Source organism: Nerophis ophidion, linkage group LG18, assembly GCF_033978795.1.
Source record: "Nerophis ophidion isolate RoL-2023_Sa linkage group LG18, RoL_Noph_v1.0, whole genome shotgun sequence".
NCBI lineage: Eukaryota > Metazoa > Chordata > Actinopteri > Syngnathiformes > Syngnathidae > Nerophis > Nerophis ophidion.
In genome coordinates, this window is record NC_084628.1 from 33721582 (window position 1) to 33785005 (window position 63424).

Sequence of the window (63424 nt, forward strand, 5' to 3'; positions counted from 1 at the left end):
CTCCTCCATTTTTTTTGGTTCTGTTGATATAGTTTAGTTCATATACTTCCAGATCAAAATCTATTCCTTTTTTTATCATCAATCCATGTTTCTATGACGGCGATTACTTTTAAAGGGTCGTTGATGTGTTCCAAAAAGTTTTTTATGTTGTTATAGTTTGCATACAAGCTTCTGCTATTAAAATGAATAATTGACCATTTGTTATCACATTTAATGTTGCTATTGTATTGCTCATCTGTATAATAAAAACAATTATTACCGATGTGGGAGAAAAAATGTGTATCTGGATCTATATCATTTTCAAAATCCTCTTTTTTATGATCTTTGTTCCAGAAGTTTTTTAGTTCCATATTTTCTTGTTCAACAATCTTTGATGTTGTTTCAATAATCTATATAAGTGTAGGTGGATGCAATCCTGAATCGGTCTTTTTTAGTCGTCCCTTGAATCATAGTAGTGTTCATGTTGAGTTTAGGTGCTTGTTTTCTGTCAGAGTCCATTATCATCGTTGTTGTGGAAGCTGTGTAAACTTTAAAAAATGTCCAGGTCCTTGATGTCATTGACAACAAGTACTCTTGCTTCTGGACCTCCATTCAGCTTGATGTAGATTCTACAATTAGCCCTCCAAATTCCCTGGATTTTTCCTGCTTTCTCAAGTCGCGTGCTTTCTTGGCGATTCCAGGATTACGTTTTTGTGAGATGCTCATTCATGTACACATTTGTTCCCTTCAGCTTCTTTCCCTGTCTTAGCAATGCCATGGGGCGGTATAACTCGGTTGGTAGCGTGGCCGTGCCAGCAACTTGAGGGTTGCAGGTTTGATCCCCGCTTCCGCCATCCTAGTCACTGCCGTTGTGACCTTGGGCAAGACACTTTACCCACTTGCTCCCAGTGCCACCCACACTGGTTTAAATGTAACTTAGATATTGGGTTTCACTATGTAAAGCGCTTTGAGTCACTAGAGAAAAAGCGCTATATAAATATAATACACTTCACTTCACTTCATTTTAGATTTTCTGTTTATGAGTTTCACGAGCACGACTGGATTGGCGTTGTTGTTTCTTCTGTTCAGTGGGATGCATGTTTCGATGGTATTAATGTCGATTTCAATTTCCTTTGATTGCAAAATGTTGACCACTTGCTGTTCTGCTGAGACAAGATCCATTTCATCTGGTTCACCCCTCATTATTCACATCTTTCGCATCGGATCTTGGTTTAATTCGGTGCCCTGTCACGATGATATAATTTATTCGTTTATCCTGCTCCATTTCATCTATGATATTTCACAGCATGTAGTAGTCTTCTTGAAGGGTCTTCATTTGTTAGACCATCTCAGGGGCTTCATTTTTCCTGGTGTTGTTCTGAGTTTGCAGACTTTCTATATTTTGCTGCAGACTTTTCACATCTTGTTTGTATTCTGTTGTTGCTTTTCTCAGATCTTTTTTCATTTCTTTGACTTCTTCTTTCATTTATTTCATATCTTTTTTCCTTTCACCCATCATTTCTTTAATTTCTTCTTTCAATTCTTCTTTCATTTCTTTCCATTCTTCTTTCATTTCTTTTTTAAATTCATGGAGTCATTTTTGTAGTACTCCTTCTTGATTCCCATCATGTCCTGTGTCCAGTCTCAAATCTTATTCCCAGTTGTGTCCTGTGTCGGCTGACACCGAGCCTTTCAGGGTTTAAGTCTTTCCTTTAACTTTTGGCATCGTGTCCGGTCGATAACGTCAGTGCCTCTTGTGTCTTAACGGCAGTTGCTTTAGTGACTTGCGGCACTTATAACTTGTTTGTTTCAAAAAATTCGTACCTTGCGCTGTTTAGAGATTAATTTGAGGTATCAGCCAGTCATTTTGTATCACTCTGCGACGTTGGAAGCACTTTAAACAGCTGTAAACTCACCGTAGCTTTTGGTTGCTAGGCAACCGCTTTGAATTGCGGTAGGACGCTGATGGCTTGCGTCTAACGGTTCTTCCAACTTGTCTTATTTCAGCGTATCAGTGCCTCTACACTGAACAAAATCAGGTCGAAGATGCCAGGTGACTCTCCTGTGGCTGTGATCACAAATCAGTGGTCCAAAAGTGGTCCAAAAGGTCAGAAATTCCACTATATACACCCCTGGAACCCTGGACCATTCCGATTTCTGACCTAGGCCACTTACTTAAAATCTCTACCACAGATGGAGGCGAAAACCCCAATGTTGTTATACGGGGGGAAAATTCCTCTATGACCCCCACTGAGCGATCTCTGTTATCAGCATGCAGTAAAACCATCTCACAGAACACAATTAGTGGCCTCCCCTTTGATTTAGTAAAATGGAATAACAGAATACTTTGATCATGAACATCATTGAACATACTTAGATGAATATACATATATATATATATATATATATATATATATATATATATATATATATATATATATATATATATATATATATATATATATATATATATATATGCTTATTCAGAGGTATTTCACATTAATGATCAATCAAACAAAATCTGTTTAAAAATGAATATAGACTTATTGTCATGATCCACGTCTTGGATCATGGCATATTCTGGTTTTGGTTCTATTTATTATCACACTCTGTCTAGTATTTGTCTTCGTCAGTTCTTTGTGGCACTTCCTGGTTTGTTTCCGTTGTCATAGTTACCCATTTAGTGTCACCTGTCTCTCCTCTGATCACGCGTACCTGCCCTTGATTAATTATCTCCCAATTTAACAACGCCTTTGTTTGACATTCTTTCTTGGACTCTTGTTTGCTCCCATGCAACAGATGACGTCGCATTCCAGCATTGTGGTTTACTATTAGCGCTCGATTAGCTTCCACACTATTTTGTTTGTTCTTTTCCCTAGTTCTCACGCTAGCGCTTTCTGTTCTTTCTAGCTTCCACACTAGTTATGTTGTTTTGTTTGTTGGTGCCTTTGTGCAAAGTGTTTTGTTTCCTAGTCTGTTTTATAGTGTTCTTTAGTGTGTAAATAAATCATTATCCTTACCCTCACGCTGTGTTCCATCTTTATTGCACCCACAAGCGAACAACTTGTCACCACAATGCCACCGAGGCGTCACACTTATGACTGTAAGCTGTTGCAGAATTCTTTCTCCGGCATTTGCAAAGAAAGTAGTCACCAATATGATTGTTATGTGATTGATTTTGAACAAAAACTGAATTTCGTATGAGTCCATGCTCGATTAGTGCTCGTGTCGATTCCTCAGTGGTGCCTCAGGCTGGTGGCCTGCCGACACCTCGTTGGGCCCTTGGCTGCCTAGGTGGAGAAGGAGATCCACTCAAACAGTTCGGCTCTGTCTTTCTTTGGGGTGTGGCTCAGTCCATTGGTCATACTGTGCAGTGGCATGTGCACCCTGGCCGCTATAGGGAAGGCTGAGGGGCAGTTGGAGATGTTGGTGCTCAAATCCAGGTCCTCGGCTTGCTTCAAGGCCTCCTCGCCGTTTGGTACTCCCGACAACTCTTTCCACAGCTACTGGAGGTCCGATGGACACATCGTGGCTGGCAACCTTAGTCGTTTTTGTCATCGCTGGCAAGGTGTTTTCTCTTCTCTGAGATTCTTCCCAGTCAGGTCTCGGGAACACGTCTGGTATCCGATGTTGACCCTGACCCTCTCAGTGAGTGGAAAGGAATCTGGAGTGGCGGGCTGTCATCCTCGAATCTGCACAGAGGAACTGACACACAAATTCTGCATCTTTTTTATTTTTTAAATACCTTTTTGATCTCACGCTGATTTTTCCTTCTGTTGACACTTATGTCCTGGGATGGGCCGATCTGTATGCAGCTCCCAGGGTGAAAAATTCAAAAGCGGCAAAACAGTTTTATTCAGAGACATCCAAATGATCATTAACGCTAATGGCAATTTGTCAATCAAATTCAATTTGGTCTGTGCACAGACTTTAGCCAATTTGTTTTGATGTTCTGGTTCATCCTTTTCAACATTACCTTGGGACTGAGGATGAACCTATTTTCTTGTTCGAGAGCCTTTTCGACCAAGGCTAACTGAGTATTTATTTTTAAATGGTTGCCGTTGTTTGACCTAATCTTTTTGGGTATTAGATCATTTAATTACTGAATTTGCATCCTCCTTTGTGGTTGGATATGCTTCCGCCAACCACTGTAATTATCAATTAAATAAAAACCTTGACACGCTCAAACTTGACACAGTCCAAACTCAATCCAAAGTCACCTCCTCCTCCCTGTGTCCCTGAAAAAGGGACAGTGTTAGTCGTAGTAGTAATTGTAGTAGTAGTAGTAGTGGTAGTAGTAGTAGTAGTAGTAGTAGTGGCACTTTCAGAAACATCCAAGAAAAAGAAAAGGCAGCTGATAGTCAAGCGCAGCAAAAGCAGAGGCGGAGGACAGGTCTTGTTTGAGGTCAATGTTTGCTTTTGCAATAGTAATTTGATAGATATGTTCTGTACCAGATTATATCTAAATAGCTACTTTCCATCTGCAGTCCCTGGCTACCTAACTTAAAGGAATACATAAATCATGCAATACAATTATGACACTAATTAATCATAATTAATAATGTATATATATTAATAATAATTCATAATTAATCAATAAATAATCATAATATAACATGTAATCAAATTAAGAAAAGTCATAAAATACCCTTTCATTGACACATACAACCACACCTTATTTACATCATCACACAAAGACAACACATGCTCTTGTTCACATCCGTCATCATTTGTAAAAACTACCATGATTTTAACAGACACACCTCACGATTTACAACAAAAATGCTCTCATGGATAAATATTAACACATTAAGTTGATATGTCAAACATAATGCTGACCTTAGTGACCGTGTGAGCAGTTTTGATTGCTCCAAAGCCACTTTTGAACTTAAATTTGACTATTCCTTTTGATACAACAGGGAGAAGGCTAATTGGTCTGTACTTGTTGATGTCTTGTTTATTTCCTGCTTTATGGATTGGGACGATAGTAACAGTTTTCAACGTGGTAGGGAAAGTGTTTTCTGTTATTGATTTATTTATCAATGTTGTTATAGGAGCAGTAAGACTATCTTTATACGTTTTTAGGAAGAAAATGTCCCGACCATACGTATTTCGAGATCGTGAGTTTGATAATGCAGGGAGGATTTTGTTTACCTTTGTTTCATTTGTTAATTCTAAACTTTGTCCATCCTGAATAAATGGCAATTCTTTGCAATGATTTTGAGGGACTTTTTATTCAGGGTTTGTACAGACTGGATGTAATGTTCATTAAAATGATTACTTGTGTCCGGACTGTCTGTGATAGTACTGCCATTGATATTTAATGTTATTGTGTTGTTTCTTGTTTGCTCTCTTCCAGTGAGTTTGTCAATGGTTTTCCATAAATGTCTAATGTTTCCCTTTGCAGCTTTGATTAATTCTAAGTGAAAGTCAACCCTAGACTTCCGCATACAGTAAGCATTGTAACTTTGTTCCTCAAACTTTTAAAAATCATACGATCCGTATTTAGACCTGTTTTAATTGCTCTTTTGAGAGCTGAGTCTCGATTTTTCATTAGAATCTAAATTGTTTCATTAATCCAGGGTATTTTTATTTTAGCAATTTTCTTCCTGGGTTTTGTTTTAGTGTATTTATAGATGATCTCTTTGATTTTCGTATCCAATGTAATTCTAGTGGGGCTGCTTATCATTTGTGTCATGTAGAAGCCGTTTATAATATTCTTAAGTTTCTTTCTGCGTGACTTATTTAACCAGTCCAGATTAACGTCCCCCATAACGTTCAATTCTTTTATACTGTGCTGTTTGAGGATGTCTGAAAATGAATTGAGAAAAATGTCTTTAGCTGTGGGTGGTCGGTATGCTACAATTACCTTGAAATACATTTCTGAGGAAAATGTGATTTTAATTTCAACACTCTCAAGATGATCTACTGGGAGGGTTATTTGTTCACATCAGAACATATTTGTGATGTATGTTCACATCAGAACATACATCAGAACTCCTCCCCCCTTTGTCACCTGATCTGTTTTTTTCTGTAATCTTGTACCCCGGGACATTGACTAGAACAAAAAGTGTTGCAGGTTTTACCGATGTCTCCGATAGACAAAGGTACCCCGGATTAGAGTCTGACAGTAACTGCTGGATTTGTTCGGTATGGTTCCTGTTGTAGAAAGTTGAATGATGCGGACACTTTTGTTACTGAATACTTTCTATCAGACCTCTGTCTCTAAGCGACTTTGTGTATGTAATAAGCAACTATAATTATTTAATATGCTTAAATGTGTTGTTTTAGCTCAGCTGTTGTGTAGCTGCTAGCTCCTCGTAGCCTAAAGCAGGGGAGGTGTGGTTGGGGGCGTGGTTAAGAGGGGAGTATAATTCACCAACTCGAGTATTTCATATATATTTCATATATATGTATGAAATACTTGACTTTCAGTGAATTCTAGCTATATATTTATTTTATTATATATATAAATAAAATAAATAGTAGAATTTCTGTGTAATAAAAACACAGTTGTTCTACTAACTGTACTGTGCTTGCTGGTTACTAAAATAAAACCAACAACACTTACCTTTCACTATTTAAGTAACCTTTGTTCTGCCATTTGCGCACTGGCGAGAGTCACTTGCCGTGAGGTGCGCAACACCACATAAATTGTTGGCCATTTAAAAAGCAACCCCATAACGCTATAGCCAACATTCACCAGGAGATGGCGACAGACAATATAGAATCACTCTATTACAGACGGCGTCGCCTCATTCTTCTGCTTCGTCTCCTTGTGTGTGCAGTTTTTTATTAAAATCCGTAGATGTTGTAACGTGAGCAAGCTGTTTATATAGATGGAAAGCGAGCGTGAAAACAGGCTGTCCCCACTCAGGTCCGCATGGAGCTCGAGGGGGCGTGGCCTCCAGCTCCGCTGAATTTCGGGAGATTTTCGGGAGAAAATTTCTTCCGGGAGGTTTTCGGGAGAGGCGCTGAATTTCGGGAGTCTCCCGGAAAATCCTGTAGGGTTGGCACGTATGCCTTAACTGACTGTCATGGAATAGATATGGTAATGATAAAAAAAGGTTATAGAAGACATTTCAGAACCTCTGACATATATCAGTAACGTAATATTTCTAACCGGCAAATTCTCTGACAAAATGAAAATTTCAAAAGTTGTACCAGTTCATAAGAATGGAAACATTGAACTTGCATACAACAAAAATATATTCGGGAAGGGATGTGGGAGTAATGATTATCTTTCAAGTGAGGGAAATAAAAAAGATCAGACCCGCAGGTGTATACACAATTGTTATTAAAATACACACATATATAAATGTACCAACAAAAACTGAATCACTCCACATCCAACACACTTCTCACCATTCACCAATACACACACACATTAACAAAATGCAACCCACCCTATTTCCGGAAAAATATAAACACTTATGTATGCGTGCTTTTTGTGGAACGGCCGTCTCATAACACCAACACAGATCCCTTCTTACTCATAAAACGGCGATTAACCCAACCAGCGGAGCAGACGCTGCGACAACACCCTGACCAATCACGGAAAACACACCTCAAATTTAAGGCACCGTAGAGTCGCTGGTAATTACCCAATAATTCTTCAGTCATCACGTTTGGTCAGTTCCATACAGCTTTACCAAGTTTCACCAAAGCTCTACCGTATGGAGACCGATCTCCATCTGTCTAACTGCAGCCCACTAATCAGAACATTGTGACAAACATCAGCTCAGGCAATCTCCTTTACCAGAGTCACTGAAAAGGTCACTAAAAATGAGGCTTTTCTACCGCTGCAGCTCCACAAAGACAGATGTGTCGCACATTCACAAACGTAACCATTTTTTTTTTATAGTCAAATGTATGGCCAGTTAGTTAAAAATGCCTTTACTTTAGCTGTACCCAAACTGTGCTAAACTGGCGTACTTGCAGAAGAAGACCCCCTCTACCGACAACGCCAGAGGGGGGAAGAGGTTAAAAAATGTAGTTGTCTCGAATCGCTTGTGCAAAACACTCCTGAACCACCACACATCTATTAACAATTCCCCTTATTGTTAAAACAAGAAATCACAAGTTTTCAGACAAACACACAGACAATATAATCACATATAAAACAACCCAATAAAACCCAATATACCCCATTCCAGGTTGTTTTTGGAAAACCTGCTAGACCTAGCTTTTTTATCAAAAACAGGTTCAGCAATTAGTCTTAACAATCCTGATCATCTCCAGACGGACAGCTTTTACACTTTAAGCAAAATTGCTTACATTTAGATGCTCGTGTGCAAACCTCTGTCTGCCTGAGAGAGAGACCGGAAGCGGATGTCGACCTGCAGCGTTCTAGACCATCCTGCCGACAACGCCAATTTTGTGGTAGAGGGTACGAAGCTTAAACAGCAAACAAAGTGAATTTAGTACAAAGTTTTATTTACCCATAATCAAAAAGTACAAAGTTGGATTGAATTGCCCATGCAGACAGACAACGTTCTCCGGAATAATAATGAATCGAGAATCATTTGAATCACACATAATATTGGTCTACTGGCCTTTTATATGTTTCCCTCATGTGTCAAGGTCCCGTTGTTTTAGACCTGTTTGTTCTGCAACATCCTTAAATCCCTTAATCATAATAGACAATCAAAACATTTTGTAGAATGGTCCGACCGACCACAAATTCAACTTTGACCCACATATGCTCTTCCAGTGGTTCAGAATAGAAAAAAAGAAACAAGCCGACACTCTTAAGGCTTTTTGACAAACTTTCTTTTCGGACTTCGACAGACACCAAATATGGTCAAGAAGGTCAGAAATTCCACTTCAGGAAAAAAAATAGCCGTCACTTTCTGGTAAAAGTCCTCCTTCACTTCCTTCAGTTTCAAAAGTCTTATAAGAGTTCAACATAGTTGCCGCGATTAGCAGAGCTCCTACTCTCATCATTTCCATGAAATGCGAGCTGCTGTTTGGCGAGGAAGCATGTCGCATTGATGATATCTTTTAAAATCTCTCGGTTCTCTTTTACCTTAGCATTGTGGACACTGATGTTGAGTCGCCGCTTTTCATCCAAAGCCAAGTCTATCCTCGTCATCCCAAAACTTTTTAGCACAATCTACCTTTGAATATGAGCGGCTGACCGCTCATGTTTGGTGAGGCTTCTTTGCAAATTCTTTAGGTCACAAAATCCCATTTGAGTCCACACAGTTCCACAGGTTGAAAAAAGAAGGCAAGGAAAGCAGAAAAGGCAGTTTTTTGCAGAACGTCCACAAAGCCAGTCATTTCACGTATACCACTCCATTTGGAAAGAGTGAGTAACTTTCCGTCCTGCTGATTGAAACAAACCATTCAGCTCCGGCGTTGGTTTTCCTTTAGTAATTATCTCCTGCTTCGCTTGAAAGTCCACTTTAGAAAATTGTTTAAGTGTGGAAATGTAGTCATCCATGTTGAGGGTCGGGTTGCACGAGACGGAAAAAATAAGTCGCTGCGGCACTTACTCGCTGAGGCCACCGTATGTCTGGGATCATGAGCGCCCCCACCCTATCGTGAGGCACGAGAACTGTTTGCCTCACCTCAGACTTTTTTCTCTGCCGTTTTGATGGCTCAATCAACACACAAAACATGTTACTCGCTGCGGCACTTGACTCGCTTAAGCAACTGTATGTCTCTGATCATGAGCGGCCCTATCGTGGGACACAAGAACTGTTTGCCTCACATCAGACTTTTTTCTCTGCTGTTTGAAATGCTCAGCAACCCACCAGAGAAGAATGCGCTCTGGCCGCACGACAGACAGTTTACGAGGGATTGCGAAAATTCAGCGATTTTGAAGAAAAAATAATACAAATTGGTGAAGCTAAATGAAAATTAAAAACAATTACAATTATTACAATTATTTTATCATTACTGTATATATTTCATTTTTGGCATGATCACAGGTGAGGCACTGCCTCCCCTTCCTCCCCTGACTGCACGTCACTGCTGACAATGTATATATATCTTTAAACAGCTTGATCTTAAGATTCCTACCATTAGAAAAAAACTGTGCCAACATTTTTACATTTACAGTAAAACACTGTGAAAACAGCAACTGTATTTGTTATTAAAAAAACAAAAAAACTGGCAGCTCAATCATCAGAATTTCACAGTAAAATAGAGTGTGACCATTTTACTGTAAATTTTATGGTAAAAGTCTGCCATTTTTAGGCCCGCAAAATCCACAGAGAGGCATTTTTGCTTAAAAACTAAATATAATGGTGAAGTTATAACACACCCTCAGTAAGAGGTGCTTTAAGACATGGCTAGTTAGCTGGCTGCTAATTTCCATCCTCGCCTCCATGGCGACAAATAAAGTACGTTTCTTACATGTAACATTATCACTGCAGAACGAGGAATAGCGAAACATGCTTCCCACACAATGTAAAAAAAAAAAAAAGGCCACAGTTGGATCTATCAATAACAGTGACATATCTAGTCGATACTACTATGATTACATCCATATTTTTTAGCATCATAAAATCTTTTTTTGTTTTTTTAAATGTATATTTTGTTTATAAACTCAGGAAATACGTCCCTGGACACATGAGGACTTTGAATATGACCAATTTATGATCCTGTAACTACTTGGTATCGGATAGATACCCAAATTTGTGGTATCATCCAAAACTAATGTAAAGTATCAAACAACAGAAGAATAAGTGATTATTACATTTTAACAGAAGTGTAGATAGAACATGTTAAAAGAACAAGTAAGCGGATATTAACAGTAAATGAACAAGTAGATTAATAATTACCATTTGTCCTTAATAATTTTGACAAAATAATAGAATGATAAATGACACAATACGTTACTGCGTACGTCAGCAGCTAAATCAGGAGCCTTTGTTTGCTTACTTACCACTAAAAGAAAAGTTGTCTTGTATGTTCACTATTTTATTTAAGGACAAAATTGCAATAATAAACATAAGTTTATTGTACCCTAAGATTTTTTGTTAAAATAAAGCCAATAATGCAATTTTTTCTGGTCCTCTTTATTCAGAAAGGTATCGAAAAGTACTGAAATACATTTAGGTACTGGTGCCAAAATATTGGTGTTGAGACAACCCTAGGGTAGTTATAATAAGTTTTTCCAGCTGGAAGAAGATGCTGTGGCACATGCAACGAGCACTGCATCGCCATGACGACACACATACACAAGACATAGCACTGCCTGGATGAATACGTTATATATTTTTATTATACTTTTCAAAGAATTTCAGTGATGTTCACAAGTGTTGGCAAAACTCCACGTTCTATGACTGTCACACAGCCGAAAACAAAGGCAGCGTGGAAAAGTCCGGCTCTTTAGTAATGAGCCTTTCTTTATTCACGTTTTAAGCATGTTTTCCTCACTAGTGAGTGTGCTGGGATAATATAGATAATAGGAACATGCATAACATCAAGCTGAAAAATACCACTTACAGGAAGCGCAAACAAACAAATAGAGCCTAAAGGGAATATCTGGGGAAATTTGACATTTTATTCTTTAATCGGTAATGGAGCAGAACGAGGCTAAGAATGTGTTTGCTGTAAAATATATAAAGTTCACGGTCCTTCATTAATTGACAATTTATAAATGCTTATTCATGCAAAATAGGGCCCTCTACAGATTGTGGGACGCTACGCGCTAGAGATGCGCGGTTTGCGGTCTCATCCGCGGAGTCCGCGGGTCGGGCGGGTGACATCACAAAAAAATTGATTTTAATTAGATTCTGGCGGATGGCGGTTGAACCATCCGGAAATATTTGATATACATGGTTCTGGGATCGGTGTCCTTTACCATGCAAGCAGCCATTTAAGACCCGTGTCACAAAGAGAAAAAGACAATAGGACACACTAATATCCTCTAGAATGACTGCCGGCAGTCACTTAGATAATAAGTATTAGGGCGTGCTATGAAGACATTGACTTTGTCGCCTTCTACAACATGTCTGCTTGTCAGTCCAGCATCATGTTGTGTGTGGCTTCCGGAGCAATATGCACACGACTGCAAGGCATACTGGGTGACCCAGAATACACTAATGGTTCTGATATAAACAATTTTAACACTCTTAGTAATATGCGCCACGCTGTGAAGCCACACCAAACAAGATTGACAAACACATTTCGGGAGAACATCCTCACAGTAAAACAACATAAACGCAACACAACAAATACCCAGAATCCGTTGTATCCATGATACCCCTGACTATTTTATACACCACGCTAGCAGCAAACCCCACCCCCCCCACCCCCCGTGCGTCGGTAAGGTGGGCGGGGTTGGGGGCGCTGGGGTGTGAAATATATTCAGGAGTTACACGGATACAAAGGATTCTGGGTATTTGTAAGTGTTAAAGTTGTTTATATCACAACCATCAGTGTACTCCGTATCACCCAGTATGCCTTTCAATCTTGTACGTGTGATTGCCGAAGCTGCACACAACATGTTACCAGACTAACAATCGGTATGTACATGCTGTTGAAGGTGTCAAAGGCAATGGTTTCACAGTACCCCCTTTTTCTTGTCATCAGGATGGACGCCGTTGGATTTTCGGGAGACCGTTAGCGGCTTCAATAGTATTCATTATTCTGCGAAACGGGTTTAAATAGTTCTGTGAGTGGTAAAGGTGGCCGACGTTTGATGTATTTCAGCGGGTGGTGGCAGTTCTGATAAAATGTTGGTGCGGGTGGATGGCGACTTTGGTGACGCGGTTGTGGATGATATAATTGCATATCCGCACATCTCTACCATGCGCCATAGGCGCCGAACCCGTGGGTCAATGCCGAGCACCCACGTTCGATAGATGGCAATTTATAATCTTCTTCATGTTAATTTTGTAGCGAGTTTAGTCCATCATATAGATGAAATATTTAACAACTCATATAGTCTATATTTGACAAAGCCTAATCAAGATTTCATTGAACCCAACAATAAACTAATGGCATAATCCTCTTGACCTTGAACACACTGCACAGATGTGAATGAAGCCCATACTTCATCAACAGCCATACATTTCACACTAAGGGTTGCAGTATGAAAAAGGCTAACACTGTCATAAACATGTGCCATATAGTGAAAACACACTAAACCACTAAGACAAACACATTTGGAAGAATATTTGCACTGAAACACAATACAAACACTACAGAACAAATTCCCAGAATTCCCTGCAGCACCAACTCTTCCGGCACGCTACAATATAAACAAACGCCATTGGTTGATTTACACCTAACATCCACTGTAATGATACCAAGTACTATAGCGTATCTAGTCAATTTTACTATGATTACATCGATATTTTGATGTAATCACCGCTGGCTTGGGAACACCTCGGGATCCACTGGGAGGAGCTAGACGAAGTGGCTGGGGAGAGGGAAGGCTAGGCTTCCCTGCTTAGGCTACTGCCCCCGCGACCCGACCTCGGATAAGCGGAAGAAGATGGATGGATCGATATTTTTTAACATCACAAAATCTTCTTTCGTTCTTTTTAGATTTATATTATGTTTATGAACTCATAAAATAAGTCCCTGGACACGTGAGAACTTTGAATATGACTAATGTATGATCTTGTAATCACATGGTATCGGATTGATACCAAATTTGTGGTATCATCCAAAACTAATGTAAAGTATCAAACAAGAGAAGAAAAAGTTATTATTCTGTAGACAGAATACGTTGAAACAGAAAATAAGCAGATATTAACAGTAAATGAAAAAGTAGATTAATAATTAATTTTCTACCATTTGTCTTTAATAATGTTAACAACATAATAGAATGTCAAATGGCACAATATGTTACTGCATAAGTCAGCAGTTAAATTAGGAGGCTTTGTTTGTTTATTAACTACTAAAAGAGAAGCTTTTTTATTTAAGGACACAATTGCAAATAATAAACATATGTTTAATGTACCCTAAGATTTTTTTTTTTTAGATAAACCCAATAATAAAAAAACATTTGTGGTCCCCTTTATTTAGAAAAGTACCTAAATATTGGTACCGGTACAACACTATTACACACACGCCGAGCACCCACTGGCAGAAATGTAGGTCGGCGCCTATGCTTTGCGCAACGCATGGCTTGCCAATAGAGAGGGGAAAATAAATGTGTGTCCAACTCTGCTCTTTTTTTTAGATAAAGATAATACCTTTCATTGCTTAAGACAAACTGGAAAAATACAGGATGTGCAAGGTGGACACATGTGGTGTCAAGATGGTTTTATATTTGTATGTATACATTTTAACAGTTACAAATGGAAATAAATACTTTTTAAATTTAAACACTGTTTTTGACATTTCCCACACTCTAAACTCCTTTGGCAAAAATGAAGCAACAAAAACAAAAAAACTGTAATCCAGTTGACAATTATTCCGGTCCATTTGTGTTTTCTGCTGATGGATTTGAATTTGCAATGAATCTTAAATAAGTACAAACAACGGCAAACAAAGCTGTGATTGCATTTATTGCAATTCTGTCTACAGATTTAGAAAAAAAAACATCAGTGGATGTCAAAAAACATTTTGTAACTAACAAAAATTGCTGCATTGCAGTGTTCTTTTCATACCGTATTTTGCACATGGTGTGCCTAATGTACAGAAATAATTCTGGTTGTGCTTACCGACCTCGAAGCAATTTTATTTTGTACATGGTGTACTGATAAGTGTGACCAGTAGATGGCAGTCAAACATAAGAGATAATGTGTAGACTGCAATATGATGGCAGTATGACTCGAGTAAACAACACTAACATTTCATATGTTCCATTGAAAATATAGAACATTACACACGACACTCAAAAATCTATCAATACACCACAAGGAAGTGTTTTCCATTTTAGAATAAAATATATACACTATATTGCCAAAAGTATAGGGTTCAATATGATGTCGGTCCACTTTTTGCAGCTATTACAGCTTCAACTTTTCTGGGAAGGCTGTCCACAAGGTTGCAGAGTGTGTTAATAGGAATGTACGACCAGTCTTCCAAAACCGCATTGGTGAAGTCACACACTGATGTTGGTCGAGAAGGCCTGGCTCTCAGTCTCCGTTCAAATTCATCACAAAGGTGTTCTATTGGGTTCAGGTCAGGACTCTGTGCAGGCCAATCAAGTTAATCTAGACCAGACTCTGTCATCCATGTCTTTATGGACCTTGCTTTGTGCACTGGTTCACAGTCATGTTGGAAGGGGAAGGGGCCAGCTCCAAACTGTTCCTACAAGGTTGGAGCATGGAATTGTCCAAAATGTGTTGGTATCCTGGAGCATTAAAAGTTAATTTCACTGACCAAGCCCAACTCCTGAAAAACCACCCCACACCTTAATTCTTCCTCCACCAAATTTCACACTTTGCACAATGCAGTCCAAAATGTAGTGCTCTCCAGGTCAATTCCAAACCCAGACCCGCCCATCAGATTGCCAGATGGAAAAGCGTGATTCATCACTCCAGAGAACGTGTCTCCACTGCTCCAGTGGCGATGTGCTATAGACCACTGCATCCAATGCTTTGCATTGGACTTTGTGGTGTATGGCTTGGATGCAGATGCTCGGCCATGGAAACCCATTCCTTGAAGCTCTCTGCGTACTGTATGTGGGCTAATTGGAAGGTCACTTGAAGTTTGGAGCTCTGTAGCAACTGACTGTGCAGAAATCAGCGACCTCTTTGCACTATGCGCTTCAGCATCCGCTGACCCATCTCTGTCAGTTTACGTGGCCTACCACTTCTTGACTGAGTTGCTGTTGTTCCCAAACTCCTCCATTTTCTCATAATAAAGCCGACACCCACGTACGACAGTTCTGTGAGTGGTAAAGGTGGCCGAGGAAATTTCCCGACTGGATTCATTGCGCAGGTGGCATCCTATGACAGTTCCACCCTGGAAATCACTGACCTCCCTATTCTTTAACAATTGTTTGTAGAAACAGTCTCCATGCCTAAGTGCTTGATTTTATACACCTGTGGCCCAGGGCCAAGTGATTAGGACAGCTGATTCTGATCCTTTGGATGGGTGGCCAAATACTTTTGGCAATATAGTGTATATATTACTCATTTTAATGCGCCCTATAATCCGGTGCGCCTTGTATGGAAAAAGATTGACAATAGGCCATTCATCGGCAGTGCGCTTTTATAATCCGGTGTGCCCTATGGTCCGGAAAATACGGTATGTCTGTGCACAATTTAAGGAGAAACTTAACTATCTCTGTTATCTTTCTTCTGTCATCACCTCCGTTCTGCCAAAGATATGAAAAATAAACATGAATTATTGGTCAAATATATATATATATGCACAGATATTATCATATATCAAACCAAAATATTAAAAAAATCAATTTTCTTAACAGTGCTAATATTTGTAGAGCAGTATATTATTACAAACAAACGTTGAAGTGAAATAGAAAAAAATATGTATGTACTTGATACATCTTGGCTGAGGCAAGAATGAAGACATAATAAACAACAGCCCACAATCCATCCAACAATCAGCAGAACCGGAAAGACGAAGCCGTCAGACTCCCAGCTGGGGATAAGAACATAAAGTCTGAGGGTTTTATGTCAGGGGGAGAGAGAAATATAAATATTGATGTTAGTGTCAAATCTTCTGTGTAGCTATGCTGCTCTTTTTCCTCTCCAACATCATCTCGTCTTAACGAGCACATAACCAGATTTGTAACGGGTTGACATTGGCATCTTGCATACTGGAGCGAAATCCAACTGCTCCACTTCCAACTGTATGGACTAGAGTTAGCCATGTGTAAAAATATATAGAAACCTAATCATTTTCTCTCTCTCATGTTTTGGAGTCTTTTTCATTCCATTCTTTCCTCGGTGGATTTGATCCCAGCTGTGCTCGGCCTTGCTGGCTGTTTTCCCCAGGAGGATCAACTCCAGCTGAGACGACCCATTCTGTCTCCGGTGGGTTTTATTTTTTTTCTAGTTTCAAAAAAGTTCAGTTTCAAAGCTACCAAGACAAAAGGATACTTGTTTTTTAGATGTCCTGTATAATTCTCATCGACAAGGTGGACATAGTTCAGTTAGAATCCCACCTGGGTGGGCCAGACCAGGTGACATGGTTTTAATATACTGCTTTGGGTGCGTTTCTACCCACATTTTATCAGAGAAGGCCTTACATAACCAGAAATAATGATCATAATTGAGGATAAAAGTCATTTTTTAATGTACTATCCCTAAATATCTAAAAGTATCAATATTCTCTTCATGTCATATTATGCTCCTTCCAGTACTGTTTTTAGTTTTAGTTTGTGTCCAATTAGAATTCAGCTAACTTATGTTGCCACGCTGTACCAAATCTGAAATCTATCAAAGCTGGCCAGAAGCTTGTGGATGGGTACCAAAAGCGCCTTATTGAGGTGAAACTTGCTGAGGGACATACAACCAAATATTAACATTGCTTTATTTGACCTAGCAGATTTGGTCACATTTTCAGTAGACCCATAATAAATTCCTAAAAGAACCAAACTTCAAGAATGTTTTTTGTGACCAACAAGTATGTGCTCCAATTACTCTATCACAATAAACTAAGAGTTGTAGAACTTATTGAAAACTCAAGACATCCATGACATTATGTTCCTTACAAATATATGTGAACTGTATATACCTCAACTGTATATATATGTATACATATACCGGTCACCAGACTCATTTTTTTTCTCTAAATTTGACCGCCTGAGTCAATATAATTGCCCAGGCCTGAATTAAGGCATAGAGTACACTGTAAAAAAAAAGAAGCTATTTTTATGGTTAATTTACTCTAAATTTCTCCTGTAAATTTTCAATTTTTTTTAAATAGGTTATAAAACTGTAGAATTGAAGACATTATCTGTAAATAAACAAACCGCCTGCTATTTTAAGTAATATGACAGTAATTACAAACTATGTACATTTATATTTTTTTTACAGAAAAATACCAAATTAATAATACATATAATTTTCTGTAAAATTACGGTAATTAACTTTCATTTAATATGTAGCTTGTTATATAAAAGTCCATGTCCATACTAACAATCCAACGGTTTTATATGTAATTTTAGGGAAAATCTTATTTTTTTTATATTTATGTGTATTTTTATATTCAAGTTGAAAAATATTTGTAGCCTGTTATATAAAGGTTTATGTTCATACTAAGAATTTAAAATTTTTCTCTGTGATATGTCACACGTTGGTGACTGCAAGACATACTTGATCAACAGCAAACAGCCATACAAGTCACACTGACGGTGGCTGTACAAACAACTTTAACACTGTTACAAATATGCGCCACATTGTGAACCCACATCAAACAAGAATGACAAACATCTTCACTGTAACACAACATGGTGATGTGGGGTGGTGGCGGGAGTGTAGCCCGGAAAAGTAACATTGCATGGCATTCTGGGTATTTGTTCTTTTGTGTTTATTTTGGGTTACGGTGAAGATGTTATCCCGAAATGTGTTTGTCATTTTTGTTTGATGTGGGTTCACAATGTGGCGCATATTTGTGTTAAATTTGTTTGTACAGCCACCGTCAGTGGGATCTGTATGGCTGTTGATCAAGTATGTCTTGCAGCCACTATTATACTTTCAATGAAGCCTTGCACATCATTCCTCTCGGTCGGCGCGCCGATTAATTGGTGAATGAGCAATCGTGACGAAAGGTCACTGAGGACGATGAAGGCAGTGCTGTCACAACACTCTGTAAAAATACTTGTCCAGACAATATCGGGATAATCCTTCGCGAGGGTCACATGAAATCTCTAGTGAAAATCGGGAGAATTGGGAAGTTTGTTGCTAGGGCGGGATAGCCATTCAAAGAAAGTGAATCCACTTTCACGTAGTTTCGGCATCCAGTGGCCCCCAGGTAAAATGAGTTTAAAACCCCTGATCTTATCAATTCAGAAAAAATCTGTAAAATGATGGTATTTTTCTGTGGAACTGCCAGCATTGTCACTTCATTAAAGGTGGTTGATTGTAATAATTTGGAAAAACTCTGTAGAATAAAGGTATTTTTCTGCAGAACTGTTTGCATCGTCACTTTATTAAAGGTGGTTGATATTAATAATTTTGTAAAAATCTGTAGAATTAAGATATTTTTCCACAAAACGTTTCATAAAAATTTCCGTAAATATAAGGTTTTTGATCATTATTTGGTTTACAGTGTTTTACTTAAATGTTATGGTTTTCGTTTGGCAGCCGTAGCTGCCAGTAGATGACCGTTTTTTTACAGAATTTTTTTTTACAGTGTACTATTAATGGTGTTGTTCAATCCATTCCAAAAGAGATTGTGGGTTTTCAAAAAGCGAGTAGTGGCTGGGCATTGATGACAAAGGTTTACATTTGAATTGAAGTGGAACATGTTCGCAAATAGTCTCATTTTAAACAATATAGCTGCATGACTCACAATTGCCCAACATTTTATGACAGACCAGCTTTAAAAACTGTGTAGAATAAGTAATAGCAGTAGGACTAGGACTAGCATAGAGCTTTGTAAGCCTGTATAAAATATGCATGAAGGCAAGGAATGGATTAAAGTGATTAGCTGCATTGTTTCCCACTGATTGGCAATATATTTTTGGGGGTGGAGATTTCGTGAAAGGTGTGACTGGGACGTTGTCAATATGACATAATGGTATAATTTGCATAATTGGCTATGAGGCTTGTATTATTTCAGGCAAAACAATGTTGTACATATATTTAAATATAAACTTATGTTATTAGTTATTAGTACTAACATAATTTTCATGTTACATTATTTACAAGCTGAACTTTGTACACCCTTGTCGTGTTCACATATATTATTCTCCCTGAATGTCGGAATTTAGTTTGGCAGATGTGCCAAACATTCTTTAAGTTAGAAATGAAAAAAATGTCCAACTTGAGGTGGTTTATTGATATTCCACACACTGAAGTTACTGTAAAAATAAGCACATACATGAAAGTACATGAATATTCACTTATAGTGCACATACTGTATATGTAGGAATCATGTCAAATCGGCAATACAACTTGGTATGAACTGAAAAAAAACATTGCAACCATAAAGGATAAGGGGTCTCTCTAACGCAGCCATGGACAGCCAAGTATTTCTTTACAGCAATCAAAGGTAAAGCTTTGTGCTTAATTTGTGGTACACAGGTTGCTGTGTTTAAAGAATAGAATTTGAATCGCCACTACATGACGCAGCACGAGGAAAAATATCGGAATCTGTCTGATGAAGAGCGCGCATGGGAGGCTGATGCGTTGATGGTTAAACTGCAAACACGACAAGGACTTTTTGCCAAATTTCACACCCCCAGAAATGCAGCCGTCAGGATAAGTTTAGTCATTTCTCACAAGATTGCCAGAAAAAGTAAGGCGTTTTCTGACAGAGAGTTTATTAAGGAGTGCTTATTGGACTCTGTTGCGCTGATAAGTCCGGAGAAAAGGGGTGCATTTGAGAACGTGTCACTCTCCCGGTGCACTGTAACGAGGCGGGTTGAGACCATCGCTAGAAACTTGGAGCTTCAGCTAAAGAACAGAACAGCCGACTTTGACTGTTTTTCGCTGGCTTTGGACAAGAGCTGCAATGTACGTGACACCGCCCAGCTCCTCATCTTCTTACGTGGGATGACTGCAGACTTTCAAATCACGGTGGAGCTGGCAACAATGCAGTCAATTAAAGAGACAACCACAGGTAATGACTTGTTCACATAACCCCTACTCAAATCCCGTAGGGGTGATGAATGGATGGTCAGCGCCTGAGAGCTGCGGCCTACCACCATGACCTTGAACTACCTTCCCTCTGCTGCTAGATATCTCGAGATGTATGTTGTAATAGGTATATGTGCTTTGCTATGGAGGTTTTTTCCCACTCCAGACTGGGCCCCCTTAGGAGCCCAGTCTAGATTGTATTTTTTTACTCATCCTTCCCCAGCGTTTACCTTTTTCCCATCTTTTACGGGGCGCCTTATGGCGACCAATCAGCGTTCTTGTTCTGTAACCCTGTACACTGTTTGTTTGTCTAATCTTGAACAGGTTTGTGCTGAAAACAAAGTTTCGTTGTACTTGTGCAATGACAATAAAGACCTATCCTATGCGTGTTTGGACATTTTTGCATTGTTTTATACATCAGGAAGTGTTGTGTAAGACAGTGTTGAAAATAAAAACATCAAAAGCAATCTGCTTTTGTATAAAGTTAAGTTAGGTTAAATGAAATTATCGTTATTATTATTATTTATCTTACGGTATATCAAAAATATATGAGCAAAATTTTATTGAATTGTCGGTGTGGCCCACCAGCAGTGCTCGGGTGGCTAACGCGGCCCCCGGTAAAAATCAATTGCCCACCCCTCCTGTAATGCCATTAGCTGAATGCTATCATACAACAGACAAGCTCACTGACATGCTATTATTAGCATGTCTATTACATGTTTATTTTTATAAATAAACATTGCACATATTCTAAACTATTCTAAACGTTTAGCAAACTACATTTTAGCAACACATTTGAGAAGGAACCACAATTGCATCTCTACTTACAAGTATACAGTCAGCGCTAAATTCTGAGGAAATAAATATTGACCACAAATTTTTTACCACTAAACCAAGTCTGTTGCTCTCTGCACTCAGTGTGTGTGCATGTGTGTGTTTGAGTGTGTGTGTGTGTGTGTGTGTGTGTGTGTGTGTGTGTTCTTGTATTTCTAACATTCTTGAGACATCAACAAGTAAAAGTACCATCCATGTGGGCACCGGTGAACAAGTTAAGACTGAAATCATGGTCCCAATACAGAAAACCATTGTATCTAATAGAGAGCCAAACACTAGAGTCCGTGAACATTGCTCCAAAGTCAGGATTTTTGGTTGATTTAATGTGCATACAAAAGTAAACATTGACAGGTGCAAAGGCAGCAATATATGATAAAACAAGATGGTAGCTAAGAAGGACTTTCCTATTCTTCCCCGAAAAAACCCACCAAGTGAAAAGCTGATTTTACGACTTCAGTTGCTGACGTAAGACTACCCTCGTCCCATATGTGACTGTAGGATGAACAAATACTCTATGGCAGTGGTTCTCAACCTTTTTTCAGTGATGTACCCCCTGTGAACATGTTTTTAATTCAAGTACCCCCTAATCAGAGCAAAGCATTTTTGTTTGAAAAAAAGAGATAAAGAAGTAAAATACAGCACTATGTCATCAGTTTCTGATTTATTAAATTGTATAACAGTGCAAAATATTGCTGATTTGTAGTGGTCTTTCTTGAACTATTTGGAAAAAAAGGGAATTCTTTTTTTTTTTTTTCTTTGTCATGAAAAAGGGACATTTCTGTCATGAAAAAGGGAGGTTTTTGTGGTTGGTGCACTAATTGTAAGTGTATATTGTGTTTTTTATGTTGATTTAATAATAATTAAAATATATATATATATATATATATATATTTTTTTTTTTTTAAATAAAAATGATTAAAAATTTCTTCTGTGGCCCGGTACCAATCAGGCCACGGCCCGGTACCGGACCACTGGTGTAGAGGACGTTAAAGGCAGTGCAGTCACGGCAGCCCTTAATAATGTCGGCCGGGTGAAAATCGGGAAAAATTCGGGAGAACGGTTGCACCGGTAGATTGTCAGGTGGTGCACTGAAATTCAGGAGTCTCCCGGAAAAATCGTGGGGGTTGGCAAGTATGTTGCTAGGGCGGGAAAGCCATTCATAGAAGGTGAATTCATTAAAAAGTGCATGTTAGATTTTTTTAGGAAATCTTTTTCTCGCGGCCCCGCCTCACCCAGTTTCTGCATCCAGTGGCCCCCAGGTAAATTGAGTTTGGGACCCCTGATATATATATATATATATATATATATATATATATATATATATATATATATATATATATATATATATATATGTATATATATATATATATATATATATATATATATATATATATATATATACATATCTACTGTAATAACTAGAAGCAAATAGTGAAGATTAGAAAACAATTTCAAACAAAAAATTCAAAAAATACAATATTGACTAAACGTTTACATTTATTTATTTGCATAGTATGTATATATTATTAATGTTGTAAATACAAATCATTATATACTTACAAAGGGTGGTCCTAAAGAGGTAGGCATTTTTCGGAGGTCTCAAAAAGGTAACAAGCACACAAACTCCAACACACACACACATACTCACACATTGTATTTTACTTTTTTTGATAAAAAAATAATAATTCAACAATGTGTGTGTGTTCGAGTTTGTGTGCCGACTAACTACAGAAGACTATTGCTGAAACCTCAAACTTTTAAAATTAAACCTAACAACGAAGTCAGTGGGTTTTTTTGCGGAACATGATGGCTAAAAGATAATGGCACATACATCAGTTGGAAAGTGAAGTTTTAACTTCCTGTATAACAAAATTTAAAAAGTCCAGCCTTTACATTCCTTTTGTTTGTGCATTGAACATATTGACTCGATACAACATAGGTAATGTCAGTGACTACAGCCAATCAGAGGCGACCTTTTCCAGCTCCAATTCAGGTTGTAAGGTAAACATAATGAGCGAACATAAAGCAAAACGTGCAATTGGCAGCTAAATAAATGTCAACCGTAACTTAGAGTTGTTTTACGAAGATGAGGCTATTGCTGAAAAATAGCTGACTCACCATCAGTGGTGTTGTGATGCAATGGCTCGGCAAAGTGATGTGGAACAAATCAAGCCGATGTTTAAGACAAGGTACCTCAACTTACAACTACCCCACCTTGCGAGTATTTTAGGATACAAGCTGTCCCTCTGTTTTTTGTTATACATTACCATTGACCATCCATCCAAATGATCAGAGTCAGGTGTCCTAATCACTTGGCCTGGCCACAGGTGTATACAATCAAGCACTTAGGCATGGAGACTGTTTCTACAAACATTTGTGAACGAAATGAGTTGATTAACGAGGACCCCGACTTAAACAAGTTTAAAAACTTATTCGGGTGTTACCATTTAGTGGTCAACTGTACGGAATATGTACTGAACTGTGCAATCTAATAATAAAAGTTTCAATCAATCAATCAATCAATGGGCCGCTCTCAGGAGCTCAGTGATTTCCAGCACAAAACTGTCATAGGATAACACCTGTGCAAAAATCCAGTCGTGAAATTTACTCACTCTTAAATACTCAAGAGTCACCTGTTGGCATTATTATAAGAAAATGGAAGAGTTTGGGAACAACAGCAACTCAGCCACCAAGTGGTAGGCCACCTAACTGGCAGAGGGGTCAGCGCAAAGACTTTCTGCACAGTCAGTTGCTACAGAGCTCCAAACTTCATGTGACCTTCCAATTAACCCACGTACAGTACGCAGAGAGCTTCATGGAATAGGTTTTCATGGCCATGCAGCAGCATCTACGCTACACATCACCAAGTCCAATGCAAAGCTTAGGATGCAGTGGTGTAAAACACATCACCACTGGACTGTAGAGCAGTGGAGACGCGTTCTGGAGTGATAAATCATGCTTTTCCATCTGGCAATCTGATGGACGAGTCCGGGTTTGGAGGTTGCCAGGAGAACGGTACATTTTGGACTGCATTGTGCCGATGTCAAATTTGGTGGAGGAAGAATTATGGTGTGGGGTTGTTTTTCAGGAGTTGGGCTTGGTCAGTGAAATTAACTTTGAATGCTCCAGAATTTGGTGGAGGAAGAATTATGGTGTGGGGTTGTTTTTCAGGAGTTGGGCTTGGTCAGTGAAATTAACTTTGAATGCTCCAGGATACCAACACATTTTGGACAATTCCATGCTCCCAACCTTGTGGGAACAGTTTGGAGCGGGCCCCTTCCTCTTCCAACATGACTGTGCACCAGTGCACAAAGCAAGGTCCATAAAAACATGGATGACAGAGTTTGGTGTGGAGGAACTTGACTGACCTACACAGAGTCCTGACCTGAACCCAATTGAACACCTTTTGGATGAATTAGAACGGAAACTGAGAGCCAGGCCTTCTCGACCAACATCGGTGTGTGACCTCACCAATGCGCTTTTGGAAGAATGGTGGAAAATTCCGATAAACACACTCCAAAACCTTGTGGACAGCCTTCCCAGAAGAATTGAAGCTGTAATAGCTGCAAAAGATGGACCAACAACATATTGAACCCTTTGGATTAGGCAGTGACGTGCCATCTGCATCATGGAAAAGAAAAAAATATAAAAAGAAAAAATAATAATTGTATTGTTATATGTATCCAGTGATTATACTATAAAGTTATTTTCCATTTAACTTCACCAGTTTTCAATTATTTTTTTATTCAAAATCGCTTAATTTTCACATTAGCCGTTCAAATACTGAGAATTACTTGCGGTGAGTCACAGCCAGCTGAGCCTTCCCGTCACCATGTATTGCGCAATGACTCGGCTAACTGCTGGCCTGCTGTGCAGCGAGGCCGTATTGCTGTATGAATTATATTATACATTTCCATGGTTAAGTTAGCTGAAGTATATAATGTACAGTGTATTTTGTCAAAAACTGTATGTGTGTAACGTATTTCTTGTGCTGGGCAATCATAAAACTGCTGCAAAACACGTACAATGTTCTCCGGCCTCCTGGTGGTAGAGGGTGCTAGTGATCCCAGAGATCATTCTTGCACAACTCGGCTAGGCCGAGGCCGGTATGTTTTAAAGTTGTCGTTTGCCTGCATATCGTAAAAACAACTGTCCAAAATTTTACAACTAATTGTAAAATTATAAGTGCCGACCATCAGGGCCGAGTTGCAACGCAAGAGTGTGTCGATGTTCAGATATTAAGCCGAGTTGGTCAGTGAATTTGTTTGTTATTAGTAGCTACTAGTCGTACCCATGTATTTTCTATGGGTGGTTTTAATCCCGTTTCCTCCAATGTTTCTGATCCGATTGAATTTATATTTATGTCGAGTCTTTATTTTGGGTACTAAAATATGGTGACTGAGTATTGTGGCGTTTTAAGGCCAGCTGCATTTTTTATGCTACAGTAAAGACAATAAATGAACACTGCTGCTGGAGTGCGGTTACACCTGTCATAGTGACAACACTGTGTACTGTCATGTTTGCTATTTTCTACATACATGTGATTATTTAATATTGTTAATGTTAGCAGTATTATCGCTAATAATGATAATAATAAGTGTAATTTATTTATACTATACTATACTATACTATAGTAGCGAAAGTACCTGCTACATTAAGTTAAAGTAGGAATGATTGTCTCACACACACTAGGTGTGGTGAAATTTGTCCTCTGCATTTGACCCATCCCCTTGTTCACCACCTGGGATAGAGATGCGCGGACAGGTAATTATATCATCCGCATCCGCTCCACCAAAGTCGTCATCCATCCGCCGTCCACCCGAACCAACAATTTATCAGGACCGTACCCGCCCGCCGAAATACATAAAAGGTTGTCCGCCTTTACCACTCACAGAGCTATTTAAACCTGTTTCACAGGGTAATGATGACAATTGGAGCCGCTAATGTTCCCGCGACTATCCAATAGCGTTCATCCTGATTACAAGAATACGGGTATGCTGTGAAGCCATTGCATTAGACACTTTCAATAATATGTGCGCACCGATTGTTGGTCCGTCAACATGTTGTGTGCAATTGCCACAGTAACATGTTCAAGATTGAAAGGCATACTGGGTGATACAGAGTACACTGATGGTTGTGATATAAACAACTTTAACACTTACTAATATGCGCCACGCTGTGAAGCCACACCCAACAAGATTGACAAAAACACATTTCGGGAGAACATCCTCACAGTAACACAACATAAACGCAACACAACAAATACCCATAATCCTTTGTATCCGTGACAATTCGTGAATAGATTTTACACCCCCGCGCCCCAATCCCGACCACCTTACCGACGCACGGGGAAGGGGGGGCTCGGACATACAAACCCCCCCCCCCCAGTTCATGCAGGCTACAACCAGAAACTACGGCCAGGAGGCAACCGCCCTTCCCCACGGCTTATACTGGTTGACCTGCACTGGCTTCCTGTGCTCTTAAGATATAACTTTAAGGTTTTACTACTTACGTATAAAATACTACACGGTCTAGCTCCATCCTATCTTGCTGATTGTATTGTACCATATGTCCCGGCAAGATATCTGCGTTCAAAGAACTCCCACTTATTAGTGATTTCCAGAGCCCAAAAAAAGTCTGGGGGCTATAGAGCGTTTTCTATTCGGGCTCTAGTACTCTGGAATGCCCTCCCGGTTACAGTTAGAGATGCTACCTCAGTGGAAGCATTTAAGTACCATCTTAAAACTCATTTGTATACTCTAGCCTTTAAATAGACCCCCCCTTTAGACCAGTTGATCTGCAGTTTCTTTTCTGCTGTGCCCCCCTCTCCTTTGTAGAGAGGGGGGCACAGGTGGGCACGGATGAAGCGCTGGCTGTCCAGGGTCGGGACCCAGGATGGACCACTGGTCCGTGCATCAGTTAGGGATGTCTCTGCACTGCTGACCAGTCTCCGCTCAGGATGGTTTCCTGCTGGCCCCATTATGGACTGGACTCTCACTATTATGTTAGATGTACAATGGACTAGACTCTCACAATAATATGGTAGATCCACTTGACATCCATTGCACCAGTTGCCCAGGAGGGGGGTCCCCACATCTGTGGTCCCCTCCCATGTTTCTCATTGTTATCCCATTGGGTTGAGTTTTTCCTTGCCCTGATGTGGGATCTGACCTGATGATGTCGTTATGGCTTGTGCAGCCATTTGAGACACTGGTGATTTAGGGCTATATAAGTAAACATTGATTGATTTATTTATTGATTGATTGAAATTCAGTCTGGAACAGTAAGCCAGAACTAACTAACATTGTGCTAAAACACAAAAATTACAATAGTGGAGGACACCAAGAACAATGTGTTCAATTGCCCCAGTAAATAACCTTTGACTGTGGACCAAGCTGCATATTTTAAGTACACCAGTACAAATTAATTTTTTTGCTATCCTTGGAGTAGTTAAACTCAACAGAGCTCATTACGGGAATGATTGAAATAAAAGTTGGGGGCTGTCATTTATTAACAAGAATCAGGTGGTTGAGACACTGAAGTGAAAAAGAACAAAGACAGGAGTGGAAAAGAGAAAATTCTTGTGGTATAATTGGCCAAACACCTGATAGTTCAACCCATGCAATTTTTTCTCAAATGGCTCTTGTCCTAATTGGGCTCTCTACTCAACACCTCCTGATAATTGCACTTCAACAACACAAGAACCCTCCCATACACTTGTCAAACATAGTCACGTACATTAGGGTTGTTCGTGCTAAAACTTTTCCCACGTAGTTCCATGGAATTGTTAAAAAGGAAATCTCCAGTATATAATAGTTGGACGTTTAACGCGTTAAAGGCTTCCTAAAACCTTGCCTGCACTGCTAATAAAGTTTCTGCCAGGGATAACCAAACTTCACTAACCAATTCAGTATCTATCAACGCCATAGATTGTGCCAGTGCAAAAACTGAGTCAAAGACAACCATCCATCACTCCATCCATCCATCCATCCATCCATCCATCCATTTTCTACCGCTTGTCCCTTTTAGAATAGAATAGAATAGAATAGAATAGAATAGAATAGAATAGAATAGGATAAAATAAAGGGTTGGGGTTGCGGGGGGTCCTTGGAGCCTATCTCAGCTGCATTCGGGCAGAAGGCGGGGTACACCCTGGACAAGTCGCCACTTCATTGCAGGACAAAGACAACCATACTTTAATATAAAGAAGAGGAACATAATAAACACAGGAAAAAAGTGACTACCAGTAATTGCTGAGACATTGGAAATAGGAGGGATTACGGTATTTTACGGACCATAGGGTGCACCGGACTATAAGGCGCACTGCAGATGAGTGGGTCGAGTCAGGTCTATTTTCATACAAAAGGCGCACAGGATTATAAGGCGCATAAAAGGGGTAAACATTGTAAAAAAAAATTCTTAACTGAAAACACTTCTTTGTGGTCTACATAACATGTAATGGTAGTTCTTTGGTCAAAATGTTGTATAGATAATGTTTTACAGATCATCTTCAAGCTGCTTTCTGGGCGGTCTTATTTGCGTGGCTCACCTTCGACAGCGTTTTCTCCCCGACATCTTTGTCATAGCGGTGTAGCGTGCAAGGACGGGAGTGGAAGAAGTGTCAAAAGAGGGCGCTAACTGTTTTAATGACAATCAGACTTTACTTCAATCAATAACAAAGCAGCATCTACTCATTCGTTGCTCAATGGTGCAACAACAAGGCCAACAAATGTGTCCCGTAAAAAAAACAGTCCGACTGGAACCCCATTATAACTAAATGGTAAATGGGTTATACTTGTATAGCGCTTTTCTACCTTTTTAAGGAACTCAAAGTGCTTTGACACTATTTCCACATTCACCCATTCACACACATATTCACACACTGATGGCGGGACTAAGTAAAGTTCCTTGGGTGAATAATGTAAACTCACAACAACGGTATGTTTTAGCGCTTTCATTAGATTAGATTAGATTAGATAGTACTTTATTTATTCCGTCAAGAGAGTTCCTTCAGGAAAATTACAATTTTCAGCACAATCCCATTCAAGTTTATTGACAGATATAAGTAAGAACTTTACACTACTTTATATTAGAAATGGCAATAGCAGAGGATGAATGACCCATAACAAGAAGAGAAAAAGAAGAAGCTTATCGACTCCAGCATCGTCACCGACTACAAAAGGCAGACGCGCGCGCATTTTCAGGACTTATGCAGATTCCAAATACAGATCAGCAGATTGCTTTTCCATAATATTGCAAAACAAAACGCCAAATAGTATGTCTTAACACACCATAATAATACTCGTATGTTAAAGCACAGTACAATCCATCAAGCGGTACGGCTCCATAGCTTACCAAAGTCGTACTAAAACATTTTGATAGATTTGTAAGCGTCATGTGCAATGTTCTGTATTTTAAATGGAAGATATAACATTTTGGTGTTGTTTACTTGAGTCATATTGCAGTCTCTCTTATGTGTGACTTGCATCATATTGCAACCCACACGTATATTTTGTGTGTGACTGCCATCTGCTGGTCACATTTATAATTTCACAATGTACCAAATAAAATAGCTTCGAGGTCAAAATTATTCCGTACATTAGACCCCCCGGGTTGTAGGGCGCACTGTCGAGTTTTGAGACAATGAAAGGATTTTCGGTGTGCCTTACAGTCCGAAAAATACGCTAAATAAGTTATGCTTCCTTCCACTCCTTTTCGAACACATGAGGTTCTTGATGTCATTTTGTAAAGCTTTTTTGTAATAAACTCAACAATCATGTAATGTTCTGTAAAACATCTGGTTGGTCAATAAAACTGATGAACTGATGAAATTATTCAGTAAATTAGTAAATTAGCATTGTCAGCTTTTTTGAAAACAATCTGTTCCTAGTTACATTAAATAATGGACATGTCTATATTTCCATGTTTACAGCAAAACGTATGCTTTCCATTGTACTTTATTTGGTAATTGAATTCAAAATAGACCAATAGGTTTAATTTAGGTCAATTGGGCCAGTATCATTATGATTAATTGGAACTTTCTCCCATTAATCAGAAAGAAGAGTGGGCTACACATTTAAAAATAATTAAAAACTGAGTAATTAAAGTACAATTCCTTGAGAGAGTTTTACCGCTAGGAGGATGACAAATCACTTGCTTCCTTCTGGGTAATCAATGAAAGCTTAATGCAGCTGCTGCAAGTTAAACGACGTGACAACACTTTGCCTATTGTAGGCAAGAGCCTGTATGCTAAGTCCTTTAAGCTACAAAATAATACTAAGCCAACTGCGTCCACAGAGGTAACTTTCGAAACCAACGTTAAATCAATATACAAAACCCAAAACCAGTGAAATTGGTGTGTTGTGTAATTTGTAAATAAAAACAGAATACAATCATTTGCAAATTCTTTTAAACTTTAATTGAATAGACTGCAAAGACAAGATATTTAATGTTCGAACTGAGAAACTATTGTTTTTGCAAATAATCATTCACTTAGAATTTAATGGCAGCAACAGATTGCAGGAGTTGTTTTTTACCATTGTGTTACATGGCCTTTCCTTTTAACAACACTCACACTTCATATGGGAAATGTCACTCTGAGGATCCTGTTCCTGGACTTCTCGATTGCCTTTAATACCATCCAGACCCGCCTTCTCCAGGACAAGCTGGACAGAACGCGAGTGTAACACATGGCTTGGCATTGTCTTGCTGAAATAAGCAGGCGCGTCCATGATAAAATTGGCAACATATGTTGCTACAAATCCTGTATGTACCTTTCAGCATTAATGGTGCCTTCACAGATGTGCCTTGGGCACTAATACATCCCCATACCATCACAGATGCTGACTTTTGAAATTTGCGCCTAGAATAATCTGGATAGGCCGGCAGCGTTTCTGGTTAGTTTTTTTGCCTTTTGCTTTGCATAGTACAGTTTTAACTTGCATTTACAGATGTAGCGACAAACTGTAGTTACTGACAGTGTTTTTCTGAAGTGTTCCTGAGCCCATGTGGTAATATCCTTTACACACTGATGTCGCTTTTTGATGCAGTACTGCCTGACGGATCCAAGGTCCGTAAAATGATTGTTTACATGCAGTGATTTCTCCAGATTCTCTGAAACTTTTGATTATATTACGGACCGTGGATTGTGAAATCCTTAAATTCCTTGCAATAGCTTGTTGAGAAATGTTCAAAGTGTTTGTGAATGACTCATGGAAGCTGATTTTATACCAAATCATGGCACACATATATTCCCAATTAACCTGTTCACCTGTGGGATGTTCAAAATAAGTATTTGATGAGCATTCCTCAAATTCCTGTCTTTTTTGCCACTTGTGCCAGCTTTTTTGAAACATGGTGTAGGCATCGAATTCCAAATCAGCTAATATTTGCAGAAAATACCGTTTTCCAGTTTGAACATTAAGTACAGTAGTATCTTATCTTTGCAGTCAAGTCAATTGAATATAGGTTGAAAAAGATTTGCAAATCCTTGTATTCTGTTTTTATTTACGAATTACACAACGTGCCAACTTCAATGGTTCTGGTGTTTGTACATCAGTCCAAATGATAATAATATAGTAATGTACAAAAGTGTAACAATGGCCAATGAACAATGATTTCCAGTAAAAAGAGAACAAACCTCATCTGTTATAAAATTATGTATACTGGGAATCGCTACTATAGCTTACTGAAGTTTGTGCTTTAAAATGAACATGTAAGAAGATGTAGTCAAGCAGAACACTGCAGATCAGTTTTTACTAATTTTTACTAATTGTTTTTTATCTAGACTGCACTTTGTGTTGTTATTATTATTATTGGCTTTTATCTAGTTTGCACTTTGTCTGTATTATTTATATTGTCATTATTATCGACCCATTTTTGCCTTACTATTTTTATTTTCCTGTTTTAATGATGTTGGATCAGTGTTGTTGTGGTTGTTGTTGGGGACAAGTGTTGTAAATTAGCTTTGGCTACAAGCACTATGATGCATACATTGGATAACTGTTTCAGATGTCTATGTTTTTTGTATCTGTCCCTATTTCAAATAAACCTTAATATATATCCCTTCCCCATCAACAACAATGCAAATCATGCAGACTTTGTGAAAGCCGACAACAATTACTTTGGGAACAGTTATGATTCAGAACCTGATATTGTTGATCCTGAATATAAGTAGGATGTTCTGCAAGTTTAAGAAGATAAACAATCCAGCTTTAGTGAAACACCAAGCATCATGCAGCTGTTTTGCTAACACCAAAACACGAAATACAAAACTACAACCATGAAAAACAACGCTTCCCATGCAATCTGATGGCGTGTGAGAGGCGCTGCAAAGAGTAATGCAAACAGGAATGGTATAGGTGTGCTCAGCTTGGAGCGTTGTATTCAAAAATACTTGATGCCTTAACTGCTGCCGAATGTGCATCAACAAAGTATTGGCAAAGGCTGTAAATGCATTTTGATTTTTTAGTTTTCATAAATTAAAAACCATTTTTAATTGTCATTGTCTGTAGACTTTTGAGGAAAAAAAAACCCCCGTATGTATTCCATTTTGGAATAAAGCTGTAACATAAAATGTGGAAAAGGGGAAGCATTGCCAATACTTTCTGGATGCACTGTAGCTAGTGATTTTTTTGGGGTATTTTTTAAGGCCTGCAAAGGTTCTTCAAAAAAGTTATTGTAAATAATGTCTCCTTTTTTTTTTTGAACTTATGTTAGTGTTTTTGTTTTATGTGTTTATTTTAAATACATCGGGCTGCAAAAAGAAGACAGTTTAATTTCTGGATGTCTTATTAATGTGTTGTCAATACTGACTACTGCTTTGCTTTTAAGGATAGACTTAGAGTTAGACAAGCTTTAATGATCTATAAGGGAAATTGTTGCACACGGTAGCTCGGGTTTCAAAGGATGGAAAGAATAAGGCTGGAAAGGATAATGCAGGTATAAAGTAGACTAAAAATGTACCGTAGTAGCAATATAAAATATAACATATATTTAATATTTACATATTATATATACTGTATATGATATATACTGATATATTATATTATAATATATTTTTATATAATATACTGTGTACAATATATAACAATTACCATGTACAATATTACAGTATAACATTTTGGTAACACTTCAGTATGGGGAACATATGAACCATTAATTAGTTGCTTATTAACATGCAAATTAGTAACATTTTGGCTGTTAATCTGTCATTATTAACTACTTATTAAGTACTTATTAATGCCTTGTTCTGCATGGCCTTATTATACAACCAGTAAGCCATTAACTAAGAGTCTTCCCTACCCTAACCCTAACCCCAATCCCAACCTAACCCTAACCCTAACCCTATGTTAATAAGCAACTTAGTAATGGTTCATATGATCCCCTATTAGTGTTACGACATTTTTTTAATGATATTTTTTTTCCAAATCAAAACAAAGGCAAAATAATGAATGTGTAGTGTTAATTCCAGCTGAAAATGAATTAACACATTTTAATATAGGTAAAGCAGTGCAACACTATAACACTAACCACTGCTGCCACCTGCTGGTCAAAAATCCAAATATATTTTTAGGCATTTAGGATTGGTATACATTTAGTGCTGTGGTCTGTATACATACACATGGGTTCTAATACATGTATGTCATCTATTTTTTGTGATGGATTAAAAGCATGTATTCACCTCTTCAAAGAAAGTCTGAGAATAGGGCAGGGACTAAAACTTATCCACTCTGGACATGAGATGTTTCTTGGTGTTCTTTTCAGGCCTAAACAGGATTGAGTAGCATTTTGGTGCAAAGATACAGCCCAGTAAGCCATAGCTGGAAGCTAAAATGGCAAACACCTCAGTGGCTGTGGAGTACTTTCCTGGAGAGCTGATGTAAGCGGGAACAAAGGCGACCCACACGGCACAGAAGATCAGCATGCTGAAGGTGATGAGCCGGGCCTCATTGAAATTATCCGGAAGTTTCCTCGCCAGGAAGGCCAGCAGGAGACAGAGGCAGGCCAGCAGTCCGATGTAGCCCAGGACCAGACCGAACGCCACGTGGGAGCCTTCGTCGCATAGGAGGATGACCATGGCGCTCTTGCGAGGAATCAGTTTACGTGGGGTTGGGGGAGCCACGGTCAGCCACACAATGCAGATGATTACCTGTCCAAAAGTACATTTGATAACAGTTTAATACACCCAAAGGACCATCATACCTTTGATGGATTGTTGATGTGTGAATCGACTGTCTTCCGCGTTGTTTCAAAATGGTAGTTGTAATGCATGCAGTTCCAAATAAACAACGAACAATTTTGGAGTCAAGTTGTTGTTATGATATTAACTTAACTTTTAACTTGAATATACAGTCGTGGTCTAAAGTTTACATACACTTGTGAAGGACATAATGTCATGGCTGTCTAGTTTCCATTAATTTCTACAACTTTTTTTTGTGATAGAGTGATTGGAGCACATACTTGTTGGTCTTGTTTCATCTGACATCACATGGACAAAGATAAGACCTTCTGCAGGAAAGTTCTGTGGTCAGATGAAACAAAAATGTAGCTGTTTGGCCCCGATACCTGGCAATATGTTTGGAGGAGAAAAGATTAGGCCTTTAATCCCAGGAACATCAAACCTACTGTCAAGCATGGTGGTGGTAGTATTATACTCTGGGCCTGTTTTGCTGCCAACAGAAGTGGTGCTTTACAGAGAGTAAATGGGACAATAAAAAAGGAAGATTACCTCCAAATTCTTCAGGACAACCTAAAATCATCAGCCCGGAGGTTGGGTCTTGGGCACAGTTGGGTGTTCCAACAGGACAATGACCCCCAAACACACGTCAAAAGTGGTAAAAAAAAATGGCTAAATCAGGCTAGAATTAAGGCTTTAGAATGGCTTTTCTAAAGTTGTGACTTAAACGTGTGGACAATGCTGAAGAAACAAGTCCATGTCAGAAGACTAGCAAATTTTGTTATGAGGAGTGGTCAAAAATTCAACCAGATGCTTGCCAGAAGCTTGTGGATGTCTACCAAAAGTGCCTTATTGCAGTGAAACTTGCCAAGAGACATGTTACCAAATATTAACATTGCTGTATGTATACTTTTGACCCAGCATATTTAGTCACATTTTCAGTAGACCCATAATAACTTCATAAAAGAACCAAACTTCATGAAGGTTTTTTATGACCAAAAAGTATGTGCTCCAATCACTCTATCACACAAAAATAAAAGTTGTAAAAATTATTGGAAACTCAAGACAGCCATGACATTATGTTTTTTTACAAATGTATGTAAATGTTTGACCACGACTGCACATTCAGTGATAGCCAACTTTCGTAGCTAATTGTAGCTAGACTTTTCCAAATCACAAAACACACAAAGAACAATGACCCCAAACACACATCAAACATGGTAAAGGAATGGCTAAATCAGGCTAGAGTTAAAGTTTTACAATGGCCTTCCCAAGGTCCTGACTTAAACGTGTGGACAATGCTAAAGAAACAAGTCCATGACAGAAGACCAACAAATTTAGCTGCACCAAATTTGTCAGGAGGAGTGGTCCAAAATTCAACCAGAAGCTTATGGATGGCTACCAAAAGCGCCAAAAGTATGTGCTCCAATAACTCTATCACAAAAAAATAAGAGTTGTTGAAAAAATTGGAAACTCAAGACAACCATGACATTATGTTCTTTACAAGTGTATGTAAACTTTTGACCACGACTGTACATTCAATGACAGCCAACTTTAGTAGCTAATTGTTGCTTTTCCGAATCCCAAAACACACAGAGCTACAGTAATGTGTGTGTGTTTTGTGGGGCGTAGTTTGCGTGTTCAAAGCTAGAACATGGAAGGATCTAATGCAGGGGTCTCACACACGCGGTTATTTTGCGGCCCCCACCTTAATATGAAAGTCTAATGTTAGTGCGGCCCACGAGTTTTACATGAATGGTGCTTGACAGCGCTGTGTTATTTGGCTCCAAAATGGCTCTTTCAACGTTCTGCGTTAGTGGAAAAGGGGAAAATGAGTGGAAGCGACAGAGATGTTGGCATGGAGACGAGGGTTTTCTTACGTGCAGTCACACCGCGACACATGTCTGTCAGTAATAACAGTCCCCAATAACCTGGACCAATTCAAACCGTTATTTGTGGAGATGTCCGATAATATCGGACTGCTGGTATTATCAGCCGATAAATGCTTTAAAATGTTTTATCGGAAATTATCTGTATCAGTTTCAAAAAGTAAAATTTATGACTTTTAAAACGCCGCTGTACGGAGTGGTACAGGGACGTAGGGAGAAGTACAGAGCGCCAATAAACCTTAAAGGCACTGCCTTTGCATGCCGGCCCAGTCACATAATGTCTACGGCTTTTCACGCACACAAGTGAATGCAAGGCATAATTGGTCAACAGCCATACAGGTCACACTGAGGGTGGCCGTATAAACAACGTTAACACTGTTGCAAATATGCGCCACACTGTGAACCCAGGCCAAACAAGAATGACAAACCCATTTCGGGAGAACATCCGCACCGTAACACAACATAAACACAACAGAACAAATACCCAGAACTCCTTGCACTAACTATTCCGGGACGCTGAAATATTTTCTTTTCTTGCGGCCCAGCCTCACCCAGACTCTGCATCCAGTGGCCCCCAGGTGAATTGAGTTTGAGACCCCTGATCTAACGCTTACAACACTTTGGAAAGTGCCAAAAAGTTGCAAACAGAACCTTAAGGGTCAACTTCATTTTCTAGTCTTGTCTTTTTTTTTTATAAAGACGTTGACCCATTTTGAAAAATGGATCGATTAGGTGTTACTTTTTTTTCCGCTTTCTCTGAATGTTCATAACTCCTGTTTTATTGCCAGTGACATATTGAGCAGAATAATGGCGCCTGGGTGCCTTTGCGGCCACTTAAAACATTTCTGACATGACGGCAGTTAATTGGATTTGTGAGGGTTCACTGTCGTACAAATCAAAATGCATGATGCAACAGTAGTGTAGCAGTGAATATGTCCTCACCTGGACCAGAGTGCAAAGTCCAATGATTGCTTTTTGCTTGGCGGGCCCGAACCACCTCATGACTGTACTCCCAGGAAACGACGCCTTGAAGGCCATGAGCACCACTATGGTCTTTCCCAGTATGCAAGAGATGCAAAGGACAAAGGTTATGCCGAAAGCCGTATGGCGCAGCATACAGGACCACTCTGAGGGCCGGCCGATGAAGGTCAGTGAGCAAAGGAAACACAAGGTCAAGGAAAAGAGCAGCAGGAAGCTTAAATCCGAGTTGTTGGCCCGGACGATAGGCGTGGTTCTGTGGTAGGAGAAGATGAAGACCACGGCGCAGGTGCAGAAGGAGCCGATGAGAGATATAGCCATCAGGGTGATGCCCATTGTGTCAGTGAAGGATAGAAACTCCACCTGTTTGGGGATACAGGCGGTCCTTTCCGTGTTGGACCAGAATTCAGGCAAGCAGCGCACACACTCTATGGCATCTAACAAGCAGAAGCAGATGTTTAACTCTTTAGAGAGAGACTGTTTAGTGTCATGTTCAGTTCCCTCACCGGTCTGATTGCTGATCTGCCCAGCTGTACACACCACACAATCATGGCAGCAGATAGGGAAGTTAGGTCTGATGGCTTTGCGGGTTCCTGGGGGACATATGTTGTTGCACACCGATAGTGGGACCTGTGCAACAAGGACAACACAAACTACACTGGTTCCTATAGAGCAGGGGTGACAAACATACGGCCCAAGGGCCGGATCAGGCCCGCGAACAGGTTTTATCCAGTCCGCGGGATGAGTTTGCTAAGTATGAATATGAACCTGAAATTTTTGAATGAAAGAAACTGCTGCTCTAAATATGCCCACTGGATGTCGCAATAGCAATTGTTTGTATCTTTGTAGATGATACTATCCATCCATCCATTTCTACCGCTTATTCCCTTTGGGGCCACGGGGGGCGCTGGTGCCTATCTCAGCTACAATCGGGTGGAAGATAAAAAAAAAAAAGTTAGTACATCAGTCGAGGAAAATTATCAAACTACATAAATAATATGACATATAATGTTTTTATCTTGATAGATTGAAAATCAATCTCAGGATTCTAAGAACATTACAGTCCATCCATTCATCCATTTTCTACCGCTTTTTCCCTTTTGGGGTCGCGGGGGGCGCTGGCGCCTATCTCAGCTACAATCGGGCGGAAGGCGGGGTACACCCTGGACAAGTCGCCACCTCATTGCAGGGCCAACACAGATAGACAGACAACATTCACACTCAAATTCACACATTAGGGCCAATTTAGTGTTGCCAATCAACCTATCCCCAGTGCATGTATTTGGAAGTGGGAAGAAGCCGGAGTACCTGGAGGGTACTCACGAATTCACGGGGTTAACATGCAAACTCCACACAGAAAGATCCCGAGCCTGGGATTGAACCCAGGACTGCAGGACCATTGTATTGTGAGGCAGACGCACTAACCCCTCGCCCACCGCGAAGCCCAACATTACAGTCATATTAAGTAAAAAAAAAATGTTGTGTTTGAAAAATATACAAAAGTATGTTTCTTTCATATGTTTCTATTAAAACGTGCAAAGATACATTACTTAAGGCATTATTGTTTAGGAGTTATGTTTAAATATTAGTTTGTCACTAAAGGCATCACAACTATGAATGAACACGTGGAGTTATGTACTTTAAGGACTACTGAAATGAGATTTTCTTATTTAAACGGGGATAGCAGGTCCATTCTATGTGTCATACTTGATCATTTCGCAATATTGCCATATTTTTGCTGAAAGGATTTAGTAGAAAACATCCACGATAAAGTTTGCAATTTTCGGTGCTAAAACAAAAGCCTTGCCTCTACCGGAAGTCGCGGACGATGACGTTGCAAGTGTGGGGGCTCCTCACATATTCACATTGATTTTAATGGGAGCCTCTGACAAAAAGTGCTATTCGGTTCGAGAGGACGACAATTTCCCCATTAATTTGAGCGAGGATGAAAGATTTGTGTTTAAGGATATTGATAGCGACGGACTCGAAAAAAACCAAAAAAAAAACCAAGAAAAAAAAACAAACGCGATTGCATTGGGACGGATTCCGGTGTTTTTAGACACATTTAGTGGGATAATTCTGTGAAATCCCTTATCTTTCTATTGTGTTGCTAGTAGAGATGCGCGGGTCGGGCGGTTGACATGACGAAAATATATATTTTAATTAGATTCGGGCGGGTGGCGGTTGAACCATCCGGAAATATTTGATATACATGGATCTGGGATCAGTATCCTTTGCCATTCAAAGAGCCATTTGGCACCCGTGTCATAAAGCGAAGAAGACAATAGGGGGCGCTATTACTCTCTTGAATGACTGCTGGCAGTCACCCAGATAATTAGTATTAGGGCGTGCTATGAGGCCATTGGGTTTGTCACCTTCTACAACATGTACAATGTTGTGTTACCTCACAGTAACACAACATAAACACAACACAACAAATACCCATAATCCTTTGTATTCCTGACACAACCTGACTATTTTATACACCCCGCTAAAAGCAAACCCGTGCGTCGGTAAGGTGGGCGGGCTTTAGGGCACGAAGGTGTAAAATATATTCAGGAAGTGTGACGGATACAAAGGATTCTGGGTATTTATTGTGTTGTGTTACTGTGTGGAAGTTCTCCCGAAATGTGTTTGTCAATCTTGTTGGGTGTGGCTTCACAGCGTGGCGCATATTAGTAAGTGTTAAAGTTGTTTAAATCACAACCATCAGTGTACTCTGTATCACCCAGTATGCCTTTCAATTTTGTACGTGTAATTGCGGAAGCTGCACACAACATGTTGCCGGACCAACAATTGGTTCGTACATGTTGAAGGTGTCTAAGGCAATGGCTTCACAGCACATTAATATTCTTGTCATCAGGATGCATGCTATTGGGTAGTCGCGAGAACTTTAGCGACTACTCTGTGGAACAGGTTTAAATATCTCTGTAAATGGTAAAGGCGGCCAACCTCTGATGTATTTCAGCGGGTGGTTGGCGGGCGGGTACGGTCCTGATAAAATGTTGGTTCGGGTGGATGACGGCTTTGGTGATGCGGTTGCGGATGATATAATTTCCTATCCGCGCATCTCTAGTTGCTAGTTTTTTTGTGAGTTAAATAGTACCCGATATTCGGAGGTGTACGTCCTCGGGTGTCTTGACGCGCAGTGTCTCAGGGGAGTCGACGGCAGCTATGGACGGGGCAAGCTCACCTTTTCTCCGGTAAGAAGCGACTTTTTAACCACAATTTTCTCACCGAAACCTGCTGGTTGACATTCCGTCGTGTTTCATGTTCGCTTGACTGCGCTCTGATCCATGGTACATTTTCACCTTCAGGAATTTTACACAAGGAATCACCGTGTGTTTGTGTGGCTAAAGGCTAAAGCTTCCCAACTCCATCTTGCTACTTTGACTTCTCCAATATTAATTGAACAAATTGCAAAAGATTCAGCAACACAGATCTCCAAAATGCTGTGTAATTATGCCGTTAAAGCAGACGACTTTTAGCCGTGTGTGTGCGTAGCGCTCATACTTCCTAAAAACCTGTGACGTCTTGCGTACACGTCATCATTACACGACGTTTTCAAGACAAAACTCCCGGGAAATTTAAAATTGCAATTTAGTAAACTAAAAAGGCTGTATTGGCATGTGTTGCAATGTTAATATTTCATCATTGATATATAAACTATCAGACTGAGTGGTGGGTAGTAGTGGGTTTCAGTAGGCCTTTAACAAAAAAAGGTAAAATAACTGAAAACATGTTTTAGATTCTAATTTCTTCAAAATAGCCGCTCTGATTACTTTTTTGCACACTCTTGGCATTCTCTCGACGAGCTTCAAGAGGTAATCACCTGAAATGGTTTTAACTTCACATGTGTGCTGGTAACTCATGGAGAGAATCCCTGGAGTGTACAAAGCTGTAATCAGAGCATCCATCCATCCATCCATTTCCTACCGCTTATTCCCTTTTGGGGTCGCGGGGGGCGCTGGCGCCTATCTCAGCTACAATCGGGCGGAAGGCAGGGTACACCCTGGACAAGTCGCCACCTCATCGCAGGGCCAACACAGATAGACAGACAACATTCACACTCACATTCACACACTAGGGCCAATTTAGTGTTGCCAATCAACCTATCCCCAGGTGCATGTCTTTGGAAGCAAAGGGTGGCTAATTTGAAGAAACTGGATAATATAAAACACACAATACATCAATCAAGGAAAATGATCAAATTACATAAATAACATACTGTAATTGGATTTTGATGTATATATTTTTTATCTTGACGGATTGAAAATTAATCTCAGGATTCTAAGAACAATACTGTCACATTGAGTAAAAAACACTTTTTTGTGTTTGCAAACCTTACGCAAGCAAAACTCACAAAGATACATTATTTAAGGAAGTTAAATAATGTATCTTTTTAAGGAAAGATACATTATTTAAGGAAGTATTAGACATATTGCATGTTTTGTTTAGGAGTGATGTTTAAATAACTGTCATATTGAGTGTGACAGTTATACTCCAACATTATCTCATAATTAATTCAGAAACTATAAATAACAACAAATAAAGTATATGTACTATTAACCGCAACTGGTAATTGTAAACAAAACAAAACAAAGCATTCACACAATGCTTATTATTTGTACACTATCAGAATGTGTTTGTTCTATTTATAAACCAAGAAAACAATCTGAAGTTGTATTTATTTTTAAGTTATCATGACATGATTTTACCAGTCGGGCCCACTTGGGAGTAGATTTTCCTCCATGTAGCCCCTGAGCTAAAATGAGTTTGACACCCCCGCTTTAGAGTCACATCTTGAGAAGCACTTCATGAGCTACAGCTGCACAATCTGAAGAGAAACACTGAAAAAACGATGTCCGTTTTTATTTTTGCAGTTTTTTAGAAGACAAGGAACCATTTTTGGTTGATTTAAAACAGGGATGTCAAACATGCGGCCCGCAAAATTAATTTGCTAAGTGTAAAAGTAAAGGGGAACATTATCACAATTTCAAAAGGGTTAAAAACAATAAAAATCAGTTCCCAGTGGCTTGTTGTATTTTTTGAATTTTTTTTTCAAAATTTTACCAGTCTCGGAATATCCCTAAATAAAGCTTAAAGTGCCTTATTTTCGCTATCTTCGAAACCACTATCCATTTCCCTGTGACGTCACACATTCCTGCCAATGTAAACAAACAATGGGAATACCACAGCAAGATATAGTGACATTAGCTCGGATTCAAACTCGGATTTCAGCGACTTAAGCGATTCAACAGATTACGTATGTATTGAAACAGATGGTTGGAGTATGAAAGTATTGAAGAAGAAACTGAAGCTATAGCGAATAGCTATTGACGCTATTCATAGCCATAGCATGGCCGAATAGCTGCGTTAGCATCGCCGGTAAAATGTGCGGACCAAACGATCAGGACTTTCGCATCTTTTGACACTGGAGCAACTTAAATCCGTCGATTGGTGAGTGTTTTTTTCGCATTAAATGTGGGTGGAAGGAAACGTAATATAGTTGCAAATGCATCTACAGGTTATCCATACATCTCTGTAGCAGGTCTGCTTTAGCACCGCCGGTAAATAGCATGTTAGCATCGATTAGCGTAGCATGTTAGCATCGATTAGCTGGCAGTCAACATCAACAAAACTCACCTTTGTGATTTCGTTGACTATCGTTGCAAATGCATTTGCAGGTTATCCATACATCTCTGTGCCATGTCTGCCTTAGCATCGCCGGTAAAATGTGGAGACACTCCAGCACATTCAATGGGGGTCTGGCGGCAGACACTTTCGCATCTTCGGGCCAGTGGTGCAACTTGAATCCCTCCCTGTTAGTGTTGTTACACCCTCCAACAACACACCGTCGAGGCATGATGTCTCCAAGGTTCCAAAAATTAGTCGAAAAAACGGAAAATAACAGAGCTGAGACCCGGTGTTTGTAATGTGTTGAAAATGAAAATGGCGGCTGCATTACCTCGGCGACATCACATTCTGACGTCATCGCCTCCAGCGCGATAAAAAGAAAGGCGTTTAATTCGCCAAAATTCACCCATTTAGAGTTCGGAAATCGGTTAAAAAAATATACGGCCTTTTTTCTGCACCATCAAGGTATATATTGACGCTTACATAGGTCTGGTGATAATGTTCCCCTTTAAGCTACATTATTACACTAAAGAAACTGCTGTTTAAATGTGCCCACTGGGTGTCGCAATAGCATTTCTAGCATGCAAGGAAAATGGGTTATTAAAGAGGTACATGGTAAATGCTGCATGAGACACTGCACATTCATATAGTTCTGTGAAAATAATTGTGTTCTTTGCAAATTTAAAGAAAGTGATCAGTGGAAATCACAAATGAGGTAGTTCATAGATAAAAGCGTTTTTTATGTATGCTTTATTTTTTGTTCAATCCTAGATGGGCTGTGACTTAATGTTTAAATGCTTTGTAAATACACTGAGATTATGTTATTTTTGAAACTACAACAGTTTTTTTCTTCAGAATTTTCAACTAACTTGAAATGTTTTGTCATAAGGATTATATGTGATATTTACATTTTAAGAATGTTTTTGTTCTATTTGTGCCAAAGTAAAACAATCTGAAGTTGTTGTAGTTGTATTTTTAAGTTATCATGCCATGATTTTCCCCGTCCGGCACACCTAGGAATATATTTTCCTCCATGCGGTTCCCTGAGCTAAAATGATTTTGAACCCCCTGATTTAAAAGAACCGCGTGATTTCTCCTATAGCCAATATGGCAAGAAAAGTAATGGTAGTCAACATTATTTTTAATAAATTATTATGTAAGAAAAACATTGCTTGGTCAAATAAGCAAATAAGGATAAGGCAACTGTAAGGGGATCAATAAACACAATGAAATATTACAATTGTATTTAAAAGGATTGCTCGGTCAAATGAGTGAACAAAAGTATTGTTTCTGAAAAATTAGACATGATAAAAGAATACATACAGTACAGGCCAAAAGTTTGGACCACCTTCTCATTCAATGTGCTTTCTTTATTTTCATGACTATTTTCATTGTCGATTGTCACTGAAGGCATCACAACTATGAATCAAGACATGTGGAGTTATGTACTTAAAAAAAAAAAAGATATAATAATGGAAAACATGATTGTATTCTATTTTTTTCAAAATAGCCACCCTTTGCACTGATTACTGCCTGCACACTCTTGGCATTCTCTTGATTGAGCTTCACGAGGTAGTCACCTGAAATGGTTTTCACTTCACAGGTGAGCTTGAAGCTCATCGAGAGAATGACTAGTGTGCAAGGCAGTAATCAGAGCAAAGAGTGGCTATTTTGAAGAAACTAGAATATAAAACATGTTTTCAGTTATTTAACCTTGTTTTGTTGAAAAAATAAAGAAAACGCACTGAATGAGAAGGTGTGTCCAAACTGTTGGCCTGTACTGTACATTTTTATCATTGCCGTTTAATATAAATGCATGCTTTTCTATGGTTCTTTTTAGGTTAATTAAAAAAAAAAGGCAGAATAAGTATGTGAGGTTTGTTTTCAAAAAACTCCCCAAATTTGGAGATACTGTACATATTTTTCAGTGGACGGAGACAATAATCCTTTAGATAATATTAAAATTGTAATAATCAAAATTAAAACTTTTGAGAATGCTACTGATTTACATGATAAATGTAAGTACAATTTTGTTTTGCATTTTATTTGTTCCTCAACATCAAGTGCCTTCAAAAGGGTGAACCTTATGTTTATTTTTGTGATTATACCTTGAAGTGGTACCGCATCTTACTGAGGGGTTTCTTATATTTTCCTTATCTTATTAAGCTATATTGGAAGGTCAAAAATGTAAAACATTCTTTTAATAATTAAATAACATTTTAATCTTTTATCTGCTCTTTTTATCTGAATATGTATCTATTTTACCTCTGTTTTAAATGATTATATTTTACTCTGTCTTTTGCCTGTATTTCTCTGCTTTTTGTGTGTTTTACTTGTTTGTGGTGTCCAGCCCTTTGTTTTTCAACGGTGGTTCTTTTTAAAAAGCTTTATAAATAAAGTTGGTATGGTGTTACCAAAAGTAATATCTGAATGACAGTCTCTGCACGCACTTTAGAGATGCGCGGATAGGCAAATATATCATCTGCACTCGCGCCAACATATTATCAGAAACGCATCTGCCCGCTGTAATACATCAGAGGTTGGCTACCTTTACCACTCACAGAGCTGCCTAAACCCGTTTCACAGAGTAACGAAACAATTGGTGCCGCTAAAGTTCCGGCGATTATCCAATTGGCGTTCATCCTGATGACAAGGATATGGGCGTGCTGTGAAACCATTGCCTTTGACACCTTCAACAACATGTACACACCAACTGTTAGTCTGGCATCATGTTGTGTGCATCTTCCACAATCACATGTACAAGATTGAAAGGCATACTGGGTGATACAGAGTACACTGATGGTTGTGATATAAACAACTTTAACACTTATGCGCCACACTGTGAAGCCACACCAAACAAGATTGACAAACACATTTCGGGAGAACATCCTCACAGTAACACAACATAAACGCAACACAACAAATACCCAGAATCCTTTGTATCCGTGACACATCCTGAATATATTTTACACCCCCGTGCCCCCAACCCCGCCCACCTTACCAACGCACGGGGCGGATGGGGGGGGTTGCTGCTAGCAGGGTGTATAAAATAGCCAGGCCGTGTCATGGATACAAAGGATTATGGGTATTTGTTGTGTTGCGTTTATGTTGTGTTACTGGGAGGTTGTCCTCCCGAAATGTGTTTGTCAATCTTGTTTAGTGTGGCTTCACACTTAGCGCATATTACTAAGTTTGTTAAAATTGTTTATATCACAACCATTAGTGTACTCTGAGTCACCCAGTATGCCTTCCAGTCGTGTGCGTGTTGCTGCAAAAGCCACACACAACATGTTGCTGGGCTGACAAGCGGATCGCACATGCTGTAGAGGGCGACAAAGTCAATGACTTCATAGCACGCCCTAATACTTATTATCTGGGTGACTGCCGGTAGTCATTCCAGAGAATGTTAGCGTCGCCTATTGACTTCTTCGCTTAGTGACATGGGTCTCAATTGGCTCTTTGAATGGCAAAGGATACAGATCCCAGAACCATGTATATCAAATATTTCCGGATGATTCAACCGCCACCTGCCCGAATCTAATTAAAATCTATTTTTTCGTCATGTCACCCGCCCGACCTGCGGTTTATCCGCGGATTGAGACCGCAAACCGCGCATCTCCAACACACTTGTTGAAAATATCATGGCTTTTCACACAAAAAAAAAAAAGTATCGTTTTTGAATTTTTTTTAATATAGTTCTAGGTAAGTGTTGTCCCGATGCCAATATTTTGGTACCGGTACCAAAATTAATTTGATACTTTTCGGTACTTTTCTAAATAAGGGGACCACAAAAATATTGCATTATTGGGTTTATTTTAACCCAAAATCTTAGGGTACATTAAACATATGTTTCTTATTTCAATGAAGTCCTTAAATAAAATAGTGAACATACTAGACAACTTGTCTTTTTAGGAGTAAGTAAACAAACAAAGGCTCCTAATTAGTCTGCTGACATATGCAGCAGACTATTATTGTGTCAACATTATTAAGGACAAGTGGTAGAAAACAAATTATTAATCTACTTGTTCATTTACTGTTAATATCTGCTAAGTTTGTCTTTTAAAATGTTCTATCTACACTTCTGTTAAAATATAAAAATCACTTATTCTTCTGTTGTTTGATACTTTACATTAGTTTCGGATGATACCACACAACAAGTAGTTACATACATACATATAAAGTCATCATGTGTCCAGGGACATATTTCCTGTGTTTATAAACGTAATATGAATTTAGAAAAAACAAAAGAAGATGTGATGCCCAAAAATATCGACTTAATCATAGTAATATCGACTGGATACATGCCCGTAATTGGTATCATTACAGTGGATGTAGATCCACCAATGGTGTTTGTTTACATTTTGACGCCGGTGAGCCACAGTGTGTAGTGAAGCATGTTTAGCTATTCCTCGTCCTGCAGGGATGATACTTGTAAGAAACTCACTTTATTTGTCACCACGGAGGCGAGGATTAATAATTTAGAAGTAGCTAAAACACTGCTGAAGGCGGATGGACGTTAGCCACTATCTAGCCAGCCGTGTCTTAAAGCACCTCTTCCTGAGGGCGTTTCAGTGTTATAACTTCACCTATATCTTTAGTTTTTAGACCAAAATGCGTCTATTCTCCCTTTTCTGTCTACACGCTGTGTCTGCTTGTAAGTACTCTGTGTGTGTGCGCTGCCGAACATGCTCCTCTGTTCATAAAACCAGCAATGAATGACTCGAAATGACTGCAACGCGGGCGAGGGAGGGGGTACTATACTAATTGCGGTACTATACTAATACCGGTATACCGTACAACCCCAATTCAGGTGTTGGACCTCATTAGATGGCACAGATTACTGTATTCATAGAGGAAAGTAGAATAATTGAATGAGATCTCTACTTGGGTCTTGTTGCCGTTCCACACGATATCCTTTTCCTGGATACGGAGCTTCTGCTGTCCGTTTTTGACCGTTTCATCAAACTTTCCAATGGTGACAAACTCGACCTCTCCGCTCGGTCCCAGCTGCCAGTTGACGAGGTCGTACATGGCGGCGATGTCACCGTTCTCGTCAAATTTGGTTTCATCGCCAAAGGAGTTGAAGTATTCCACCTGTTTGATGTAATGAAGAAGCTACAAGAATGGAAAGGGAATTATTTCGATGAGCGGATGATGCCAAAAAAAGCAAATTGGCCTAATTTTACAATACCTGCCATGGCTGTATGCGCTGTAAATCTGGACATGCCTGAAAAGCAAAAGGCCCATTGCCTTCCTCGCAGCCTTTCATGCTCCTCAATGCATAGACGATAGCATAGACAGCTTTATAAACATTATAGGAGATCCTCAGCTGGGACACATCCGAATAAATATTTGACACACTCTTCAGGTCTTCAGCTCCGGTGCACGGTGGTTTAGTCCCAACACCTAAGCTGCATTGAAAAACTTCTTGCCAGAATGGTATCAGAAATGGGTCCTCAAGAGCTTCAGTGCCGGAGGGATGCAGGCGGAGGAGAAAGTCACGCAGCCCCGGGATGTTCGCTCGCCGGACGGCAAACCCCATGGATCCCTGAAGGATTGGGTGGTACTTTTTAGGGCTGGAGAGAATGGCCGCGGTGCTCCAAGCCTCGCTAGCCAGCCATTGTATCCCAGTGAGTCCCTCTCTGGGAAGAAGATTTTCTTTTAACTGACAAACTCCAAAACCGGTGAAGTTGGCACGTTGTGTAAATCGTAAATAAAAACCGAATGCAATCATTTGCAAATCCTTTTCAACTTATATTCAATTGAATAGACTGCAAAGACCAGATACTTAACATTCAAAGTGAAAAACTTTGTTATTTTTTGCAAATATTACCTCATTTGGAATTTGATGCCTGCAACATATTTTAAAAAAGCTGTCGCAAGTGGTAAAAAAGAATGAGAAAGTGGAGGAATGTTCATCAAGCACTTATTTGGAACATCCCACAGGTGTGCAGGCTAATTGGGAACAGGTGGGCGCCATAATTGGGTATAAAAGCAGCTGCCATGAAATGCTCAGTCATTCACAAACAAGGATGAGGCGAGGGTCACCACTTTGTGAACAAATGCGTGAGCAAATTGTCCAACAGTTTAAAAACAACATTTCTCAACGAGCTATTGCAAGGAGTTTAGGAATTTCATCATCAAGGTTCAGAGAATCTGGAGAAATTACTGCACGTAAGCGTTGATATTACGGATCTTCGATCCCTCAGGCGGTACTGCATCAAAATGCGACATCAGTATGTAACAGATATCACCACATGGGCTCAGGAACACTTCAGAAAACCACTGCCGGCAACTACAGTTTGTCGCTACATCTGTAAGTGCAAGTTAAAATTCTACAATGCAAAGCGAAAGCCATTTATCAACAACACCCAGAAACGCCGACGGCTTCGCTGGGCGAGAGCTCATCTAAGATGGACTAATGCAAAATGGAAAAGTGTTCTGTGGTCTGACAAATCCTCATTTCAAATTGTGGATGTCATGTCCTCCAGACCAAAGAGGAAAAGAACCATCCGGATTGTTAAAGGCGCAAAGTTCAAAAGCCAGCATCTATTATGGTATGGGGGTGTATTCGTGCCCAAGGCATGGGTAACTTACACATCTGTGAAGGCACCTTTAATACTGAAAGGTACATACAGGTTTTGGAGCAACATATGTTGTCATCCAAGCAATGTTATCATGGACGCCCCTGCTTATTTCAGCAAGACAATGCCAAGCCACATTCTGCACGTTACAACAGGGGAGCTTTGTAGAAAAAGAGTGCGGGTACTAGACTGGCCTGCCTGTAGTCCAGACCTGTTTCCCACTGAAAATGTGTGGCGCATTATGAAGGCTAAACTACCACAACAGAGACCCTGGACTGTTGAACATCAAGCAAGAATGGGAAAGAATTCCACCTGAAAAGCTTCAAAAATTGGTCTCCTCAGTGTTGTTAAAAGGAAAGGCCATGTAACAGTGTGGTAAAAATGCCCCTGTGCCAACTTTTTTCTAATAATTATTTGTTTATGATTATTTGCAAAAAAAAATAAAAAATTGTCTTTGCAGTCTATTCAATTGAATATACGTTGAAAAGGATTTGCAAATCATTGTGTTCTGTTTTTATTTACGATTTACACAATGTGCCAACTTCACTGGTTTTGGGTTGTGTACTTAATGTTTGAGGCATTTTACACGATAAAAAATCCAACCTCAGCGCGTCATCGAAGAGTGCTGCTGCGTCTTGTTCCACCGCAAACACTAGCACCACTGAGGCCCCGGAGGAGCGTATTTTGGAAATGATGGCTGAAATTGCAGTATGTGCCCGGTTCTTAGGGATGATTTCAAGAAGGGCAACACAAGCACCTAACTTTCTAACCTGAGGAAACATTACAGGATGATACTATTATTCACAAATGAGACTTTTTTTTTTTACTCACTTTATGAGCAAAGATGTTTGCCCCGCCACGACCATAAGCATCGTCGCCCGCGATCACGCCGACCCAGGTCCAGCCAAAATGTTTGACCAGCTGTACAAGTGCATCAACCTAAAGTAAAGAACAAAGGGATCCAATGTGTACAATATGGAGACAGAACAAAGGCTACAGAAGGTGGAAGAATTCAAATGAGTTCTTAAAGGGGAACATTATCACCAGAGTGTCAATATATACCTTGATGTTGCAGAAAAAAGACCATATATTTTTTTAACCGATTTCCAAACTCTAAATTGGTGAATTTTGGCGAATTAAACACCTTTCTGTTTATCGGTCTTTTTGCGATGGCGTCAGAACGTGACGTCACCGAGGTAATACAGCCGCCATTTTCATTTTCAACACATTGCAAACACCGGGTCTCAGCTCTGTTATTTTCGACTATTTTTTGGAACCTTGGAGACATCATGCCTCGTCGGTGTGTTGTCGGAGGGTGTAACAACACTAACAGGGAGGAATTCAAGTTGCACCACTGGCCCGAAGATGCGAAAGTGTCTGCCGCCAGACCCCCATTGAATGTACCAAAGTGTCTCCACATTTTACCGGCGATGACAGACATGGCACAGAGATGTATGGATAACCTGCAGATGCATTTGCAACGATAACGTCAACTAAATCACAAAGGTGAGTTTTGTTGATGTTGTTGACTTATGTGCTAATCAGACATATTTGGTCGCGGCGTGACTGCCGGCTAATTGATGCTAACATGCTACGCTAATCGATGCTAACATGCTATTTACTGGGGGTGCTAAAGCAGACATGGCACAGATGTATGGATAACCTGCAGATGCATTTGCAACTATAAAGTCAACAAAATCACAAAGGTGAGTTTTGTTGATGTTGACTGCTAATCGATGCTAACATGCTATTTACCGGCGGTGCTAAAGCAGACATGGTACAGAGATGTATGGATAACCTGCAGATGCATTTGCAACTATATTACGTTTCCTTCCACCCACATTTAATGCGAAAAAAACACTTACCAATCGACGGATTTAAGTTGCTCCAGTGTCACAAGATGCCAAAGTCCTGATCGTTTGGTCCGCACATTTTACCGGCGATGCTAACGCAGCTATTCAGCCCTGCTGTGGCTATGAATAGCGTCAATAGCTATTCGCTCAATAGTTAAAGTTTCTTCTTCAATACTTTCATACTCCAACCATCTGTTTCAATACATGCGTAATCTGTTGAATCGCTCAAGCCGCTGAAATCCAAGTCTGAATCTGAGCTAATGTCGCTATATCTTGCTGTGGTATTCGCCATTGTTTGTTTACATTGGCAGCACTGTATGACATCACGGGAAAATGAACAGTGTCTTGGCAGAGAGCGGAAAAAAGGCACTTTAAAGCTTGTTTTAGGGATATTCCGGGACCGGTAAAATTTTGAAAAAAACTTCAAAAAATACAACAAGCCACTGGAAACTGATTTTTATGGTTTTTAACCCTTTTGAAATTGTGAAAATGTTCCCCTTTAAGTCCCGGCAGGCTCTGTTCACATAAGCCAGGGTTTGAACTCCCGACCTACCGATCTCATGGCGGGCACTCTAACCACAAGGCCACTGAGCAGGTTAACAAAAGAAAACAAAAACAATTTTAATAAATGCTAAACAGGAAGTGCTGAAAGTTCAATGGCTGTGTGAAAACACTGAGACAAAGTATACGTTTTTTGTGTTCTTCATGGTGTTTTTTAAATTGCACCAATTTTTTCCTCAGAGTTTTCAACTTATGTCAAGTGTTTCGCCAAGAGGATTTTTTTATACTGTGTACATTTTCAGAATGTACTCGTTCTATTTTTGGCCAAAGTAAGACAAAGAAAATTATCTAAAGTTGTCTTTATTTTTAAGTTATTATGCCATGATTTTACCAGTCCGGCCCGTTTGGGTATGGATTTTCCTTCATGCGGCCCCTGAGCTAAAATTAGTTTGACACCCCTCACTATCAGGTCGTGTTTTCAAAGGCAGCCATGTGATATCCATCCCATTACCATGACTAATCGAAAAGAAAATGGTACATTTTTAATTGAAATTGGAACTACGTCTTCAGTTTGTTGTACTCACTTGGAAGAAGTCACTGGGCATGGTCCTCAGGAAAGCAGGAAACTCATTTTTGTCGCTAAGACAAGCACAACTGGAAAAGTAACTAACCTGAAAGAGACAAAACACAGAAATAATGTAAAGATAATTTAATTCAACAAAAGGTTGCATGATGCTAAACTAAAAGGCTATCTTTAATATTGTATTAATATTTATAATAAAATATATACAGTTGTGGTCAAAAGTTTACTTTACATACACTTGTAAAGAACATAATGTCATGGCTGTCTTGAGTTTCCAATAATGTTTACAACTCTTATTTTTCTGTGAGCCTGATTGGAGCACATACTTCTTGGTCACCAAAAACATTATGAAGTGTGGTTCTTTTATGAATTCATCATGGGTCTACACAAAATGTGACCAAATCTGCTGGGTCAAAAGTATACATACAGCAATGTTAATATTTGGTTACATGTCCCATGGCAAGTTTCACTGCAATAAGGCATTTTTGGTAGCCATCCACAAGCTTCTGGTTGAATTTTTTACCACTCCTATTGACAAAAGTGGTGCAGTTCAGCTATATTTGTTGGTTTTCTGACATGGTCTTGTTTCTTCAACATTGTCAACACATTTAAGTCAGGACTTTGGAAAGGCCATTCTAAAACCTTAATTTTACCCTGATTTAACAATTTACTTTACCACTTTTGACGTATGTTTGGGGTCATTGTCCTGTTGGAACACCCAACTGCGCTGAAGACCCAACCTCCGGGCTGATGATTTTAGGTTGTCCTGAAGAATTTTTCACTGTCCCATTTACTCTCTGTAAAGCACCACTTCCATTGGCAGCTAAACAGCCCCAGGGCAAAATACTATCACCACCATGCTTGACGGTAGACATGGTGGTTCTGTCATGAAGCGGAGTCGAACCCGCATTTCCCGGGCAGCTGGAGCTGCGTGCGCCTCTACTGGCAGTGTGCCAAGAGTCGCCGCTGCTGACTGCGCACTCAGACACACCCTCACTCGTGCTGAGTGCAGCACGCCCACGCAGCCATGAGCCTGCAGCCTATCAATAATCAAAACACCTGGATTTGATGAGAGGGAGCAGAATAAAGACCAGCAGACCCGAGAAACCTTTGCCAGAACGTTGCTAACCTTCCAGTAAGCATCACGTCTGGCATTCCCTGTTTTCCCAGTGATTTTATCGCCCTTGTTTTGCTCTATCTCTCTGTGTTTTGCCCTGGTTCATCTCCTTTTGTACTTCCTCAGTGACTCCCGTGTCCTCCATGATTGTGCCTTATCACTCAACTCCCATCCGGATTCCTGACTGCTCTCCTCGATCCAAGACCACACTGCTCGGATACAAACCACGCTGCCCTGTTCTAGCCAATGACCTCTTGCCTGTCCACGACCTGCTACTTCGCCTTGCCCTCTTGGATAACGACGAAAGATACAACCAACATTTACAGACAACAACCCTTGGTAACATTTACATATTTAATATTACACATAGTCAACACCCATTCACTTTGAGTAGCATACACACGCCACGTATTCATCAAAGGTTTTTAATAAACCTTGTAAACCGCAGTCCTGCCCTGGTTGTCGCCTCCTTCCCTTCTCTAGTACACAACAGTTCCTGGGATTAAAGTCCTCACCTTTTCTCCTCCAAACATATTGCTGGGTATTGTCCCCAAATAGCTAAATTTTTGTTTCATCTGACATCACATGGACAAAAATAAGACCTTCTGGAAGAAAGTTCTGTGGTCAGATGTCAAGAGGAGTGGTTAAAGGGGAACATTATCATAATTTCAAAAGGGTTGAAAACAATAAAAATCAGTTCCCAGTGGCTTGTTGTATTTTTTTAAGTTTCTTTCAAAATTTTACCGGTCCCAGAATATCCCTAAAAAAAGCTTTAAAGTGCCTTATTTTCGCTCTCTCGAAGCCACCGTTCATTTTCCTGTGACGTCACACAGTGCTGCCAATGTAAACAAACAATGGCGAATAGCACAGCAAGATATAGTGACATTAGCTCAGATTCAGACTCGGATTTCAGCGGTTTAAGCAATTCAACAAATTACGCATGTTTTGAAATGAATGGTTGGAGTAAGAAAGTATTGAAGAAGAAACTGAAGCTATTGAGCAAATAGCTATTGACGCTATTCATAGCCATAGCATGGCCGAATAGCTGCGTTAGCACCGCCGGTAAAATGTGCGGACCAAACGATCAGGACTTTGGCATCTTGTGACACTGGAGCAACTTAAATCCGTCGATTGGTAAGTGTTTTTTCCGCATTAAATGTGGGTGGAAGGAAACGTAATATAGTTGCAAATGCATCTGCAGGTTATCCATACATCTCTGTGCCATGTCTGCTTTAGCACCGCCGGTAAATAGCATGTTAGCATCGATTAGCTGGCAGTCAATATCAACAAAACTCACCTTTGTGATTTCGTTGACTTTATTGTTGCAAATGCATCTGCATGTTATCCATACATCTGTGCCATGTCTGTTTTAGCACCCCCGGTAAATAGCATGTTAGCATCGATTAGCATAGCATGTTAGCATCGATTAGCTGGCAGTCCCGCCGCGACCAAATATGTCTGATTAGCACATAAATCAACAACACCAACAAAACTCACATTTGTGATTTCGTTGACTTTATCGTTGCAAATGCATCTGCAGGTTATCGATACATCTCTGTGCCATGCCTGTCATCGCCGGTCAAATGTGCAGACACTCCTGCACATTCAATGGGGGTCCGGTGGCAGATTTCTTGCCACTTTCGCATCTTTGGTGCAACTTGAATCCCTCCCTTTTAGTGTTGTTACACCCTCCGACAACATACCGACAAGGCATGATTTCGCCAAGGTTCCAAAAAATAGACGAAAACATGGAAAATTACAAAGCTGAGACCCGGTGTTTGCAATGGGTTGAAAATGAAAATGGCGGCTGTATTACCTCAGTGACGTCACGTTCTGACGTCATCGCCAAAAGAGCCATAAACAAAAAGGTGTTTAATTCGACAAAATTCACCCAATTTGAGTTCGGAAATCGGTTAAAAAAATATATGGTCTTTTTTCTGCTCCATCAAGGTATATATTGACACTTACATAGGTCTGGTGATAATCTTCCCCTTTAAGAATTCAACCAGAAGCTTTCCAGAAGCTTGTGGATGGCTACCTTATTGCAGTGAAACTTGCCAAGGAACATGTAACCAAACATCAACATTGCTGTATGTATACTTTTGACCCAGCAGATTTGGTCACATTTTCAGTAGACTCATAACAAATCCATAAAAGAACCAAACTTCATGAATGTTTTTCGTGACCAACAAGTATTTGCTCCAATCACTCCATCACAAAAAAAAATAAGAGTTGTAGACGTTATTGGAAAATCAAAACAGCCATGACATTATGTTCTTTGCAAGTCTATGTAACTTTTGACCACGACTGCAAGAAATATGTTTTAAAATAAATAAAATATATTAGTATTTGATATGTGGATTCCAGAGTGGAAAACCAAAACAAACTGAACTGAGCATGATTAGCTTTGTAACTCTGAGTGTAATTTTCTGCCTGTTACACATAAACAAATATACTGTAGTGGAGTATACCATGCACTTCCTAGTGCTACTACAATTCTGTTCTTAAAGGAGAGGGTATATTCATATTATGGATATTGGGGCAGTTTTGTAGGTGTACACTTTTAAACTAGTTTAATGCAGAAATGTAGTGATTAAAAATATTTGTTTAGCTTCAATTTCAATATTCAAAAAAGTTATTGGCTACAAAATTGTTATAAAACCCTATTGTGGGCACACTTTTTACCAAGTAACTCACTTGGTATGTTTTTAATTGAATTGATTTAAAACAAGGAATTGAGTGTAATTTATACAGTAGCTCAGTACCTCAATTAATGAGCTTAATTAGTTCTGTGACAGCAGTCTTAACTCAAAACCCTGATATCTCAAATCGAAGTCCACTTTTGAAATCGAGATAAACAATTTCAATGGTGCTTAAACCTCCCAAAAAAAAGCACAATTTTAACATGTAACATGCCTTTTTACTTTTACATCGGATATATTGTATAACAACAATACACTAGAATGTAATATTAGCATTCGCAGTAGTTGTATGAAGTAATGTAATAATTACTCTTTCGAGCTGCGTCTAAGTCAGCACCGTATCCACTTTGTCATAAAAAACCCAAAACCAGTGAAGTTGGTTTTCAGCCTTGCCGCTTACGTGCAGAGATTTCTCCAGATTCTCCGAACTTTTTGATGATATTATCGACCGTGAATGGTGAAGTCCCTAAATTCCTTGCTGTTGCAAGAAATGTTGTTTTTAAACTGTTGGAAAATTTGCTCACGCATTTGTTCCCAAAGTGGTGACCCTCACCCCATCCTTGTTTGTGAATGACTGAGGATTTCATGGAAGCTGCTTTTATACCCAATCATGGCACCCCACCTGTTCCCGATTAGTCTGTTCACCTGTGGGATGTTCCAAATAAGTGTTTGATGAGCATTCCTCAACGTTCTCAGTCTTTTTTGCCACTCACGCCAGCTATTTTGAAACATGCTGCAGGCATCAAATTCCAAATCAGCTAATATTTGCAAAAAATAACAGAGTTCACCAATTTTAATGTTAAGTATCTTGTCTTTGCAGTCTATTAAATTAAATATAGGCTGAAAAGGATTTGTAAATCATTGTATTCTGTTTTGATTGATAATTTACACAATGTGCCAACTTCACCGGTTTTAAGGTTTTGTAGATACTGTAAATGTCCGCCATTTAAATATTATTAAAACATTATTGGCCAGCGTTAAGACTCATCCTGCTTCACTATGGTACAGAGAATTAGCAAAATGCGGGAATGGCTTCACCTAGTTGGCAAGTCAGTTCTGTTTTTGATGATCATTTTTTTAAATCCGATATATATAATCCTCTTCTTCTTCTTGGCACTATCTTTCACACTCACTTTCTTCCTTATAATGGTTGGACTACAAAGTTATGTCGATTTCTTGCGTTAATGCTAGTGAGTAAGACAGGATGTTTTCCCAGTGACATTTGCTACGACAACTAATAGCAGGGATGCTTACCACCATTTTCACTAAGCAACTTAAAGCATAACAATTGGCCGAGAGACAGCTGTTATCTCAAAACGTTCTTAAATTAGTTAATTTTGGATTGTAGACCTCATTTGCACATCATAAATACCGTATTTTTCGGACTATGAGGCGCACCTAAAATCCTTTCATTTTCTCAAAAATTGACAGTGCGCCTCATAACCCGGTGCGCCTAATGTACGGAATAATTCTGGTTGTGCTTACCGACCTCGAAGCGATTTTATTTGGTACATGGTGTAATCATAAGTGTAACCAGTAGATGGTAATCACACATAAGAGATACGTGTAGGCTGCAATATGACGCTAGTAAACAACACCAAAACTTTAAATGTTCCATTGAAAATAAAAAACATTTCTTACGGCACTCGAAAATCCGTCAGAATGTTTTAGTACGACTTTGTAGCCGCACCACTTGATGGATTGTCTGCCCATTACGGCTACCGTAGTCAGAGATATAAGTATTACTTGTGTATAAGGACCACAAAATATCACCCATTAGCAAACATATTATCTGGCATTTTGTTTCACAATATTATGCAAAACCTACTTTTCTTACCTTCTGGTGCCTGCTGATGTATATTTAAATGGGTTGTACTTGTATAGCGCTTTTCTACCTTCAAGGTACTCAAAGCGCTTTGACACTACTTCCACATTTACCCATACACACACACATTCACACACTGATGGAGGGAGCTGCCATGCAAGGCGCCAACCAGCACCCATCAGGAGCAAGGGTGAAGTGTCTTGCTCAGGACACAACGGACGTGACGAGGTTGGTTCTAGGTGGGATTTGAACCAGTGACCCTCGGGTTGCGCACGGCCACTATCCCACTGCGCCACGCCGTCCCGATTACATTTGATATCTGCATAAGTCCAGAAAATTTGCGCACATCCGCCCCTGTAGTCCGTGCTGATTTCGCAGTCGATAAGCTTCTTCTTTATCTCTATTTTCTTGTCATGGGACATTCATCCTCTGCTGTTGCCATTCCTAATATAAAGTAGCATAAAGTTCTAACGTATATCTTGCTATGGAAGCACTAAAAACTACCGGTGTAGTGAGTTTACATGATTCAGCCAAGGAACTTTAGTTATTATAGAGTTCCGGTCGGACGCTTTTTCATGGTACATATTTCTGGCCTTGTTGTTGCACTAGTGAGCCACGGATGAGGAGATGCTGCTCTGTTATTGATTGAAGTAAAGTCTGAATGTCATTTAAACAGTTAACTCTATCTTTTGACACTTCTTCCACCCCGTCCTTGCACGCTACAGTGCTACAACAAAAATGACGTGGAGAAGGCGCTGCCAAAGATGAGGGAGTTTGTCTGGAAAAGTTTGATCAGATTTTTCATTACATCTTCCCAGAAGTCTCACTATGATAACTCCCCTGCCTGCTGGAGAAATTGTGGGAATTCAAACACCAACCACTACCATTTTTTCTGGGACTGCTCTACCATAAAGGACAATTGGAAAGAGATACACAAGCCTTTACAGGATATTTTTAAACGAGAAATACCCCTTGAAAGTAAAACTTAGTTTTTTGGATTTGCTCCTCAAGATTGGCTGAAGAAAGCTAAATACTTAATGAATAAGTGATAATGGTGGCTTGTAAAAAGACCATTACTAGGAAATGGATATCCCAGGAGAGCCCTACGTTGAAGCAATGGATGGAAACCACAATGGACATATATAAAATGGAGAAGATAACTGCCTTTATTAATTTTAAATTGGAGAACCTTACCTCATACTTGGAAAACTGGGTCAGTTATGTCATGCCCCATAAGCCTGACTTAAATCTCTGGAATTAGTGTACTGTTTAAAAAAAAAAAAAAAAAAAGATTACTCCCTATATGTGTATGTGTTTATTTTATTTTATTTCTGTTTATTATTATTATCAATGTGTTATCTAATTTTTGCTGATTTAATTGATGTATGTGTAGATACTACCTTGTTTTTGTTATCTCTGTTTCTTTTTCTTTTTTTGGGGGGTTGGGTGGTATCATGGGTATATAAACAAAAATACTTGTGACATTTAGGGCGGACAACAGCTATGTGATTTATGTGAATATGATTTAGTGGATGGAAATGTCTGATGCTGGATGTCAATAAAAATAAAATGAAAAAAACAAAACAAAGATGAACCACGTAAATAAGACCGGCCACAAAACGGCGCCCACAAAAATGGACTTGTAGATGGTCTGTAAATCATAATCCATGCAACATTTTGTGTGTTTTACATTTAGAAAAAAAAAATCATAATGCGACCCCTTTAATGCACTTTATAATCCGGTGCGCATTTTGTATGAAAAAAGACCGGAATAGACCCACTTATCGGCAGTGCGCCTTATTATCCGGTGCGCCCTATGGTTCGGAAAATACGGTATTACAAAAATCCACACTTTTGGCAATAAATGATATTATCTGGTCTCACCTGGGGCACATGGAAGACTCCCAAGAAGTGAGCCACTACCAGAGACTGGGTGGAACCTCCATCCCCTATCACAGCAGGTACAGCCCCCCTGCAGCTGCTTGGACCCTGCACCCTACTTTCCACCGTATGGCTGCCCATCAATTCCATAGTAGCTTTGAGAGCCTGGTGGGGGGTGCTGCATGAGTCGTATATCTTATATCCCAATGTCACATTGGGAAGGAGTTTGCCCTCCCTGTTAATCTCCTCAATAGCAAATATCATGGTCTGCATCCAGCGGAATGTCCGGAAGTTAAACCTGCAGTACAAAAGAAGTCAATGTCAACTTTAATGTCATTGTTATCACCTTCTCACCTGTGTACCTGGTGCATTGTGTAGGTGGAGGCTTGGAGGTGTAGGTCATACGCGGCTCCACCACCATATCGTGTAGAGAGAAGAGTCCTCCCAGGACGATGTCCCCCTCCTTCTCCAGCACCGGCAGGCTCATAGAACCTTGGATGACGTCACAAAGTTGCTCCTGGTCTTGGCGGGATCTGTGGGGCATCGACATGGCCCACCACAGGACGCTCCACAGTACAAGCGATAAACCGGGCTTCATCCACACCCAAAACATATTGTCCGAAAAATTCCCCGATAACAAATGAATGATTGCAATTCTTGATGAATATGCTCGCTTTTTAAAAAAGATTATAGCGCAATATTCAGTGGACACCTGCCATGGCGCTTCACTAAAGTGTGAGGACTCCCCAATCCGCAGCCTAATATGTAGTGAATATGCCCCCTGTCACAAGCCATCAATGTCAAAGTCAACACATTTCCCAAGCGATCAATGGAAAAGGAAACCTCGATTGCAAAGTAAATAACTACCATAACAAGGAAACGGTGTCATGTCGCCATGTCATGCCTGAGCGGGCCTAACTCAACCTTTAGTGATGGGAAGAGACAGGCGGACACTCACACACGACACGCACATTTGTTAGTACAATATGAGGGTTGGAGGTGCATAAAACACTTCTGAGCAGGAACTGAAGTGTTGTTTCATCTTTATCTGTACGGTATTTGCTGTAAAATGCACCTATGTTCAATTATGTAGGATCATTATTGTGAAAGTATTGATGCATTAATGTGCCTCTCTATGCTTCCATGGGAAACACAAGTACACTATATTGCCAAAAGTTTTTGGCCACCTGCCTTGACTCACATATGAAGTTGAAGTGCCATCCCATTCCTAACCCCATAGGGTTCAATATAATGTTGGTCGACCTTTTGCGGTTATTACAGCTTCAACTCTTCTGGGAAGGCTGTCCACAAGGTGGCGGAGTGTGTTTATAGGAATTTTACACCATTCTTCCAGAAGCGCATTGGTGAGGTCACACACTGATGTTGGTTGACAGGGCCTGGCTCTCAGTCTCCGTTCAAATTCATCTCGAAGGTGTTCTATCGGGTTCAGGTCAGGACTCTGTTCAGGCCAGTCAAGTTCATCCACACCAGACTCTGTCATGCATGTCTTTATCAATCAATCAATGTTTACTTATACAGCCCTAAATCACTAGTGCGTCAAAGGGCTGCACAAACCACAACACAAACCACTACGACATCCTCGGTAGGCCCACATAAGGGCAAGGAAAACTCACACCCAGTGGGACGTCGGTGACAATGAATACCATGAGAACCTTGGAGAGGACGAAAGCAATGGATGTCAAGCGGGTCTAACATGATACTGTGAAAGTTCAATCCATAATGGATCCAACACAGCCGCGAGAGTCCTGTCCAAAGCGGATCCAACACAGCAGCGAGAGTCCCGTTCACAGCGGAGCCATCCCAAGCGGATGCGGATCAGCAGCGCAGGGATGTCCCAAGCCGACACACAGGCGAGCGGTCCATCCTGGGTCCCGGCTCTGGATGAGAGGTTTAACTTGGGTCTGGACAGCCAGTACGTCATCCATGGCCACTGGATCGGACCGGACCCCCTCCACAAGGGAGAGTGGGACATTGGAGAAAAAGAAAATAAACGGCAGATCAACTGGTCTAAAAAGGGAGTCTATTTAAAGGCTAGAGTATACAAATGAGTTTTAAGGTGAGACTTAAATGCTTCTACTGAGGTGGCATCTCGAACTGTTACCGGGAGGGCATCCCAGAGTACTGGAGCCCCAACTCCTGAAAATTAACCCCACACCATAATTTCTCCTCCACCAAATTATACACTCGGCACAATGCATTCCGAAATGTACCGTTCTTCTGAGTCCGCTGACCCCTCTTACGTGGCCTACAACTTCGTGGCTGAGTTGCTGTTGTTCCCAAACTCTTCCAGTTTCTTATAATAAAGCCGATTGTTGACTTTGGAATATTTAGAAGCGAAGAAATTTCACAACTGGATTTGTTGCACATGTGGCATCCTATGACAGTTCCACGCTGGAAATCACTGAGATCCTGAGAGCGGCCCATTCTTTCACAAATGCTTGTAGAAACAGTCTCCATGCCTAAGGGGTTGATTATATACACCTTATACATCAAGTGATTAGCACACCTGATTTTCATCATTTGAATGGGTGGCCAAATACTTTTGGCAATATAGTGTTTATCAAAATAGGTCTCTCAGGGAGATTTAGACAGTGAAGCTGATGTTAAAAGTAGATGAATGTACAGTACATATATTGTTTTTGTATGGGGAAACACTGGAGAACAACCATTTCGTACAGAAAATGCTGGCAGATAAGTTGCCAGAAATGTTCAACATGTTGTATCTACACTTCTGTTTAAATGTAATAATCACTTATTCTTCTGTTGTTTGATACTTTACATTAGTTTTGGATGTTAACACAAATTTGGGTATCAATGCGATACCAAGTGCTTCATAAATTGGTCATATTCAAAGTCCTTGTGTGCCCAGGGACATATTTCTTGTGTTTATAAACATAATATGAATTAAAAAAAACAAAACCAAAGAAGATATTTTGATGCCCAAAAATATTGACGTAATCATAGTAAATGCCTGTACTTGAAATCATTACAGTGGATGCCAGTTTACATGTTTGTTTACATTTTGACGCCGGTGAGTTACAGTGTGTAGTGAAGCATGTTTAGCTATTCCTCGTCCTGCAGGGATGATACTTGTAAGAAACTCACTTTATTTGTCGCCATGGAGGCGAGGATTAGTGATTTAGAAGTAGCTAAAACACTGCCGACGGCGGATGGAC

The 63424-nt window shown here is 39.7% G+C and overlaps 1 protein-coding gene across 1 annotated transcript; it reads right to left on the bottom strand.

The window, feature by feature from the left end:
• Nucleotides 1-34079: 34079 nt before the first annotated feature.
• LOC133537137 (extracellular calcium-sensing receptor-like) lies at nucleotides 34080-60735 on the bottom strand. The gene is made up of 10 exons (XM_061878026.1): nucleotides 60590-60735; nucleotides 60231-60525; nucleotides 52704-52790; nucleotides 50597-50704; nucleotides 50369-50535; nucleotides 48373-48823; nucleotides 48066-48296; nucleotides 38051-38174; nucleotides 37509-37981; nucleotides 34080-34650 (listed from the first exon to the last, which is right to left on the bottom strand). Exons 1-10 carry the CDS (start codon nucleotides 60712-60714, stop codon nucleotides 34216-34218), a joined length of 2496 nt encoding a protein of 831 aa, XP_061734010.1. The 5' UTR covers nucleotides 60715-60735; the 3' UTR covers nucleotides 34080-34215.
• Between the last annotated feature and the right edge of the window lie 2689 nt (nucleotides 60736-63424).

Bases quoted from the DNA above. Each gene is read 5' to 3' on its own strand.
- LOC133537137 (XM_061878026.1), bottom strand. From the start codon at position 60,714: ATGAGCCTGCCGGTGCTGGAGAAGGAGGGGGACATCGTCCTGGGAGGA. The intron at 48,297-48,372 runs GTATTGTAAAAT...CCATTCTTGTAG, and splicing joins AGCGCATACAGCCATGGCAG to CTTCTTCATTACATCAAACA. The intron at 34,651-37,508 runs GTGAGGACATAT...ACTTTTGGACAG, and splicing joins GACTTTGCACTCTGGTCCAG to GTAATCATCTGCATTGTGTG.